The sequence below is a fragment of the Poromitra crassiceps genome (assembly GCF_964638095.1).
Source record: "Poromitra crassiceps genome assembly, chromosome: 4".
Taxonomy (NCBI): domain Eukaryota; kingdom Metazoa; phylum Chordata; class Actinopteri; order Beryciformes; family Melamphaidae; genus Poromitra; species Poromitra crassiceps.
In genome coordinates this window covers 19,027,213-19,098,713 of record NC_139626.1, presented here as the reverse complement: position 1 = coordinate 19,098,713, position 71,501 = coordinate 19,027,213, and the positions used below count along the sequence as shown (strand labels likewise).

Here is a 71,501-nt window from a genome sequence, read left to right as displayed (position 1 = left end):
TTCGGATTGTTTTTGATGCCTCCTCACATGAGAAAGACAGCAATTCTCTGAATGACTGTCTGTTGACAGGACCAAATTTAAATCCTGACCTGCTGAGCATTCTGATCAAATTCAGACAGCACAGAGTTGCAATGATGTCAGACAGAAGTAAAGCTTTCTTGCAAATATCTTTAAATCAAAAGGACAGAGATGTGTTGAGATTCCTATGGCTTAAAGAGAAACCAGTGACTCCAGGAGATCTGAAGGTGAAGATCATGAGAATGACCCGTGTACCATTTGGTGCATCTGCCAGTCCCTTTCTGTTGGCTGCAACAATCAGGCATCACCTCAAACAATATGAACAAACATATCCAGAAGAAGTCAAAATATTGGACGAGTGTTTGTATGTAGATGATTTTATTGCTGGAGCACAGAATGTTGATGAAGCCATGGAGTTGTATCAGAAAGCAAAAGAAATGATGTCAAGTGCAAGCATGGAATTATGCAAATGGAGCACAAATTCTCAAGAACTGCAAAATAAATGGAATATTGAGCATGATACAGAACCAGTGGAAATCAAGGGTCAAAACCCACTCAAAGTTCTGGGAATAACATGGAAAACAAACACTGATCAATTTGTGTTTGAAACTGATGAATTGACTCAACATTTACAGGACAAACGAGACACCAAACGAGGAGTGTTGCAGTCTGCTGCCCGTATCTTTGACCCCATTGGCTTTCTATCACCATTCACTATACGTGTAAAGTGCCTTTTCCAACAAATGTGGCAAAGAGGACTTGAATGGGACGAAGCACTTCCTACTGATCTGGCAGATGAATTCCATCAATGGTGCTCAGAAATTCCTCTTCTGAAAATGATTTCAATTAATCGTCGTTATGATGTTGAATTGTCAGACTGTAACAAGGCCAATGCAAAATATGTAAATAAACGTGAAATTCATGTATTTACTGATGCCAGCGAAAAGGCCTACTGTGCAGCAGCATATCTGCGCTGTGAGAATGAAAATGGACAATGTTCTACCAGTCTAGTCGCCTCAAAAACTAAAGTGGCCCCTCTGAAGAAACTAACCCTCCCTAGATTGGAGTTGATGGGAGCCCTTATTGGAGCTAGACTTGGAAAATTCATTATGACAAATCTAAAATTGCAGGACAGTGAGATGCATTTCTGGACCGACTCAATGATAACATTTCACTGGATTAGGAGCAATTCTAAACAGTGGAAGCCATTCGTGGAAAACAGAGTATGTGAAATCCAAGACTTGACTTTACCTGAACACTGGAATCACTGTGCTGGAAAGGAGAACCCAGCTGATCGTGGAACACGAGGAACCAGTGTACAAGTATTGAAGGAGGATGCCCTCTGGTGGCACGGGCCGGAGTGGCTGAAAGACTCTGATTATGGCTTGCCAAGTGAAGTGAAGATCAAAAATGAGGATATCAAGGAGTATGTTGTTCAGAATGCACTAACTGAACAAGAATGCATTGTGGAACCCATTCTTGAATTGGAGAAGTACAGTGGACTCAGTAAAGTATTGAGAATAACGGCCTGGATACAGCGTTTTACGCATAACGCACAGAATGGAGAAAAACGCACTATGAGTCTGTGCACTGCGGAGATCCAGCAAGCCGAGCGATATTGGATTAAACTGATCCAAAGAAACAATTTCGCAAAGGAAATCAACAGTTTGAAAATAAAAAAAGAATTGGACAAACAGTCAAAAATCGCTGCTCTGAGACCGTTTCTGGATGAGGATGGACTTTTACGCGTAGGAGGGAGACTGCAGGAAACCGACTGGTCATACGCTCAGAAACATCCATACATCCTACCTGGTAATGACAGGTTTTCCGAACTCTTGATTGCCAGAGCACATGAAGAGGTAATACATTCAGGCTTGCAAGCTACACTCACGCAGATCAGAGAAATGTATTGGATGCTCAAAGGCAGACAAATGACAAAGAGATGTGTCAGATTTTGTTTGATCTGCAAACGCACCCGAGTCAAGGCCGGACAACAAGTTTGCGCACCGTTGCCAAGGGAACGTATAAATGAGGCCAAAGCATTTGAAATAACTGGTGTGGACTTCGCAGGACCGTTGTATGTTAAACCACACAAGAAAGTCTACATAGCCTTATTCACCTGTGCAGTTACCAGAGCGGTGCATCTTGAACTTGTGAGTGATCTGTCTACTGACGCATTTTTATTGGCGTTCAGAAGATTTATTTCCAGACGTGGTGTATGCAGCATCATCTATTCTGATAATGCTAGGACCTTCAAAAGAGCCGAACAGGATCTAAAATCTTTGTGGACTCTGATGAAAGGAAAAGAAATGCAAGAAATGTTTGTGGAGAAGAGGATCACATGGAAATATATTGTGGAGCGAGCTGCCTGGTGGGGGGGCATGTGGGAACGCCTGGTCAGATCAGTTAAAACATGCCTACGGAAGGTACTGGGAAGATCCTGCCTTGAATCTGATGAACTTCAAACCTTGATCTGTGAAGTGGAAGCTGTGGTAAATTCCCGCCCTCTTACTTACATCCACACAGACAGCAGTGAACCCTCTCCTCTCACACCTGCTCATTTTCTGACGGGACAACGGCTCACTACCTTGCCTTCATATCCCGTCCGTGATTCTAGTCTGGATGGAGCCAACAAAATCCAACTAAATAAGAGATGGCAATATCGCCAGAGACTGACCAATCAAATTTGGCGTCGTTGGATGAAAGAATATTTAATGGAGCTTCGTTCTGCACATCACGTGAGTCACTCAAAACAATCTGTTCCTATTAAAGTTGGAGATGTTGTATTAATACATGAAGATAAACAACCAAAACACATGTGGAAAATGGGACGGATTCAGGAAACGTTCGTTGGAAGAGATGGAAAAATCAGGTCATGTGCCATTCGACTTCCATCTCGCCTTGTTCTGAAAAGACCAGTTCAATTGCTCTACCCATTGGAAGTAGATGAACATTAACTCTGGAAGATCTAAGTTCATCGGGCCGGAGTGTTGAATCTGTCTGTGCCAGCAGGCGGAGCTGGCCAGGGAGAAGAAATCACACCTGTGCGTCATGACCCAAATTATGACCATATATGGGATCTAATTGATGCAATCAGGGGGTGCACTCCAGGTATATACCTGGGCACCAGACGCGCGCCAAGCGCGCACCATGTGAGATCCATCCATTGTTCCACCTCCCCTTTCCCCAAGTCTTAGGTTGTAACTTATAGGCAATAAAAGAAAATAATTGTGAAAATGCCAAGAACTGTCTGAGATCGTCTTTCCTGCACTTACAAGCCGTACTGTACCGCACTGTAGCTGCTACCATAACGTATGTCTAATGTTTAATTGTATGTTTAACACGTTCACTGCCATTGACGAGTTATCTCGGCTTACAGAATCCAACCGTTCACTGCCAAAGACGAGTTATCTCGGCTTAAAAAAAAAAAAAAAAAATTTGACGGTGGGACGTTGATCTAACCCTTTTACGTCTCCTACACCAGAATTGGAGGTATTGAATGTGTATAATCTATTTTACCGACCCACTGAGTGGCGACATGTCTCTCCACAGTAGAAAGAGGCGACCCAAAACTGGAGGGGAAAGCGCGAGGAAGCCGTTCTCATACTGTAAAATTGATGGCGAAAACGCTTTCACTTTCGCGCTGATGCACAGCGGTGGCAACGGTGGGGGGTTCCAAGAATAGATTGGATGCACACTTTGAAACACGCAGCATAAATATGACCAGAATCGCAAAAGCTTCATCAAAGCTCTCAACCAAAACTCCACGAAAAGAGCGAGTCCACCCAGACTTCTTCAAAGAGCGGCCGCGCAAACAGGCACAGCAGCAGCAGCAACTTCGTTGTGACACGCCCGCTGCAGAGCCAGGGAGGCAGGAGGAGAACACACACGGAGGGAGGAGTTGGAAGCAGAGGGGGGTTTCCTGCTGTTATGGAGGAAATTACTGTTCAAAACTATTGTTTAGATGTCTGACGTCTTACTGATGCCAAAAATGAATGGTTAAAGTGACTGTTCTATCGAATTTCACAAAAAGCCGTTTATCTCTGAATAATTTTTCTGACGCTGAAACCATGCTGTATTCAACTGCTAATGCTTACATAACTACTAACTCTACAAACGGGTAACTCTTTTAGACAGAGAAAGCACACATTCTATTAGTTCTTTTGAGATATTGTGTGTTCACAAAATCTTAGCAGAAAAGAATCCTCGGGTCTTGAAAGATGAGCCAGAATCCTCAAAAAAAACCTCTGGCAGAACCTACCTACAGTAAAAAAAAAAACATCTGGCAGTGAATGTGTTAATAAGGAATATGCTATTTGCACCTGTATGTCAAATACGCCGAATTTAAAACGCCGAGTTTAATTGTATGTTTAACACATTCACTGCCAGCCGTTTTTTTTTTACTGTAGGTAGGTTCTGCCAGAGGGTTTTTTTGAGGATTCTGGCTCATCTTTCAAGACCCGAGGATTCTTTTCTGCTAAGATTTTGTGAACACACAATATCTCAAAAGAACTAATAGAATGTGTGCTTTCTCTGTCTAAAAGAGTTAGTTTGTAGAGTTAGTAGTTATGTAAGCATTAGCAGTTGAATACAGCATGGTTTCAGCGTCTGAAAAATTATTCAGAGATAAACGGCTTTTTGTGAAATTCGATAGAACAGTCACTTTAACCATTCATTTTTGGCATCAGTAAGACGTCAGACATCTAAACAATAGTTTTGAACAGTAATTTCCTCCATAACAGCAGGAAACCCCCCTCTGCTTCCAACTCCTCCCTCCGTGGGCGTTCTTCTTGGCTGCAGCGGCCGTGTCACAAGCTCGTTGCTGCTGCTGCTGCTGCTGCTGCTGTGCCTGTCTGCGCGGCCGCTCTTTGAGGAAGTCTGGATGGGCTCGCTTCTTGGAGTTTTGGTTGAGAGCTTTGATGAAGCTTTTGCGATTCTGGTCATATTTATGCTGCGTGTTTCAAAGTGTGTTCCACCCGTAATCTATTATGCAAATTTTCAATCCCGCACCGCCAGCAATCAGCGCGAAAACGAAAGCGTTTTCGCCAATCCATTTTCATGAGAATGGCTTCGAGGAAGCCATTCTCATGAAAATGCTTGCCTTCCTCTAGTCAGGAGAGCACTGTCGCCACTTAGTGGGTCGGTGGAATGGATTGTAAACGTTCGGTGGTTCCAATAATTATATAAGAGATGTAAAAGGGTTAGATGCACATCCCACGGTCAAAAAAAAAAAAATCTTTTTTTTGACGGAGTAATACGTCATTGGCAGTGAACCGTTGGATTTTTTTTGACGGAGTAATACGTCGTTGGCAGTGAACGTGTTAATAAGGAATATGCTATTTGCACCTGTATGTCAAATACGCCGAATTTAAAATGTTTAAGCACGTCTAAAGTATGCACATGACATGTGACATGTGAATATGCCACTGTCTCTGACTTGTCTTATCACTATACTGCCTTATTGCTTGTTGTGTCTCTTGTTGTTTTTGCACTCATATGCCCTGTCACATTTGTACTATGTTGTAAACGGAGTCCTCAGCACAAGAATTTCACATGTGATGCTTGTACCATGGAGTGACAATAAGAATCTTGAATCTTGAAACTAACTGCATCACTCCATCAGTCCTGGTTTATTGATGCTACAGTGCAACACTGGCTGAGCTATACGTACATATGAAGTTTCTACAGGACTTCGTTAGGGTTTCAATGAGAAACTGGCCCATCTGTCCTTGTGCGTTTTATAAATATGACTCTTACCCAATATCTGTGTCTTTCAGGTTGTGAAGCTCCTAAATAACAAGCGTTCTCAGGCAGTGGGAATCCTCATGTCCTCCCTGCACCTCGATATGAAAGACATTCAACATGGTGAGTTAATTAGTTACAACAGCTATATAACTAGGCACTCCCACGCCAATACCCACACCATACACCAGGGCTATGCAGGCGCCTTTAGAGGGGCAGCTGCTCAATGTTAAAAAGGTCTGGTGGAATTGTCTATGTGGCTTTCTCTGACATCGTTACCGAGACAGGTGCATGAGCGGTGACTGGACTGCCCCATTTCCAACTCGCACCTCAGAGCTGTTTGGAGACAACCGATTCACTTAACACCATGAAGTTTTGCAGAAACTTTGGTCATTGGCCAATGACGAACTGCATTTCCTTTCCACGCCCACTAGCCAAAAGGAGGCGTGACAATGGGGCTAGCAAATCACAAAAAGGAGCCTATGTTCCAAACAGATTCACATACAGTAACACGCCGTGGCTGAGGTATTCAGTCTACCGAACGCGATGGCGTCAAAACCGCGCGAGGTGCAGTCACGAAACCTTACAGGTGTGTAGTTGACATACAAATCAAGGTTGAGTTCGAAAATGGGCATGATCCGAGCATGCCCCCCCCCCACACACACACATACACACAGATACACTGCCCCTCCTCTCTCTAGTTGTATTCCGTTATCTATGTTAATATAATAATGACTCACTTGCTTTCCAGCCATCCTCAACCTGGACAACACAGTAGTAGATCTGGAGACCCTGCAGGCACTCTACGAAAATGTAAGCTTAAGTTTGTGTCTGACAATGCAGATTGTGGTGCACAGAAATCTATCCATTTGCTCCCCTTTCAAAACATTGCTGCCAGACAGCAGAGAGACCCACGTCCCTCCCCCTACTAACCTGCTCCTTCTCACCACCATCACTCCTCTTTCTTTTAACGAGACAGTTTTTTAAACTCATCTGAAAATACAAACAGTTTAACTATGTAACCCGATACTGGGTGACCCTTAACAGGGCGTTATCTAGCTAGCATTCATTCTTCCAATTATTCATTCTTAATTGCCGTTTTTCCAGAATGAACTTGCATCACCACACTGCTGTATTATCAAACGGTGTTAATTTACTTAAATATAATGACATTTTCTATTATAATAACCTACATTTATGACTGTTCTTTCTGTCACGTTATATCTCTGAGAGTAGTCAAAATGTACCCTTTATGTTGGCAGACATGGCAGTGCACATCACTTGACAAGTCCGTGCATGACCAGGCCAGAGATGAATGAGAGAGAGGGATAGAATACGTATAGCTCATTCCCGCCAATAGTATGACAACTCTTCCGGTCTCCTAAATGGCAGCTTGTGATTGGCTGTCAATGTTATGAAACGTCATTGGCTAGACCCAAGGGGTACGTGGGAGTTAGTCTGGAGCCATTAGTGAGGTTTCTGGACGTGGGGGCGTGACCAATGTGCAACAAAATGTGCAAGAAAAATCTTCCGTGCAGCTAACATACAATAACATGCAATATGGCACCGTCGCCATTCGTGGTGACTAGTTAGCCTACACAACTCGAATCGGTGCTTCAACGGGGGAACGCTAAAAATGTGGCACACAATTGTGGTTTACAATTGTGGTTCCGCTGAGGCTGGGCAGGGTCTACGCCGGAAGCATGCCGAGAGGTGTAATTCAAGTGTAATGGGAACCAGGCTCTTGTCCTCGGGAAGAGCCTGGTGATGCGAGATTAGTGTGAGTTGAGTTGTCACTATCGTCGAAATATCTCACAGAGAGAGACCCACAAACAGATGTATCGGGGATTCACAGCGAACACGTAGGCTACCGTCAGCGTGGATCTGAGGAGGGGAGGGAGGGAGCGAACAAACAGATTTTCATCACCCCAAACAACTCTCCTCTAAGTTTACATCTCCTTCTCCTCTCTTTACCCTCTCCTCTCTCCTTCCCCTTTCCTCTCTTCTCCTCTCCTCGCCTTTCCTCACACCGCCTGGACCAAAAAAATAAAGCAACACCTGTGGCTAGCAGTGGTGGCTGTTTTTTGGGGGGCCGGCGCAGCACTGCTTTAAGATCTACAGTATATAGGGGAAACACTGAATCTCACAATGAAGTCATATGACTTATTTTTACGGTCCTGAAGTCTTGGCTAGGTGGCAGGCAGAAAGGGGGAGTACTACTGATATCCGATAGGTTTGTTTTCTGTTTTACACTAATACATCTAGTAAAAACATCAATATTGTACAATCATGAAAATAAAAATGAATGTTCCATCCAGAAAAGGCTGGTCTGTCTGTAATGTATGGGATCATTCCTGGATTAAAGTTTTTACGACTTCCACCCTTCCTCCCCAGAGAGCACAACAGGAGGAGATGGAGAAAATTGAAAAGCACATCAAGTCCTCTAAAGACAAGGAGAACGCCAAGCCTCTGGACAAGCCTGAACAGTGAGTAGCCTCTGGACAAGCCTGAACAGTGAGTAGCCTCTGGACAAGCCTGAACAGTGAGTAGCCTCTGGACAAGCCTGAACAGTGAGTAGCCTCTGGACAAGCCTGAACAGTGAGTAGCCTCTGGACAAGCCTGAACAGTGAGTAGCCTCTGGACAATCGTGACCAGTGAGTAGCCTCTCGACAAACCTGACCAGTGAGTAGCCTCTGGACAAACCTGACCAGTGAGTAGCCTCTGGACAAGCCTGACCAGTGAGTAGCCTCTGGACAAGCCTGACCAGTGAGTAGCCTCTGGACAAGCCTGAACAGTGAGTAGCCTCTGGACAAACCTGAACAGTGAGTAGCCTCTGGACAAGCCTGAACAGTGAGTAGCCTCTGGACAAGCCTGAACAGTGAGTAGCCTCTGGACAAGCCTGAACAGTGAGTAGCCTCTGGACAAGCCTGACCAGTGAGTAGCCTCTGGACAAGCCTGACCAGTGAGTAGCCTCTGGACAAGCCTGACCAGTGAGTAGCCTCTGGACAATCGTGACCAGTGAGTAGCCTCTGGACAAACCTGACCAGTGAGTAGCCTCTGGACAAACCTGACCAGTGAGTAGCCTCTGGACAAGCCTGACCAGTGAGTAGCCTCTGGACAAGCCTGACCAGTGAGTAGCCTCTGGACAAGCCTGACCAGTGAGTAGCCTCTGGACAAGCCTGAACAGTGAGTAGCCTCTGGACAAGCCTGACCAGTGAGTAGCCTCTGGACAAGCCTGACCAGTGAGTAGCCTCTGGACAAGCCTGAACAGTGAGTAGCGTCTGGACAAACCTGAACAGTGAGTAGCCTCTGGACAAGCCTGAACAGTGAGTAGCCTCTGGACAAGCCTGAACAGTGAGTAGCGTCTGGACAAACCTGAACAGTGAGTAGCGTCTGGACAAACCTGAACAGTGAGTAGCGTCTGGACAAACCTGAACAGTGAGTAGCATCTGGACAAACCTGAACAGTGAGTAGCGTCTGGACAAACCTGACCAGTGAGTAGCCTCTGGACAAACCTGAACAGTGAGTGGTTTTCATCAGAAGCTGAACACACTAACAGTGCAGGCATATTGATGAATGTTATGTGTCATTCTGTAATGTGTGGCAAGCTATTTCTAAGCCTGTCCTATGCTGTAGCTGCACACATTGGAGCGAGGCACAACAGTTGGTAGAGAGCTGGTGGAAGACATGAGTTGGGTCCAGAGTGGCATTCAAACCAAGGTTGTCATTATTGTTAATGAAAACTAACGAAAACTAGCTGTGATTTTGATTCCGTTAACTGAAATAAAAACAAAAATTAGGCTTTGCAAAAAACAATAACTAACTGAAACTGTATTGTGTGTTTACAAAGCTAGGATTAATAAAAATGATAGAGAGAATGTCCTTAGTCTTTGTCTCTCTCTCTCTCTCTCTCTCTCTCTCTCTCTCTATATATATATATATATAGTTGTAGAATGGAATTTCACCACTCCTCATCCGCTAAATAATAATTATAACGGCTTATATAAACCAAATTGAATGAAAACCAAGAGTCCAGGAAGTGTCTTATAAAAGTATATTTAAAGCCATAATATTCTCCTCTAAACTGCATTCTACAACATGTATGTGTATGTGTGTATATATATATATATAAATAAAGGTATTGGTAAGCTATTTCTTTTATATTTATTACGCAATACTTTTTCTGACCTCTTTAATCTGACAAATACCCCATATTACAAAGAAGACAGAAACTAACACTGAAACTAATAAAAACTAAACAAGACATAAATAAAAAGTAAACCAGCAAACCTGCTTTAAAAACAAATTAAAACTAAACTGAAATTGAAAATCAAAAAGTCAAAACAAAATAATGAAAAATACAAAACTATAATAACCTTGATTCAAACCAGACAGTGTTTCTCTCGTGTTGTAGGTTTCTCTACCAACTCTCCCAGATTCCCAACTTCTCTGGCCGAGTGTTCTGTATCCTCTTCCAGTCCAGTTTCTCTGAGTGCATCTCATCCCTACTGAAGAAACTAGACATCCTGCAGAGAGTATGCAACGTAAGTAAATCACATCCATACTGAGGAAACTTGATGCTGCTCTATACCCTCTGTCACAAGCAAGAACGGAATCCTTCAAATCACCAGCCCCAAGTTTTGCTCTATTTTGGATGGCTTCTGTAACTGTTTTTGACTGGGTGTGTAATTGTGTTGTGTTTTTTGCATGTACTGTACTGGCAGTTAATGAAGAGTTTTTGTCTAATGGTGTGTAGTGCTAACTCGGTTATTTTTAGACCAGAGAAGAATTGAGGACCACAATGGAATTAAGCCTTTGGGCATTTTTTTTGTGTTTTTATCCTCGGTGATTGATATATTGTCTGTTCTTTCATTACTATATGTACTGTTGTGTTCTTTTATTTTATTCACCAAATAAATTCATTCAATTCCCAGTAGATGAGTATACCTTTTTTACATCAAAAGTACAGTACCACTTATAAACGTTTTTTTGTTACCCAGGAAAGCAGCAGCGGGTGATGGGCTTTTAAACTTTTAGATTGCACGGTCAACCCGTTCAGTTTCTCCATGGCAGCGGGGGCCTTCTAGCAGTTTGCTCACACCACACGACTGCCCACCGCCCAGCGTCAGGCCAGCCAAAACAAAATGGAAACTTCTAGTTAAAACTTGAAAAATAATGTCACTTAAACAAGTATAAATAGCCTTACTGATGCACGTTGGAAAAGAAAAAGAGGCTGGAAAATTCTGCTATCAAACTCATTAGTTGTGCTGGAAATATCTCAATGTGACATGTGCCTTTTGTACGTTTGGCCAGTTATCCACAGGTACAAGTGCGAAGACTGTTTTTAGTGTGTGTGTGTTTGATGTATTCTCTCCCTCTTTCTGTGTCTCCTGCAGATGCTCCAGGCTGGTGGGCGGGTGATGCAGGTTCTGGGTTTGATCCTGGCCTTTGGTAACTTCATGAACGGTGGTAACCGGAGCAGAGGCCAAGCAGACGGCTTCAACCTGGACATCCTGCCCAAGCTCAAAGACGTCAAGAGCAGTGTGAGTAGAGGACGACGGATGCTCTGGAATGAACCATCTCAACAAAGCAATGTGGGGGGAAATAAGGGTAACACCTTATACCGTAATAATGTTCAGTCATAACTTAAGGCATTTATAAGCCTTTAGTTAACGTTAATGAACTAATAATTTACAAAACATTGATATACATTTGTAGATTATTAGTAAGTGCTATGTTAACATATCACAAATGTGTTGTAAGTTGTCTATAAACTTTTAGTAAATCAGGAAAGATCCATAAACAAATCATTAGTGAACAATTAATAAGTAATTTGTTGATATATTATGAATAATTTGTAAGTAATTCAAAGAAACTCATTAGGAGAGTGTTTACTGCAGCTATGAGCCAAGTGAGATGTAGGGTCATTTTCCCATTGACTTACATACAATCGGACTTCTTTTTGCGGTCAGTGGAGTCTCCCCTTGCAGGGCATTCGAAAGAATGCAGGTTTAAGACAATTCCGCATTGGCTTCAATTTTCATGGACTGAGCTACCCCATTGTATGTAACATTCATGTGATTCCTAGTTCATGTAAACGTACTTTGGGTAGTCAATATAGACTATATAAAATGTGCTGTTTAAATAGTCCATTTACCATTTATCATTAAATAAAGGCTTTCAAATGATTTATGACTGAACAGTAATATAAAATCTTGCCAAAATAAGTAGCTCATAAGTGATTACTAAAGTAATAGGGCACGTATAAGCACTTGTTAACATTTGAAGATATACAAAAATTAAGTCCTACAATACTAAAATAACTGTACAGCCTATTTTGGTAAGATTTGGACCAAAAGTTATTTTTCATAATTAGTTATGATGGATTTCCTTATTGCATTTACTTAGAGCATGTCTCATACAAATTCCCATTTCTGCTGAGGGAAATATTGTGCATGGGAGGTGGGACAAAGCAGGAAAACCACAAGAGACGTTTACATTTGTCATATTCTCATAAATTCTCATCCAAAACATTTATGGATTATTGATAGACCAGTGCTAATAGGTGTAAAAGAAACACTCAGAGCACCTTGAAGTAGTTAGTTAATTGTACCCTGCATGTACCCAGATGAGCAAGCCTATCTATTCAACCTGTTGTCTTTTCATCATATTCACAAGAGTGACTTTTCTTCTCCTGCGAAACGTCCTTACGGTTACTTCTCTCCACTTGCAGGACAACACGAAAAGTCTTCTGGCTTACATTGTTGCGTACTATCTCCGACACTTTGATGAGGTAAGCTGTATAGCGCTTAGTTTTAAACTCTGTGCCTCTCTTTCTACTCTGTGTCTCTTCTTTCTCCCTCGCCTTAGAAGCCGCCTCCTCTATGTGGCACAAATTCAGAGTTGGGATAAGTGTGGATTTATCCGCAAAGTTGTGTGGTTGGCTTTTCAAAGCTCTTGCTACAGTAGGTGCCTCTCGAGCAGCTATGCAAAACAAGTGTGATTTTTCCTTACTGGCCTTATGACCCACGGTCTGTTACCTGACACTATGTCTGTTACTCTTTGTGCCTGTTATCAAGGACAAAGCTGGTAAGGTTGGCAGCCTGGATAAATATAGCCGTATTGCCAGTGTGTTATCCAAAGTACTGGAAAGGATTTTATTAGATTGTTTAAGCTTTTTTATTTCTACCACAGACAACCAGTTTGGCTTCAAGGCTAAGCACAGTACTGATTTGTGTATCTATGCCTTGAAATAAGTTGTTGAAACATATAGAAGGCAGAATTCCTCTGTTTTAAGCCAGTTTTGAGTCACTCATCAAAAGCTGTTGTTAAAATTGAGTCAAAGGGGTGTGGCCTGACAGCATAATATGTATCCTGGCATACTGGTCTGCCAACCAGGGCATGCAGGTGACATGGGGCAATAGAGGCTCCACCCCCTTTGGCGTTGGTAATGGAGTTCGGCAGGTGTCGTTCCTCTCCCCAGCCCTCTTAATTTGTACATGAATGATTTGGTTGTATGATTGGTTACCCCTTGGTAAACCATCTTATGTACGCAGATGATCTGCCCATTTCCCCCCCTAGCAGTGCTGGGTTTCAACAGCTGCTGAATTATGTTCTGCTTATGGTGTCAAATGTGATGTGAAATACAATGCTGAAAAGAATGTTTTCAGACAAGAGGACCTCACCTTCATGTTTTTTTTTACCTGTCAGGGCATGTTCTATCCGTTTGTAATAAAACTAAATATCTGGGACACTTTGTGAAACCTGGGTCTGTGCAGGGTCACTTGTTGGTCTTATTGGTATGTGTGTGTGCAATTAAATACAGTATGTTATTTTAGTCCAGTCTGTCGGCAGTATTCCTTAGTTCCGTACTGTATGCGTGTGATTGTGTGTGAATGAAATACATGCTGTGACACTTACCATATAGCAGAGTCGACATTAATGTTTAATTGAATATTACATTTGTTAGAGTACACTCATCTTATAAAACCGTATTCTCGTTTACATTGTGTCTTATTCTCAGATCTATTAAGCGTTGCAACTCGACTGCATTCACACCTGCCCAAAGGAACCGCACCAAGAAAACAAATTCTAGTGTGATTCAAACAAACCAAACGAGGCAGGTGTGAAAACGCCCTTAGATATGTTGTTTCACTGGTTCTACACCGCAACATAACCTTTAGTCAGTGCCTTCTGACTGCAGCTCCCTCTCTGTCTGTCTGTCTGTCTCCCTCCCTGTCTGTCTGTCTGTCTGTGTCTCCCCAACACCACAGGACGCTGGTAGGGAGACATGTGTCTATCCTCTCCCTGAGCCTCAGGACTTGTTCCAGGCTTCACAGATGAAGTTTGAAGACTTCCAGAAAGACCTGGCTCGACTTAGAAAGGACCTGAGAGGTCAATACACACACACACACACACACACACACACACACACACACACACACACACACACACACACACTCTCTGTTAATAACAGGTGAGTTTGGAGCAAATTGTGGAATGTTAAGTTTCACCTTAGTATTCACACCGAGATACTCTGTTGGATTACAATGCTGCTGCTGGCAACCCACCTAGGTCTGGTATTAACTATTTATACAAAAAATTATACATTTTTTATGTATTTGTATTTTAATTTCTCTACTGTGTGTTTTTATTAACACATTGGGTGCCAGCCATGTTTTCATTCCTGTAGGTAAGTTGTGCCAGGGGTGTTTTTGACGATTCTGGCTCATTTTAGAACAGCCGAGGATTCTTTTCTGTTAAGAATTCATGAACAGCAATCATCTAAAAATAACTAATAGAATGTGTGCTTTCTCTGTCTAAAAGAGTTAGTTTGCAGAGTTAGTAGTTATGTAGATATTAGCCGTTGAGTACAGCATGGTTTCAGCGTCTGGAAATTTATTCAGAGATAAATGGCTTTTTGTGAAACAGTCACTTTAACCATTCATTTTTGGCATCAGTAAGACCGTCAGACATTCTAAACAATAGTTTTGAACAGTAATTTCCTCCATAACAACAGGAAACACCCCTCTCATTCAAACTCCTCCCTCCGTGTGTCTTCTCCTCCTTCCTCCTGGCTTCAGCGGGCGTGTCAGAAGCGTGTTGTGCTGCCTGCCTGTCTGTCTGCCTGCCTGCTTGCCTGAAATGGATTGGATTACTGTAAAATCGCCAAGCTTGCTCCCGCGGTGTGTGTGTGTGTGTGTGTGTGTGTGTGTGTGTGTGTGTGTGTGTGTGTGTGTTCGCGCGTTGATCCGCGGCTCTGGGGGGAAGGGATCTCTGTCCGTTCTGTGTGTGTGTCTCGGGCTTCTGACTGTAAAATCCAAGCCATTTCCGCGGAGGCGGCTGCTTTTGGGTCCCGTGGCTGTGACTTCTCTCGGTCTCTGTCGCCACTTAGTGGTCGGTAAAATAGATTACACACATGCTCTTGCTCCAAATAGTTATCTCGAAGATGTAAGAGGGGTTGATTGATGTCCCACCGTCAAAAAAACATGTAAGACGAGTTATTTCGGCTCTGGCACTCAAGCGTTGGATTATGTAAGACGAATTATTTCGGCTATGGCACTTAAGGTGTTAACTATGTAAGCTGCTGGTACCTGAATTTCCTTCGGGATCAATAAACTATCTACCTACCAATATATACAACACACACGAATCAGGAGGACCCAAGACCCAACAAACAGAAACCCACCTATTGTTCTCTGTGAATAAATGTCTGGAATTGAAATGTAATTTTGTTCTCCATGATTTTGTCAGCGTGTACGTCGGAAGTCGAGAAGGTGTGTAAAGTTTCAGACGAGGAAAACCTGCAGCCTTTCAAAGACGAGATGGAGGACTTCGTCAGCCAAGGTAAAACACAACCCAGACAGTACTGTGGGATTCACAATGGTGACTAAAAAATGTTTGTAGGAACTTCACATGATGGTACACTAATAATAAATAATAACACGCGTTTCTAAAATGTGTAATTTCTTGGTTAAATCAAGAAGGAAAGCGCAGCAGGCCTAAGCCCAGATGATCCACATCCACTGGTGTGATAGCAGAGAGCTGTGTGGCAGCCAGGCCGGGGCATACAGGCCATCACAGATTATAAGATCACAAGCCAATTAGGCTTATATACTGTAGTGCTTGCGCTCTCCCAGACTGAGGGAACCAATTCTTCTCATAGGCGTACTTTTAAGTAAAGGATAATCAACTCCTAGCTGTGCGTTAAATGATTTTAATGCACGATGTGGAGGCGAAGAACCGGCGGAAGGTGGTCGCCTTTTTTTGTGCTAGCTTAGCAATCAAAATATAAAGTTTTTCACAAGCCGTAAGGCTGTTTACCTAGCAACACTTGTGAAAATGACTAATACCTGGAACAATCGTTACCATCCCGTCAGCTTCTCATGCAATGGAAAGTTGGAAACATTGTTTGCTATTGCAGTAATTAGGACGAACCTTGTATACGAGCCGGTATGGTGCAGGGAAGCGAGTCCGCTCGGCTCATAGAAGCTGAGGTAGCGAGTTGAACAACGTTAGCGGTGCGGTTTGTTTAAACAGCTGTGCAGGTTGGGCAGCAGATGGAATTTAGAATGTGATTAGACTTGAGCCGGACTACGTGTGCGTTAAACGGAAACAATGGGAGTTTGGGGAAGAGTGGTTTTGGGCACGGTGGCGTAGGGGTAGCGCTGTCGCCTCACAGCAAGAAGGTCCTGGGTTCGATTCCCACCTGGGACACTGAGGCGGTGTCCCCAACCCATGTCCTCAGTGCCTACTGCCCAGGTGGGCTCGTCAAAAGGGTTTTTCTCTGTGGAGTTTGCATGTTCTTCCCGTGCTCCCCTGGGGTTTCCTCCAGATGGGAACCCCCGCTAAAAACATGCAAAAACAGAGTGGTTTTGGGCTGGAGAGAGAGAGAGAGCCAGCAAAGCTCAAGGCTAGGCATCGGCCAGAGGGAGAGAGAATCTGTGTGAGACAAAAATGGGAAGCTGGGAGAGTAGTACGTTTTTGGGGAGACACACACACACACACACACACACACACACACACACACACACAGTGTATGTATCTAAACCTTCAGTGTAATCATGTTGCCATCACTTAATTCCACAAAACGGTATCTGGAATTGTACTGCAGATGCATATTAACTAAAATCGATCAGATCAGCTCAATCAATCTTTTTATTAAAGAAGATGGATACTGTGCAGTTACATCAGCAGCTGCAGGCTATAAAAATACTACTATTTAATTGACCTTTCTATTGACCTTATGTTTTATTCTTCTTTTCGTAGCTAAAAGTGAACTGGAGACTCAGGAAGCTCAACTTGGCAGCACTCACAAAACGTAAGTACAACCTCCTTCGTATATTCTCCACTTTCCACTGTTTTATAGGTAAGGTACTTTATTGTCCCCGTCGTGGGGAAACTCATTTGCACTGAGATTGATTTCACAGCGTGACATAAAACAGGACAAGACATCGACCAATCACAAACATCAATACCGGTATATCTAATATACATTTTCCATTCAAAGCTCTGTGTGTTTGTGGTGGTGTCATGTACGAAAAACTCTCAATCCATTTTTACACTTATTTTCCAGCATCTCTCTAAATGTGAGTCCAGAAAATAGTGGATGGGTTTGTCCATATTATTTAGGTCAGTGCTTTGAACACACCGCAAAACACGACAGCCGAAGGGCAACTAGCACCGTCATATTGAATAAATATATTCCTTTACATAAAGTCACCTGCTGTGTTCATTGTGTGAGTTTAAATTCAAGCAACCTCGGAAATCCGTCCTTCAGATGTTGATACTGTCTGTTATCTGGTGCCCTGTTTTTTATTCTGTGAAGCCAACACTGATTTATATTGATATCAGACACAATCTGTACATATTCACACTACTGAATAGCGGACTAATATCTGCCATTCATTTTAGAGGAAGGCCAAAACAAGGTACCTTAACACGATGCGTCCTACTGTATGTGTCCTACCTGAAAATTCTGACATCCTTTCTTGAAATGGCAACTAAATGGGAAGCTTCAAATGGCAACTAAATAGGTAGCTTCCTTAGGTTTGAGATAGCGTCAGTGTTTGGTTAGAATGAAAACCTGCAAATTCTCCACGGCACATGGTTTGAGACTCCTGATGTAAGCACCGAGGAAAGGTTTACATTATGTCAATAGAAACTTAGTTCATACTTGCCTCATCATTGGAAACATTCCTTGTTATTAATTGCAGATTGATGATGCTGATGATTTCACACCTTTTTGAAGGTGTTCCACCCGTGGAAAATCTGCAATGTTTGTCTTGGTTCAAGTGTCATATTTTCTATCTACGCATGTGGAAAAAGTCAGTGTCAAGAGGGAAACCTGAGCTACAAACTAAGATTGTGTCCTGCCAGGTTCCTGGAGCTGACGGTGTTCTTCTCTGTGAAGGCCAAGTCAGGAGAGAAGGAGGTTTCACCCAACACCTTCTTCTCCATCTGGCACGAATTCTCCTCCGACTTTAAGGACCAGTGGAAGAAGGAGAACAAGATCATTCTCAAGGAGAGGTACATTAAGTCTTGTTTGCTTGCTTTCAGCAGGTTGTTTGTATTTTTGCATCATTTCGCTAATTATTGTGTGTTTGTCAACATGGATCAAAGGTTCTGTGTGCCACACAAAGCAGTTCAGAAGTAGATTTTCTTCAAAATGTAAAAGAAAACAATAAAAAAAAACATCCAAATGAATAATGCAACAGCCTGCTGCTCTCTGCATCAAAGACTTTTTTTGCAGCCCCTCTCCCTTACCCCACAGGCCGTCAGTGTAAATAAGAATTTGTTCTTAATGACTCGCCTGTCTAAATAAAGGTTAAATAAAAAAAATAAAAATAAAAAGAGGGTGGTGCTGCACAAGATAGGTAGCCAATTGACCAATCTCAGTTCATCATGGCTGACAAAATTTGGCATTTGCCTTTTTGAGCAAGTTTTTGATTTGGTGTGAGACAGCCAGAAGCGTGAGTCTGTAACCCTGGTCTGAAACAGCATTTACATTATCCACCTTATTTCTAGCTGCCATGATGCCTGATGGGTGCTTCTTCCGCTTCCGGTGTAATAGACTGTTTTACAGTCTATGGTTTTAACTTGACAAAAAAAAACGTCTATGAGGATTTTACAGCAGAGCCATTCTGCTCTACAGCAGTGTCGTTCGGGTGCTGGGATAACGTAATGCATTGTGGGTAGTCGGCTACTGTGGCTACTGGCTAATGCTAGCGTAATAGTTACTTTATATGGCAGTAAAACGCCACTGAATGACCAAATTGATTTAACTTTTAACCATTTCGAGTAACACTGTTTCCCAGCGTTGGTTAGTTGTTTATAACGTGACTATATTTATAACTTTTATAACGTCCTCCAGTTTCCGGTTTATAATTCTGGTCTGCAGCCGAGTATAATAAATAAAAGGAAATGGCAAGCTGCAACAATAAGTCACGTTAAACTGGACCTTGTACCCACAATTATTTTTTACAGCGGGGCATTCAAAAATAAGGTGGATAGGACATTCAAATTCTCCTTGGAAAACAAGACTCAATATTTTATGGTTAGCAGCTCTTTAAGGCAGGGTGATCCCCACCCACCTACCTGCTATACACATCTATTGTACCCAATAACAGTGGAACTCTGGCATACTGCCTTCAAATGAAGAATGAATTCTCAAATACATTATTGAAAAATTAAAAGAATAAATCAATCAAATCTAACCCTCGTGTGAGGGTCAAGCATTATGTTTAGATTTTCTAAAAGTTGACATTAAACTTTGGAGATTAAGTGGAAAAGACAAGCTTGTGTATGTGTCTGTAAGATGCAGCAAGTTACACATACAGCTGATGTTACCAAGGAGACTAGCAATGATTTTTGTCTTCTTCCTCGTAATCAGCCAAACTGTAGTGCTGTCATTTGTGTGAGTGGGCGTGCTATGTTTTTGCCATTTTAAGTCCATGCACATTAATTGAATTTGTGTATTCAAATGAACTGTTTCTTCTGTGTGCGTGTGGTGCAGGTTGAAAACGGCAGAGGAGTGCTTCCGGCAGGCTAAGGAGAAGGCTTCCTACAGCGTCAAACCCAAACATGCCTCTGGCATTGTAAGTTCACCTTTGACCTTCAGTTTTGCATTGTGCATTGCATTTTGTGATTCTGATTGACCTTTGACCTTCAGTTTTCTCTCAAGCGGATGACGCTACGATGACTTTTTATGTCTCATAAAAAACTCATAAAACTCATTTTTATGTTGACTCACACCTGTACACACACAGAGACAAGGTGAAAACAATCCCACCCACACGATGTCGCGGCTGCTAACAAATGCTGAGATCCCTGAACACCCATTGTGTGTCTGGTAACCTACAGTATATATTCTCCCTTCTGCAGAAAGCCAAGCTTGGCATGAAGATCTGAGGACTCCGTGGACTTTGAGGTGCGTTTGTTTTCCTGGCGGTGTGCACCAGGAGTGAGTACAAGACAAAGGAGACGGGAGAGAAAAAGCAGGAATGGGACAAGTATGAGCTGCATGTACCTGCAGATGTAACCACACTGGGACCCAGGACCCTTGTTTTATTTTATTTTTTCAGTTTGATCAGTTCTGCCTGCCGTTGGATCTGTTGCCTTATGTTACTCCGCTCTCCAGCTGTCTGACACACGAATCAAGCACACCCAGGCATCCACGCCTAAACTCAGCAGTGTGCTTGATTTGTACTGTGTCAAATAGATGCACTACCATTGAGAATCATATATTGTTTGGATCACGACAACTCACAGCAACAAATCAGATGTACAATACAGTATGCAGGAGATGGAACAATAATTTAGTAGCTCTGCTACACTGAAATAACAAACATCTCACTTATACAAGCTTGTCAGCAGAATGGTATTATTTGATGCACAGCACTGTGTACAGTAGAGTCCTAATATACAGTATACGTATGTGTATTATTGAACATATTCTTAACGTGTTAAAGTAACACAAATGTGGGTTAACCAAACAGACGAGAACCATGGACATATCCTTTTAAACAGCACAGTAACAACTTCTCTGTGGGCATCTCTGCTGCATCCACTTTGAAATATAACCATGATGCCATGTCTGAGTCACATTTAGCTCTTAAAACTGAAGAGTTGAGGGATGGAAAGCTGAGATCAGCTTGTCTTTTTTAGGAAAATTTCACTTTCAAATCCACATGTACAGTATAATAACTGTTTATTCACTGAACTGAGATGTCAGGCCTTTAGCATTGCGTGCGTGTGGGTGTGATAATTTATCACGTTGATGTAAGAAAGCTGTCTGATGGAGGCTGTGCAGTGAGGTACAGCTATTGACTTGAGATGCAAAAATGATTTTATTGATGTAATACATTGATGAAGATATGTTGTTTTTCGTCATACAAAAATGATTTTATTGATGTAATAAATTGATGAAGATATGTTGTTTTTTTTCATTACTGTCGTATGTTCCCCAGCATGCTAGTCAACAGGACCTTGGAGGAGGTTTAACAACTTCATGTGCAATAATAGTGTTTCTACATGTACATCATCGACGCATGTGGTTTGGGAGCAGTGTATTTATGTAAAACAGGGAATAAATTCTGCATTATATTTGGTTTCATGAAAACTTGTTTTATTTTGATATGGTCAAAATCAAATATCACTATTTTTGACCAAATACCTCGATGTCGATATTGCGACAATATTGTAGGGTTGACTATTGGTGCTTTCACAAAATATTTACACAATGAGATTTTTGATAAATAATCTTCAGTAATGTGGATATAATGACTTAAGTGGGTAAAGATGGATAATAGAACAGCTAGAACAGTCCGCAAGTTCAGAAAATGACTTACTGTAATGCAGCCTTTAACCAGGAAAAGACATGCTATGATTTATGCCGTATCACCATATTACGATATCCAAAATCTAAGACCATTTCTAGGTATATATATAAATATATACCGGTATATATATATATGGGCGATATTTATGTTTGTATGTTTCTATTCTGTGTCCGGCCACAGCTACACCGTTTCAAGTGCAATCAGGCTGAAACTTTCAGGGGGTTGAAAGGGCACCTGTGCGGGTGATCTGACAGACCCAGATTTTTTAATTAGGCTAATTAGCTAATGATGTGACGTCATCAGTGATGTCAGCCGTAATGATGTCAAAAGTGATGTCATAAGGGCATTGTGACAAGATTTGGCAGTGATGTCACACACACAAGGAGGCGTTGTGACAAGACTGACAGTGATGTCATAGTAACATCAGTGATGATGGAGCCGGATCTCGATGAGGTCATCAGTGACGATGTCATCAGTGATGTGAGATGAGTCAGCAAACTAATGAGCCTTTGTCCCACTGATGATGTCATAAACATTGTACATTGTTATGACATAACTGATGACATCAGTGATATCACTCAAAGCAACAGCCTGTGTTTCAAGGCTATGACATCATTAATGATGTCACAATGAAAATTGATGTCATCGTGACCTATTTATAGAAGAATCATCAACTTGAACTCATGAGAAAAGGACTATGACTCCTGCTGAGAAAAAGCAAACTTCATCGGCCAGGGGAGCTATTGACCCAAGGGCAAAACAGCTGCTGGCGTTCTGAAACACTATTATGCACCTGTGCTGTAGGCTTCAGTCAGTCTAGTGTAAAGCTAAAGCTAGTAGCTATGGCAGCACCCACCAAAGCATCCAAAGAGCAGAAATACGACCGACAACTGAGACTGTGGGGTGACCATGGTCAAGAAGCCCTGGAGAATGCACATGTTTGTCTTATCAACGCCAACGCATCTGGAACAGAGATACTGAAGGACCTAGTGCTTCTAGGTGTTGGAGGTTTCACTATCGTTGATGGACACAGTTTCTGGTGAAGATACTGGAAACAACTTTTTTCTCAGCTACAACAGCATCGGAAAGAACAGAGCACAGGCTGCTACTGAGCTGCTACAAGAACTTAACAGTGATGTGTTCGGAAACTTTGTTGAGGAGAGTCCAGACAACCTCCTGGACAACGACCCAAAGTTTTTCCACAGGTTCACTCTGGTCATCGGTGTCCACTTGCCAGAAAGCACTTGTTTGAGGCTAGGCTCTGTGCTATGGAGTGCCTTTCCTAGTGTGCCTTTCCTAGTGTGTAAAAGCTATGGGCTCATCGGCTACATGAGACTGGTGGTGAAAGAGCATACAGTGATTGAATCTCACCCAGACAATGCTTTGGAAGACCTGAGGTTAGACCAGGCCTTCTCAGAACTGAAGAACCACATCCAGTCTTACGATCTGGGCAGCATGGATAAGAAGGATCACAGCCACACACCGTGGATCATCATCATTGCCAAGTATTTGGAGAAGTGGCACATTGAGCACAACTCTCAGCCGCCAAAGAATTACAAGGAGAAAGAGGCCTTCAGACAGCTTATTCGCCAAGGGGTCTTGAGAAATGAGAATGGTGTTCCTGAGGACGAGGAGAACTTTGAGGAGGCTATTAAGAGTGTCAACACTGTTTTAAACCCAATCAAGGTTCCTCGTGCTGTGGAAGACCTCTTCAATAGTGAGCAGTGTGACATCACATCACAGACCCCGTCTTTCTGGGTGAGGGGTGCGAGCCGTCAAGGACTTTATTCAGAACGAAGGCAACGGCAGCTTACCTGTGCGAGGAACCATACCAGACATGATCGCAGACACTCACAGCTTCATCAACCTTCAAAATGTCTACAGGGAAAAGGCCATGCAGGACGCTGCTGCTGTGTCCAAGCATGTGGAATGTCTCTTGCAGTCTGTTGGAAAGCCACCGGAAAGCATCTCTGAGAAGGACATCAAGCTGTCCTTCCTGAGGGTGGTGCGCTGCAGGTCTCTGGCTGAGGAGTATGGCGTGGATTCAGTAAATAAAGATGAAATCACCTCCCGCATGGACAGTCCAGATAGCGAGATGGTCCTCTACCTCATGCTGCGCGCTGTTGATTGCTTCTACCAACAGCATGCCCGCTACCCAGGAGTTTATAATTACCAGGTCGAGGAGGACATCAGCAAGCCGAAGCTGTGTGTGAATAGTCTGCTGCAGGAGTACAGCCTCAACGTCAACATCAAAGACGATTACATCCACGAGTTATGTCGTTATGGTTGGTGCTGCAGAGCCACACACAGTTGCTGCATTTTTGGGAGGATCAGCTGCCCAAGAGGCCATCAAGATCATCAGCCACCAGTTTGTGCCGTTCAACAACACCTTCATATACAATGGCATGTCACAGACCTCAGCTACCTTCCAGCTGTGAATGCAGCTACTGAACATCTACAGCTCCAACTAAGAAATGTCAGTGAAGGTAGCACAAGATTGAAAGAGACAGAGTTCTGAGTTCTGTGCACTGCACGCCAGTCTTTTGAAAGAATGAAGTAATATTGCATTTTGAGCTCAAATGCGAACACAGAGACCCCCATTTGATGAGCTTTTTTGCTGTTAGATGTTTTATTACAGAAAGTGTATGAAACCCATGACCATCTGTTATTATGTTAGTTATGGATGGAATTATAGTGAAAATAAGTTGCCCCCCTTTTTGCTGGGGACTCTCTGGAATCCCCTCAAGGACTCCTGGGGGTCCGCGGACCCCACTTTGAGAACCACTGCTGGTCTTTCTTTTAAAGCATATGTTCGAGAGTCTTTTACACTAATGTTAAATGTTATCAGCCATCAAGCCTTGCCTGCTTTTCAAAAGAAGACATGAGGGTAGTGTTGTTAGAGGATTTCCTTGAATTTCACCAGACAAATAGGAAGGGGGGGAGCTGGAAATGAAACTATGGAATTATTATTCTGTGAAACGCCACATTTATGCATGAAGAATCATCAAGTAGCACTTTGTATACAATAGTCACAACTGTCTCTTATTGTGCTGTTACTACAGCAAGGTGTAAGATTTGTTGATGAAGCAAACAAGAAATTCAATTTTTTCCAGTCTGCTTTTTTTTTTAAATATATAATAACAAGATCATAAACATTCTTTTTTTGTAAAACAAAAACAAAAAAACAGCTGCTGGGACAGGTGAGGCCTCGCCTAGGCATCGAGCGCTACTAGTATGTGTATGTATGTATATATATATATAGCCTATATATATATACAGTACACACACACACACACACACACACACACACACACACACACACACACACACACACACACACACACACACACACACACACACACACACACACACACACACACACACATTATGTTGTAGAGTAGCCTGTTAGTCCAGTAAAAATGTCACTTGACCTCACACTAATTGCAACAAAACCAAACTCAACTGATTTTGTATCCTCAATATGTCCTCAATGAAGGAAAAAAAGTGTTAAGGAAATGTATGAAGGGAAATTTTTGAAAATGACCCATATGATGCTACCAAAAACGTTTATTTATTTATTTTTTAACATTTTTTTTTATTTTTATTTTTATTTTTTTATTTTTCTCCTTGAAGCAAAAAACACATATACAGGATATAAGTGATGAGATTTATGGCACATTAAAAAAAAAAAAAAAAGGCTTCCATAGGCTTCCATAGGCTACCATCATATTTAGGTCATTTTCAAAACTTTCCCTTCATACATTTCCTTAACACTTTTTTTCCTTCATTGAGGACATATTGAGGATACAAAATCAGTTGAGTTTGGTTTTGTTGCAATTAGTGTGAGGTTGACCCACATATTTGCGTAAAATGCCTGGACTATGTAGGCATACCACAGAAAACTGTGATTCATAGGGGGGTGGATACCAGGCTTGTCCCTTCACTCAGTCCTGTAGCTCCCAGAACAGTACTTCAAGGTACGCCCCCTGCCCTGCTACCGAACGCCCACTTCAAGGTACGCCTCTTCTGTCAGACCCTTCTCAAAAAATCCACAAGGTAAAAAGTGTGGTATTATCACATCAGGCAGAGGGCGCTCAGCCGAATTGTATGAGGTCGGTTTTGGGAAGAGATAGTCAAGCTGACAAGAGTTAGACAGTGCGCAGGACATGAAATTAGGCAATTTGGCCATCAGAATAACCACAAAGTTTGTCAGATCGGATTAATAACAATAACAATAACAATAATAATAATACCAATAATACAGTTGTGAGTGCACAGTAGGCTAAAACAAATCATATTAAAATGCTGAATGGAAAAATAATAAATGTGGGTTTCTGGCTGACTTGACAAAAGGTAGGGTACTGGATGCCCAATTCTACACCCTTTGGGAACAAACTATATTGGTCAAACTTGACTTGTTCTGTTTTCTTTTTGTCTATTGTAAAATATGGCTTCTTCCATAGGCTAGTTAGCCTGTTAGATGGGGCCACAAAATGACCAGCCTAAGGAACATTAGTGCTCCCAAATTCCAACGCTTCCAAGTTTGTAGATTTCGGTTTTATTAATGTGGCCTCCAAATACATTTCTAGTAGTGTTTCTTGATCTTCTCTATCCATTTATTGGAAACCTGGAGTCGCCTACTGTAGGCCAGTTGTTCGGGTACGGGGACTCCCAGGAATCCTTGAGGGGGTCCCCCAGCACAAAGGAGCAAATATTTTCACTATAATCACATCCAGAAGTGAGACAATGGTGTAGGCTATGACTATTTTGCTCATGTGTTTCTATTATTTTTTATTTTGTTTTATTTTATTTTATTAAATAAATTCTTACTTTACCTTTTCTCACTCTCCTATCCCTCATCTCTTTTAATCGTGTATCCTTAATCTATCTTGTACCACGTTGCCTTTAATATTCCTGACTGTATATGTGCTTTGCTTATCTGTTGTTTTGTTGTTGTTGTTGTTGTTGTTGTTGTTGTTGTTGTTGTTGTTGTTGTTGTTGTTGTTGTTATGTTGTTGTTGTTGTTGTTGTTGGTGGTGGTGGTGGTGGTGCTGTTGTTGTTTTTAGATGCTGCCATTTTGGCCAGGTCTTGCTCGTAAAAGAGATCTTTGATCTCAAGTGACTACCTGGTAAAATAAGGTTAAATTAAAAAATAAATAAATCTAAAAGCAAAAATAATTTGTGTGAGTTTTAGGGTCTTGACGTGAAAAAGTTTGAGAACCACTGTAACAGTATTCGCTTGAATGAGGCTTTTATTTTGAAAGAAAGGTCCGGGAGTGCTGTATTTTATTATTGTGGCTGGCTACTAACTTGACACTTGGATAACAATGTCACAAGCGGACAGGCGGCGGCAATGGAGATAAAGTCGGGTTTTGTATTGTTATGCCTCTCTTAACGACTTTCTTAATTTAAGATGAGACTGATAATCTGATCCAAGAGGAAGAGTGTAGAGGAGCTGTCGGAACGTCACGAAGGGCAAAAAAAGAAAGAAGACTAGTCGAGTAGGGGACCCAGCTCTGTTTTTCTCCCCAGTCTGAACTGTTTGCGTTCAGCAACATCTCAAAGCTTCCTCGAGATAAAAGCATGATCGTGGAACAAGGCTAGACGGCTGTGTTGTGCTCTGATGTTTCATGGTAAGTAGCCCCCACACGAGCAGGTCTCTTTTTAGAACGCCAAAGTTAATTTAAAGTTGAACGTGGACTTAATAAGACACAGCACAGGTTCATCTGGTAGGTAGGTTGGTATTGGTAGGCTACTACTATGAGCTGCTTGGTGAATGTGTAGGCTACAATATGCCGAATTGTCTCCCAATGATTCTGATATTGTATTATAACTTGGGGCACATCCGTTATCGAGAGCTTTGGCCACAGCAGTTTGGTTAGAGTTCGCTGTATATGCGATACGTATCGGTGCTATATCGTTAGAATTTCAGGCATTGTTTGCAACCAAACAACTAACGAGGGAATTTCCTAGAAAGGTATACTCCCAATGTCATCAGAGTTAAAGAATTTCTCAGTGGAAGTAGGTTGGGCAGGGAAATAGGTCTTTCGAATTAGCGATACGTTTAGCCTAATGTAGGCTGTCCTTTTTAACTGTGATGGAGCTTGCACACTATGCACAGATTTAACCTGTTTGTGACAGATTGTACTTTTTTGTTGATTTTGCGGTACATGAATACCTCCTGTCTATGTAATTCGTGATATGCATTTTTTCCCCAATGGGAAATGCTCATTTTCCCCTTTCTTCTTTATGCAGCCTCTCTAATCCATTGGGTCGACACTCAACAAGTAGCTGGCCTGGTATAGATGAATATGAATATACTATAGCTTAAAATATGCATGACCCTGAATTCAGTTTCATTCTCATTTGCTTCTTATTAACACAAATTAATCATTATTATACTTTATTGATCCTCATATTAATCCTCTTTTCTCTTTTTACACATACTGGTGCTACAGAGGTTGATAGTTTTGTAGCACAGGGCATCAAATTGTAGCACACGATAAAATGTCTGTTACCATCTCTAAAAACAACCACAAGTAGTGCAGTTCATCACTTAGTATGTGACTGGCAAAGGACATTAATGTTGCAGCATACAGGACAAACGTTTTCATTATTTTCCCATAATGGTAAATTGTACCCAACTGTACTGTATACACAAAACGATATATTACGCTTCAAATTGTGTGTGTGTGTGTGTGTGTGTGTGTGTGTGTGTGTGTGTGTGTGTGTGTGTGTGTGTGTGTGTGTGTGAATCATTTCAGAATCAATTCTCAATCCAAAACGATTCTCTGTTCAACGGATTCCCGGTTGAATGAATAGAAAGAGGGGCACTATTTTTACAATCTTGCTACAGTATATACTGTATGTCAAAAAAAATTACAGGTGTCCTATTGTACTTATTCCACTAAAATAGGCTACGGTCGCTACAATATGAAACATAACTGGCAATTAAGATAAACAGGGGAAACTTGAATGAAAATAGAAAACGCCTTTGGAAAATTATGGAAACTTGAGTGTTTAAATTAGGCGTGGGGTGGGGGGAATGCTACATAAATATTTTGTGTGGCAATATATCGTATTGCATGAATGCCAAATATCGCAATATTTCATTATATAAATTGTCAAGTGCATGCAACATTTATGACAGGTTTTTATGACAGTGTTGGTCTGTGTCAATCCCATTTTGCTGCAATAAAAATGATGGAGTGAGATGAACAGACTGCAAACTTGATCAAATCTAATTTGATAAAACCGATGTTGACAAAGCTTTTTCCTTTGGGGACATAATTTGCAGTTGAAAAAGTCGTGAGGACTCTGGTGATTCCCACCCCTAGTTTAAAATGTACATTCAGATTAGATCCAAACAGTGAAAAATGCCTGTAAAAAAAGATCCTCGACAATCTCAAAAATCTGAAGTAGTGGGGAACAGTGGCGCCTGCAGCCGTAATCTTGTATCAGTGCTTCCCACACATAGACTTTGGCGGGCCGCCCAGGTAGATTACTGTATATGCAGGCCATTTATTTTTTCTTTTCTTTTTGGCAAACGTTTTTGGATGAATAAACTACCAAATGGAACGCATTTGACTGGAAAGCTTGAATAACTAACAAACTAGGTTAGACTACCCAAATCTGTGTTTTTATTTTACTATACAACATGGCACTGATGGTGTTCGCATTCTTCATCCACCTACTGTTTAACGTTAGTATTTGAGCTAACGCTACTGTAACAAACATTACTAACGTTAGTAATGTGATTAATAACACATTACCGTAAAACTTCAAATAAACAACCGGGCGTTTATTGACCAAAAATAGTTTTCAGACGGGCGTCTATAAGGGACCGGCGTCTATTTGGGACCGGCGTTTAATTTCTTTCCCACAGATTTCTTGCTCTGCAAAGATTGGAAAGTATCAAATTGCTTATTTAAACCAGTATTTGTCTCATGACAAGGTACAATGTACATTAAGAAAAGCAGTGAAATGAGGGTCGCACTTTGCAGCAGGGCAGACCGTGCAAGACTGTGTAAAATATATCTACGTATATACAGTAGTATCTAATTTATATACCATGGGCTGGGTGAATGCTTGTTTCTGACTGCGGCGTCGGGTGGTTCTTCGCCTCCACACCGTGCATTAAAATTGGCAAATATCGCGGTTTTCGATATTATTGAAAATGGGCCAAGGACTAACTCATTAACGTTCCACGCCCACTAGCCAAAAGGGGGCATGGCAATGGCCATGGCCAATCACAAAAGCTGCTTAACATCCACATGGATTCACGTAACACCACAAAACTTTGCAGAAAGTTTGGTCATGGGCCAAGGACGAACTGATGAACTTTCCATGCCCACTAGCCAAAAAGGGGTGTGGCATTGGGCGTGTCCTGTCCAATCACAAAAAGGCTGTTACAGTAATTTCCACATGGATTCACGTAACACCACAGAACTTTGTAGATAAGTAGGTCATGGGCCACGCCCACTGGCCAAAAGGGGGCGTGGTAATGAATGGGCCTGTTCAATCACAAAAAGGAACCTACAGCAACTTCCACATGGATTCACGTAACACCACGAAACATTGTAGAAAGCTTGGTCATGGGCTAAGGACGCACTGATTAACTTTCCACGCAGACTGGTCAAAAAGAGGCATGGCAATGGGGGTAAGATGCTGTGGCGGAGGTATGCACTCTCCCGAGTGCCCTCAAGTTGTCACTGTTTCTCCCCTGCGCGGAGCCATTCCTGCACTGCCACAGCACCACTGTCGGCTACTTTAGCTGCGTGCACGTCGTCTTGTTGTAGTTTAGTTCAACAGCACTCTGCCTACCTGTAGCAATGCTTGGTTCAGATGGTTCTGACAGGACGCGCAGCATAGTGGCCAATTCAGTGGATTTGCGGTGTGCGCGAGTCGCAGTTAGCCCTTTCACACCAACAAGCAAGGCTTATTTCTCCATGCGGGCCAGCAGCTCTCCTACTTTATGGGGGGGGGGGGGGGGCATAGGAACAGTTGTAGGCTGTTTACATTGTGCTCCAATATCCCACTAAAGCTTCATCTGTTCACTGCTGTCCTTGAAACACAGCTCACTGTATGTAGGCCAGTGGTTCTCAACTGGTCAATTTTCAGAATTTTGCCTAATTTCGTAGTGTCATTTAGCCCCCTTCGCAAACAAGCTAGCATGGCATGTTGGTACCAATGGATGCCTTAGGTCTTCTAGTTTCATATGGTACCAGTATCTTCACTCTGCCTTTAAAAATGAGCCCGCTACAGCCTCTGAAAGACAGTCATGTTGGCCACGGAGGCCAGCGTCCTCAATGAGTATAAGAACTTTTTTCTCATGCACACATCCACGACCCACTCAAAACAGCCTCCACGACCCACTTTTGGGTCCTGACCCACCAGTTGAGAAACACTGCTGTAGGCTATAGGCTACTTTTCCACTGTCACATCTGGGATGAACTTTATATCTTCCATCTTCTTAATTTCTCCCTTCCTTGACAAACTCCCTCGTATAAAAGCAGTCCGTTTATTTGGGTGGTGAAGAGGCGCGGCGCTTGTGCGCTTGGGCTCATCACCTCTCTGTACAACAGCCTTCATGGCAGCCCACTTTGACTGTAGATTCAGATGTGATTTAGAAAAATACGAGTAAAACGAGAGGGGGGTCAGGGATGGCAAAGGAGGACCAGGAGACGGGTCTACGTTGTCTTGGGGAAGCCTTTCAGGATGGGGTAGATGTTGTCCCAAGCCCCGTAGATCTCCCCTCTCACCTTGGCACCCGTCAGCACAACCTTCCCAGAGACGAAGATAAGCAGGACGATTCTGGGTTTGACCATTCTGTAAATCAGAGCTGGAAACAGTTCCGGCTCGTAGCTGCTAAACTGTCTGTGAGTGAGGGCCAGTCCTTCCAGCCATATGTGGAACTTAACATCACAGCTGCCCACCATGTTCTGAATCTTAAAGTCCAGGATCTTGGCAGGGAAGCCCAGCTTCTGCACCACACGGGCATACTTCCTGGCAGCTAAGCGTGACTGCTCTTCACTCTTGGCTCCAGTGCAGACCATCTTTCCATTGCTGAAGATGAGAGCAGTTGTTTTGGGCTCTCGTATTCTCATGATGACGCCAGAAAAACGTTTGGGGTTGTACTCTGCGTTCCTGGCTCTCAGGGCGATGGTCTTCAGGTCCAGTTTACAGTCCAGATTCACTGTAGATACAATGTTCTGTATCTGTGGGACGATCCCAGAGCTCTGTGAGGCTGGCATGGCAGGAGCGATGGGGGTTGTGGGGGTGGTGTTGTAGAGGGGGGTGTTGTTCCCTGGCGACGCTGTGGTGGTGGACCCCTCTGCCGCCTCGGAATGGAAAAGTTGATGGGTCTGCCCTGATGTCCCTGGAAGGACGGTGCTGGCCTGCTGTGCCTGTTGATGCTCCTGTTGTCTCCATTGCTCCTCCAGAATGGACAGACTGTTGGTGTTTTGGGCTGGCTGGGGTGTCAGGCCTGAGCCATAGGGCATCATGGGACTGAAGGTCATGACTGGGGTCATGGCACCCTGAGGGAAGGCCATCCCCTGGAAGGGTGGTAGACTGATTGCGCTCGGCCCATGGTGCATGTTGTTGCCACAGGTTCAGGCTAATCCAGTTTATAACCTCAGCGGGGAAGGATTTATGACATCACTGATCTCACAATGTCTATGACAGCATCAGTGGGTATGACATCATCTGTGATTTATGGCATCACTGATGTCACAATGTCTATGCATTCAAGTGACATCAGTTCACTGGAAGAAGAAGACATTGGTCAATTTGTGACCAATGTCACAAATTGACACAAATCACAAATCACAATGTCACAAATCACGAGTTCTTCATTTGGAACTCGTGAAAAACACTGCACGAGATTGGAATCGTGTACACACGACATGCTTGGCATTCCCTAGATTTTTTTCAGCCGATAACGATCACCGATAATTACTGCGTACTGCGGTGGCTCAGTGGTTAGCACTGTTGCCTCGCAGCAAAAAGGTCCCGGGTTCGAACCCCGTCCCAGGTCCTTTCTGTGTGGAGTTTGCATGTTCTCCCCGTGTTCGTGAGTTTTCTCCGGGTGCTCCGGTTTCCTCCCACCACCAAAAGACATGTATGTTAACGTTAAGACTCCTGTCAATGCTCCTGACCAAGGCACTGGCAGAAGAACTGGAGTTGGTCCCCGGGAGCTGCAATGCAGCTGCCTACTGCTCCTAGTTCTAGGAAGGTTAGTAGAGGATGCGTCAAATTGAGAGGATGAATTTCCCCATGGTGATAAATAAAGGATAACTTGACTTAACTTAACTTGCTCCTCATGGCCGATAAGATAATTTCACATTTTTGTATAAAAAAAAAGTTAATAATATAACCTGTATGCACAGCTGAGGGTGAGAAAAGCTAAGATGTAGTGAGCAAAGATGGATGATGATTCCATAAGTCTGACCTAACTGACATTGGCTTTTTTCAAGCATTTTGCCTCGGAATCCAAATGAAATCCTTTGACATAATCTGTTAAATCAGACATGTCAATGCATTATAAATTATAGTAGTAAAGTGCATCAGTCAATACAAAAATAAAGGCTTTTCTATTGAAGCCTATGGCTGCTTAGTCTGCAGATAAAATGCAACTTAAAAAATCACACCCAGTTGTTGAAGTAAGCAGCAGTGCAGAGATAATCAGCCTATCAGTGTGTGTCTGTCATAAATCACTGATGACATCACAATTGCTTAAGTTACATCACTGATTACGTAGTATTAGATATCACTGGTGATGTCACAATGTTGGATGCGCAATGATGGATGTATGCCAGCAGCTATACAAATCACTCTAAGTGGCATCACTGATGACATAGTATAAGATATCACTGATGATGTCACAATGTCTATGACATCCCTGATAATGTCACCATGTCTATGACATCATCAGTGGGTATGACATCATCAGTCACCACTGGCCCACTCGATGATTGTGGGACATGACATCATCAGTCACATCACTCGATGACTGACTTACGCTGCTGTCTGCTGCCCATCTTGACGCACTCTGGGGTGCTTTCCCTTCAAGTGTTCATTCATAGCAGTTTTGCTGCTGTGATTACGTTACGGTTATGCAATGTCCAATTAGCAGAGTTTAACGTCAGAGAGCAGCACATTGTTCGGTCTCGGTCTGAATAACACGCTTTTCTTTAAATGATCATGGAGGAGGTTTTGTAGCTGCAGCTTGTGCTGTCGCTTGGCTTGGGAATAACAATCCATGCGATAGGCGATAGACGGGCGCAGCCATCTTCTTCACTACCTAGCCGGCTTCCGCTAGCGAGAACAACAATAAGACTTCCGGCCGGACTTTTTCCAAAATAAAAACGATTCTACACAAGTCTAAAGCACACAGAAGCCATTGAAAAAGTGTTATTTTGAAGTCTCATATTGGAACGGAGCTATCTAGTGTATTGATTATCTTTGCTTCACTTCATTATGCAAATCGACATATTTTCGTAGTTGATGAGGTCGATTACGTCAACAAATCGTGGCGATTTCCTGTCTCTCTCTATACTACCTAATAAAAGGTGAAAATGCCCCCCAAATAACTTCAATGTAAAATGGGTGCTGTGAACTTTTAAAAGCACCATTGTGAGAACATATGCTAACTGAATCTGACTATTTTCTGTCTATTTTCTGTCGGTTCTCAAGTGATGTCATAAGGATGGGACACGGTGGCGTGGGAAGTGAAGCCAGCCCTGGAGGCTGAAGAGACCTGCCTACCGGCCAATCAGGATGCACATAGCTTCGGTGGGCGTCAGCAAGCTCTGCTTCCTGTGTTCCCTGGCATTCTGCGGCCTCCTGCTGCTGCTCATCCCCGCCTTCCAGCCCCCGTTCCGCCAGGGGGACCTGCCTCAGCCCCGAGCCCATGCCAGGCCCGCGTGGGCGGGTGGCTCAGCCAACACCGGGCGCCACCCTGGGGCTCCAGTGGTGTCCGTCCATGTTGGGGAAATGGCATTGTCCACATGGCTAAATGGGACCACCACAGAGACTCAAGTTACTAGGAATGGTGACCAGGGGAGGGGGACAGACTCAAGCAAAAGTCCAAAAGGAGGCATTCTCCCTGGTGGAAACGGCGGTGGACTTGCAGGGTCCAGGTCCCGGAACCCTTTGGAGTTGAAGGACATTTTTATTGCGGTGAAGACTACCAGGAAGTACCACAAGTCCAGATTGGAGCTGCTGTTTCAGACATGGGTATCCCGAGCCAAACAACAGGTAAGGAGAGATTGAGTGATTTGGTGTTACAGTTGCAGCCTTAACTGCCAACACGTTCTCACTCCGAGCACGTAGCATATTGACGCTTTGTCCCGTCCCTTGTGCGTCGCTTGTTACTAACACGGTACCCTTGAGCGACCCATGAAACGACTTGGGCTTTCCGACTAAACTCCAATGTAAACCCATGGAAGTCATCTTTGACGCTCATGGCAACTGCTCCCCCATTAGTCAACTGCTCCCCCATTAGGGTCTGGGGGGAGGTTAGGTTTAGGCGTGGGGGGTGGGAGAGGTTAGGTTTAGGGTTAGGGTCTGAGGGAGGTTAGGTTTAGGCATGGGGGGTGGGAGAGGTTAGGGTTAGGGTCTGGGGGAGGTTAAGTTTAGGCGTGGGGGGTGGGAGAGGTTAGGGTCTGGGGGAGGTTAGGTTTAGGCGTGGGGGCTGGGAGAGGTTACCTCCTCCCCCCAGACCCTAATGGGGGAGCAGTTGACTAATGGGGGAGCAGTTGCCATGAGCGTCAAAGATGACTTCCATGGGTTTACATTGGAGTTTAGTCGGAAAGCCCAAGTCGTTTCATGGGTCGCTCAAGGGTACCGTGTTAGTAACAAGTGACGCACAAGGGACATGACAAAGCGTCAATATGCTACACGCTCGGAGTGAGAATGGGTTGTAACTGCGCATTGTTCACACACAAGTTGCAGTATAGGTTCCCGACCATGTCCATAATCAGCCACTTATTCCTGTAAACCACCTTAAGATTCTGCTACCAATTTCAGACCTCTTATTTTTTGTGTCAAGATTTTCCATATCTGTAGGCCTTTGCCTGGGTAAACCCAGCCTCCACGTGACCACGTATCGTTACAGGCATAGTCTGTGAAGTCACGTTGAAGGCTGGGTTCACCCAGGCTAGTGTACTGCCTCCTGTGGTGAGTGTGAGGAGAAATGCAGCAACAGCAGGGCTTCAAGACCATCATGTTTGGTTTCGACTCAATGGTTCATACAGCTATGTTAACGCCAACAGCGTTAGCTCATGTTGTCTGCCTATGTTCTGCTGGTGTTTTTGTCTGTTTGAATCATTTGTTAGGGTGTTGACTTATCTCTGTCAGAGATTCCTCACTAATGCGGTTAGGGTTTGTCCTTGTTGACATTCAGTGGAGCCACCAATACATTTATAGGAGAATAAATCTTGACTTCACAGCTCATATCGCATCATCCTTTTGATGACTGGTGTGTGTTTCTGTGTGTATATATGTCTGTCTTATACTGTTCACTATCCATTCTGTCTCCTTAACTCTTCTACTACTATTTTTCCTTGCTTGTAATTACAGCCCCCGATACTGGATTTTTGGGGCCGATGCTGATACCGAAATTACGGAGTAAAGAAATTACAAAATCGATTTGGCCATCCGACCATAGACCATAAAACATTTCACTCGGACCAAAACTTTAAAAAAGATTGTGGTCCAAGTGAAATGTTACATGGTCTCTCCTGATTCTAAATATAACTGAATCACTTTTATGAAATGTCTATGGAAAATAAAATGCCAGATGAAATCCCATGGTTTGTATGCTTAACCCACGAAGTGGGTGTGACTTTGGCTCTCTAGTCTCTTTAGGCCAAAACATATGGCCCATTTCCACCGCAGGTAGTAGCGCAGTCCCGCTGCGCTCGACTCGATAAATGGTCTCATTCCACCGGTAAAAACTGTCCCAGCCCGTGTTGTATTGGCGTCGAGTCGTGCTACTTTTCGTACCTGCCTCGTCGGGGTTCTATTCTGTGAACCCGGTACCATACGGTGACGTGAAAACATTGTTGACGACTGATTGGTCAGGCAGAATCGTGTTTACTCTGTCTATCTACTGACTGTCAATGCAATGCTGCATACCAGTTTAGTGGGCTTACCTTCTCTTCTGTTATGTATATTTCCATCAGTCTTTAGTGTTGCTGCCTTCGCCTCTGGTGAAATAAAATCGCGGCGGTGATTTCAATTGTCTGAGAGAGAAAAAAGTCCGCTGCTCAAAGCTAGTTGAGTGCAGCGCTCCGCTAGGCCGCAGGCGGGTGTTTGGTGAAGCCGCGGTCTTGCCTGGTCAGAGCCCGCCGGGGTACAGGCTTCACTCTGTTGCGCCTCTCCCGTCCGCGCGCAGCGCATGCCTGTGAGTTTGACTAACTACAAAGTGATATCCATTCTCCTGGCCAATTGTCACATTTGCCCATGTACACTGTAGGTCATTTAGAGGCACCAGTATTTCATAAACAGTTTAAAAGTTCTGTGGATGGATTTAATTGTAACGTTATGTTATAGCCTACTTCGGCTATTAGGCGGAGGACAGATATGCGGTCGCTATGACGACCAGCTGTGGGCGGGGGCAGATGATCGGCGGTCGAAGCAGAACATCCATCGGGCCGAAACGAGTAGAGCCGACTGGTGACGAGCTGTAGGGCAGTTAAATGTGGTGGAAATGAGCCAATAAAGTTGCGTCTTATAGCGCCACCATCTGGTCAACATGGGTGACTGGCCTTGCCTGAGTAGTGGGGGGCCATAGGAACCCACCTGCCAAATGTGGTTGCTCTGGGACTTACGGTTTCTGAGCTGCACATACAAGAAAAATAAGGAATCCTTTTTCAGTACAATAGGGTTCCAAGACCTTCGGTGCTTGGACCCCTAAAAAGTGTGTGCGTGTGCGTGTGCGTGTGTGCGTGTGTGTGTGTGTGTGTGTGTGTGTGTGTGTGTGTGTGTGTGTGTGTGTGTGTGTCACCCTGTTCTGTGAGGGACCCCTGGGCTGGGCCTCTGGGGAGGAAGTTCCACAGCAACCCAAGTCTGGGAGACACATGTGCTAAAACACTCTGCTGTGTTTGCTCTCTGACTGTAGGAATCTCTGCCCCCACCCCACCACACACACACACACACACACACCATCTCTCACAGCGCTACCCTCCGACTGCCACCACAGATGTCTGGGTGCAGAGAGCTGCAGTAAATGCAGAGTGGGAGGGGTTGAGGGTCTTGGCAATGGCAGCCATGGGTGGGGGCTGGATAGGGTCAGGGTGGTGGGGGCTGGATAGGGTCATGGTGCTCAAATTGTCAAATAGAAAGGCTGAATAGAAAGGGACATTTTAAGTATAATCTCATGTAATATTACAAATGTCTTCCAATATTACCACACACACACACACACACACACACACACACACACACACACACACACATACACTGTATGTGTGTATGTATGTATGTATGTGTGTATATACGGTATATATAAAATGCTAATTTAGGCTTGGACTTAACTCATTGTTGTTACACAGGTATATTTTCCATGCCAAGGCATTCAACCATGTGACATGACGTGGCCTGTTTTTGTGGCTGTTGATTTTCAACATGGGCCCTGACGCCTTCACACCACTCAGGATTCCGTAGTCAATCCTTGTCCCGAATACCACCTGTGAAGTTTGAACGAGTCAAGATGGAGAGCACTATGCCTAGTTGTGTTTTGGGAGCCGTTAAAAGCTATTACATGTCAGTACTCCAGTCAGACAAAGAGCCGCAGTGTTCAGGGAAGGAGATTTAACAGATGAACACTCCAGGCCCACTTTCCCCCATGCAGCAACTTAGCAACTTTGTAGTCGGAGAGTATGAAGACGCCCATCCAGTTCCATTTGTGGATCCAGTACTAAGAGCCTGTCTGTACTGGTTCTCAGAATCAGAAGCAGCGTTATTGGCCAAGGATGTAGACATACAGGGAATTTGTCTCCAGTATATGTTGCTCTCAATGTGCTTACAAAGGAAAAAAAGAAAGGTGTGGTGTGCATTACAAGCTCAAATAAACAAACAAGGACAGCGACCATAAAGCACATTAGCTGTTATTACCAGGAGGGAAGTGTTTGGTTGTTCTGTGTTAAGTGTCGACATTAAGAAACCGTTTACTCTCAAACGTGGAGAAGCCATTACTGGCCTGTTGGCCAGGTTATTTTAGTGCTCTCCGGTCAGTGAAGTATAGCCACTCAAGTTTATGAGTGCCTGTAAAAATAAAAGCGCCTCTTGCCAATTAGTATGTAATATAGAGGACGTGTCAGTGTGACAGTTGGGTAGTGCAGGTGGTACATGCAGTAGGTATCTTCACAAAGAGGCGGGTGGTAGATGTTTACTAGAAGAAGGTCAGGAGGAACGAGGCCTGTGAGCGTTTGGCTCATTTGATGGTCTGTGAAGTTTAAAGCACGCCCCGCTGGGTTTATTCAGCCTTGGTAAAACTTTGAAGATTCTGGGGATGCGTGGCTGAATGCTGATTCTTTGCAGGGCTCTCACCTTGACTCATGAAGGAGCCTCAATGTAGTTCTTAATGTGGAAACCATTCCTAGCATCCCTCTGTCCATAATGCAGGCTTGTGGAAAATGACCTCAATAACCTCAGAGGCCCTATAGAGTACCGCGGGGATGACATATTTTTGTAGGCTTAACCAGAAATCGCTGCCATGTTGGTTCGTCAGGGGAAAAGTCTATGGGGTTTTAGAATGGGGATTTCAAGGTCTGTGGTTAACAAAAGTTTATGGGAGCGGTAATTTGGGTTCAGCAGGATAATCTTCATGAACGTTAATCACTTTTATGCCTTTTGAAGCGTTTTCTAAAACGTGATTCACGTTTGTGAAGATTATCCTGCTGAACACAAATTACCGCTCCCATAAACTTTTGTTAACCACAGACCTTCCCATGTTAAATCCCCATAAGACTTTTCCCCTGACGAACCCAAGCTCTACTTCTGGACTCATCCGGCAGTGTTCTATTCTAAATAAATTGCAAGGGAGATGATGTGGGCGAAAGACCAGTGTTTAAGGTTACAATTCCTTTGTTTATGAAGCTGATATGATGATATATTCTGTATCTGTGACTAATGCATTTAGATTTAGATAAGGCCGTCCAAGTGTCGCACTGCCTGTTGAAATGAGTCAGAGCCAGGTTGATGTCATGTGGTTGGAATGAAATCGCTGTAAACCGTCGAGTCTAGATTGAGGGCAGTGGGAGCTGCTCCACTGGTAAGGATTTGTGATTTATGGCAAAGACGGATGTTTGGACACTTTGGCTGCTCTGTTTGGCCAGTGGCCCAGCTGACACGACTTGACTCGCGCACATACATGTTTTTGTTGCTATTCTTACGGTGTGTTTAATCCAGCCTCGGTTCTATTTGCCTCTGTCAGTTTGGCAGGCATTGTGTGTTTAATCCAGCCTCGGTTCTATTTGCCTCTGTCAGTAGTTTGTTCCAATAAAACACAAATGACTGCAGAAGAACAGAAGAGCATCTCCTCTTGTCTTCACTATACTCTTTGTCTGCGCTCAGACCGGAAATAGCGGAAACTTGGACTGGACTTCCTGACAGACCGCCGCCAGGTGGTGAGAGTGGGCAACCTCACCTCCTCCCCACTGACCATCAGCATAGGAGCGCCCCAGGGGTGCGTCTCCAGCCCCTTCTGGTACGACCTCTACACCCACGACTGCGTGGCGACTCAAACTTCAAACACCATCGTGAAGTTTGCAGACGACACAGCAGTCGTGGGGCTGATCTCGGGGGGCGACGAGACGACCTACAGAGAGGAGGTGAGGGTCCTGGAACAATGGTGCAAGGACAACCACCTCTCTCTGAACGTCTCCAAGACCAAGGAGATCATTGTGGACTACAGGAGAGGGGGGGGCGCACACCCCCCAATCACCATCAACGGCACAGTGGTGGAAAGGGTGGACAGCTTCAAGTACCTGGGAGTCAACATCCACCAGGACCTGACCTGGGCCGGCCACACCGCCACTGTGGTCAAAAAGGCCCAACAGCGAATACACGGACTCAGGCGCCTGAAGAAATTTGGGCTAAGGAAATAAATCCTCAGGGACTTCTACAGAGGCACCATTGAAAGCCTGCTGACTGGCTGCTTCACCGCCTGGTACGGGAACTGTACCACCATGGACCGCAGGGCGCTACGGAGGGTGAGGCGCGCGGCCCAGCACGTAACAGGAGACGAGTTGCCAGAACTGCATGAACTGTATAACCAGCGGTGCCTCAGGAGGTCCCTGAAGATCATCAAAGACACAAACCATCCCCACAACAGCCTGTTCTCCCTGCTACCCTCAGGGAGGAGATACAGGGTTCCAAAAGCACGCACAAATGGGAACAGTTTCTTCCCGCAGGCCACGAGACTCCTTAACATACACAAATAGTGTAGTAGTCGTACCGTACCGTACTGCAGCTGCTACCATTATGTATGCCTAATGTTTAATTGTATGTTTAACAAGGTACATGCTATTTGCACCTGTATGTCAAATACGTCGAATTTAAAATGTCTGAACACGTCTTAACGTATGCACAATGCCTAATGTTTAATTGTATGTTTAATAAGGTACATGCTATTTGCACTGTATGTCAAATACGTCGAATTTAAAATGTCTGAACACGTCTAACGTATGCACATGACATGTGCACCTATGTGCAATGAATATGCCACTGACTTGTCTTATCGCTATTCTGCCTTATTGCCTATTGCTGCTTAGTATTGCTTATTGATGCCTATTTCTTATTGCCTATTGCTCATTGCTTGTTGCCTATTTGTACTATGTCGTAAACGGAGTCCACAGCACAAGAATTTCACACGTGATACTTGTACCATGGAGTGACAATAAAAATCTTGAATCTTGAAACAGTTACGCCGCCATTACAGTCTCCCTGCATCGATAAAAACGTTATTTTAGAGCCACAATAGCGTTAAAAATAACTACTAGCCAACATATATCAACGCTGGTGGGCTTTATGGAAAGAGCATGACTCGAACTGGTTGACAGTTAGTTACCGTTAAGAAATCATTGAGGGAGAGCATGCAGTTTTCCTTCTGTCTGTTTCTCATTCACTGCCTCTCATTTTCAGAGCTTCCCCCTCTTTCCCTCTTGCTCTTACAAATTCTGCACACATTCACTCACATCGTCTTGGAAAACAATGAAACAATTCATTGTGTGTGTGTGTGTGTGTGTGTGTGTGTGTGTGTGTGTGCGCGCGTGTGTGTGTGTGTGTGTGTGCGTGTGCGTGTGTGTGCGTGTGCGTGTGTGTGCAGCGTTAACAGTGTGTCTTTGTCTGTTCTAGACTTACATATTCACTGATGGTGAGGACAAGGAGCTGCTGAGGAGAGCAGGTACGTTGGAAAAGTGAATACAAGCAGGCCTGGAAAGTTCTCCTAGTGGCCTCATTCTTTCGCATTGCCACATACTAGATTAGATTATGAAACATTCATAATCGTGAGGATTGTTGTTGTTGTTGCTCTTGTTATAACCTTTATTTAAAAAGGGAAAGCCATCAGGACGCCCTGATTACAGTACATTTACTGCATAGTAGGCTTTTTACTGAGCACATGCATTAGAATGCCACCCTTTTCTTCATATTTCTGCCCTGAGGACATGTTTTAAATTAGTTTTTGTTTTTTTGGGGGTATTTTCATCCGAATCCTGAGCCCAAAATGTAAATTCAGATATATTTTTTAACTTGCACCATTCTCTTTAAATACATACAGATAAGATACATTTTCACTGAGAGATTTATAGGTTGAAGTGGATGCATTGCCAGTAGGCATTGTAGCTACCGTATTTAAATGATCAGATTTACATAATGAATATAACAATAACAATGTACATTATTAACTACAAAGAAGATGGAAGTAGCATGCCATGTGTGTCCAGAAATACAGGATCTTCAGAGCTTGCATAATGTGCAATGTCTGCTATCACCTTATGAAACATATATAGATAGAGGGTATATACACACACATACTGTAGACATGAGTCCTCCTGGATGTGTAAATGTATTAGGGATGCACGATATTTATCAGACAGATAAATTATCGGCCGATATGGGCATTTTGCGTTATTATTTATTATTCTGATAATGACATTTTAGCCGATAAATAGACCCCGATAATACGGCGCCAGCTTGTCTTTGTTTGCCTTGGGATGGGAGCATATTATTGTTGTCGCATGCTCGTGACGTCACAGGCAGCTGCGCCTTAGCGCCTGCAGTTAGGGCAGAACAAACATGGCCGCTGGGCAAGACATGGTACTATCCTGTGTCATTTCCAGGTGCCAACATCATCAACACTAACTGCTCGGCGGCTCACACGCGCCAGGCTCTGTGCTGCAAGATGTCAGTGGAGTACGACAAGTTCATCGAATCTCAGAAAAAGTGAGTATCTCTCTTCCACGCACCCATAGGCTCCCATGTGGAAAATGCAAAAGATATCCTGATGTATGTAACTGGGGTCAATCTTCTCTTGAATATCTATACGCCGTTTGTAACACTCCCATTGGATGTCTTTTATATCGCTGATAGTGGCGACAGCCAACAGCCAACAGTCTCTGTTAACTAGTTGACTCCAATGAAGAGACACAGACCGCTCCGATGTCCAGTCAATTATGATTTGTTTGACACGCTCTCAGTAAGATACAGGCACGCTCTCGCTATTCAGTATCAAAGAAGATCATAATCAAAGGAAATTTGCAATTACTAAGCAAGGATTTCTGTGGCCAAGCTTAATTAACTGACAAGTTATAGGGCCAACGGCCTAATCTTAACCAGGATCAAAGACTTCTATTATAAATTACACAAGGACACTGATACACTACAGATGGATCAGTACACATAGATAATCACTCTGGATGTCAATATAGTTGCTGTTTTTCTCATATAGCCTATACATTAATATTTATAGGTTTTCATTTAACAGTCACACACTCACCTGGGGGATACAAACCCGGTCTGACTTGTCCCCCCCATGATGGGGTTTATAATGGCATCGTTACCTTGGATACTGTGTAGCCTCGTAATAAATATGAAATGTAAAATAACACAAATACGTACACCTTACAACTATCCATCTAAAGGTACGATTACTAACAAAATGTATTATTTATTAATTCTATATACCAAGATTTTGCTATTAGACATAGTAACATTTAAAGCTCAAATGATGTATTTAATGTAACATGCAACAGGTATATGTTAGACTGAGCTGTGTGTCTGTGCCACAGGTGGTTCTGCCATGTGGACGATGATAACTACGTGATCCTGCCCAGCCTGCTGCGGCTGCTGGCCTCCTACCACCACAGCCAGGACGTGTACCTGGGTCGGCCCAGTCTGGACCATCCCATAGAGGCCGCCGAGAGGGTCAAGAGTGACGGATCGGTCGGTCACCTGACGGCTTATTCATCTGTCTTTCTCTCTACAGTTCCCCTCCATGTTTTCCTGTTTCTGTTCTACATAGATGATCTGTTTTACAGATAGTCATGGGCTGATCTGCGTGTTTTTTGTTCCTCCTCTCAGGTATCTGTGAAGTTCTGGTTCGCCACAGGGGGCGCTGGTTTCTGTATCAGCCGAGGTCTGGCGCTGAAAATGAGCCCATGGGCCAGGTCAGTCTTGGCCTCTCGTCGTCTTGGTCCCACACAAGGGGCAACCTCGGGTTCTGGAAAGTGAAGCCAATGCAGAAGTGCCTTAAACCTGCATTCTTTCGGGGCTTCCCAGTGGCTCACCTGGTAGAGTGTGTACCACTATGGTGTGGTCCTTCGCGCGGCTGACCCGGGTTCGAATCCGACCTGTGGTCCTTTGCCGCATGTCATCCCCTCTCTCTCCCCACCTTTCCTGTTGGCCTGCTGTCCTCAATAAAGGCAAAATGTCCCAAAAATAATAATAATAAAAAAAAAAATCTTTATAATGGCCAACAGGGGGCGACCACTAGCTCCAAAATGAAGTCCGATTGTATACAAGTCCATGGGAAAATAACCCCAGGGCAGGAATTATACCTCGGACATAGGGCCAGTCCCTTACACGTAGATGTTCCGGAGTGTGGCCGACTACCCACATGGCCAGTTTGGCATGCCCCGTTTTCAACTGGCCATTGTTAAAGAAAGCTACAGATTTCCTAATTTAATTTAATTTATTTTATCAAAGGCCAAAGTGGCCTTGCCCTAAAAATGACTTAATATCCCTACTTCTCCCTTGATTTATGACCTCAGTAAATTAATGTTTTTATGGTCTCAGTCGCTAGTTTCAAGCCTTCTTCAAAATGTAAATTATGGTCCCATTTAGAGTAAAATAGATGATAAAGCAGACTAAGGGCTAATGTCCACCAGGTCCGGGACAGATGCGGTACTGCTGCGAACAGACCCACACTCATGTAATCTGTCAGACGCATGTGGGATCCAACAAAAATTGTGTGTACGGTAGTTTTTCCGTACCGCATGTATTGCCCACCTATTAACATGGGCGAGAGTCTGTTCCGGCAGTGATCGTGCAGCTCGCCGATCATGGACCAATAGCAGGCAGCGCTGCTGCTCTGTGGTGAAAACCTCTGGTCTCGCGCTAGCTGCTACTGCCGCCAAATTATCAAACCACAAACCAGTGGGTGACGTCACGGCTACGTCCATATTTGTCTATGGTCCCACAATACTGCGAAACCAAATCAAGCCAGAGTTAGAAAGAGCTGATGTAAACAGCCTGAGATGAGGCTTGATAGTTGAGACTGTTCCTCTCTTCCCGCTTCAGTTTGGGGAACTTCATCAGCACGGCAGAGAAGATCCGTCTGCCTGACGACTGCACCATCGGCTACATCATCGAAGCTCTGCTGGAGGTCGCCCTGACGCACACACACCTGTTCCATTCCCACCTGGAGAGCCTGCCCAAGCTGCCCACTGACACTGTGCTGGAGCAGGTGCGTACATCATTCTGTGTTTGTCTATGTGCAGTGACATACAAGAGCATGGGGTAGCATTCGTTGAAAATTGTGAAATTGAAAAATTGAAAATCTGGAGAGAAAAAAAAGTCTTTTGGCAGCTTTGATACGAAAATGCCACTATCACAGTTAGCAGTATTGGTTTCCAAAAAATCATTCCTAGCTTCATTTTTGTTCATCACTTGCTTTCTACACTGGTATTGAAGTGTGTGTGTGTGTGTGTGTGTGTGTGTGTGTGTGTGTGTGTGTGTGCGCAACAGGTGACTCTGAGCTACGGAGGCTTTGAGAACAGGAGAAACGTGGTCAGTATCGGAGGAGGCTTTCCTCTGGCTGAGGACCCCTCAAGGTAAACGCATGTGAATAATGCTGACTCACTGTCGCGTATTTCCAATGTTGGAATAGACCTCCATATTTCTATGACTGCTGAACCGCTAGTTGTAACTTTCTGCAACCAGTTCGGCTCCGCCCACAAAATACGTAGTGGCTGTTTACAAACATAAGAAGGGTCTATAACATTATGAGGGTTTTGCTGGAGTTGTGGCGTGCTCCTGTCATCTCAATCGTTTGGTGTGAGGTGGTGATAAAACTCTTCTTCTTCTTCTCGTCTTGACGTTCCGAGAAAAACAAACGTGTTTAATAATATCATCAGGAGTCTTTAGCCTGGGCTCATGCAAATAGTCAAGTTCAATAATGTGAACATTGCCAACAACCAATAGAGGGTATGCATGTGATGTCACAGAGGCAGAAGTCACTGTGGGGTCACGGCCACTGAGTCACAGCAAGACTGAGCTTGAATGCAGTAATCAGCCTAGATAACTGACACCTGCTGCTCAGGGAGGAATTTGACACTCATTTTGACACTCAATCCTGATTGAGGGGGTGTGTTCCAGTGGGTGTGCATACCCTCTATAATTGCGCTCTCTCCAGCACCAAAACAGGACACAAATAAATGCTTTCAACTGGAGCTAAACTCCTGTTCTACTCTCCTGGTACATGCTTATTACTTGTTTATCTCCTTGTTGATGTTCCTGCACCATGTACCTTTGTCGATTTCCATCTGTTACCTACATCTACTGTCTTTTCAAAATAAAAACACTTCTGTGTTCATGGAAAATAACCAACATCTACTGTCTTTTCAAAATAAAAACACTTCTGTGTTCATGGAAAATAACCAAATGAAGGAAATATAACAAATACATTACAAACAACTACACGTGAACCACACTCTGCCTTGGGGTCATTTTCAGTCTGTGACTAAAGTGTAGTGCCCAGAGCCATAAAGAGAGAGGGAGCTCCAGAGTTATAGAGGCCAGAGCCACAGAGAGAGAGGGAGCTCCAGAGTTATAGAGGCCAGAGCCATACCAACCAACCCCCCCCCCCCCCCCTTTTCCTCAGATACATCCTTCTGGAGCTGTATTGACAGCATAGCCACTTGTGTTTTGTTGACGAGCTAGCCGTAGAGAGAGAGGGAGCTCCAGTTATAGAGGCCAGAGCCATAGAGAGAGACAGGGAGCTCCAGAGTTATAGTGGCCAGAGCCATAGAGAAAGAGAGAGCTCCAGAGTTATAGAGGCCAGAGCCATAGAGAAAGAGAGAGCTCCAGAGTTATAGAGGCCAGAGCCATAGAGAGAGAGAGAGCTCCAGAGTTATAGAGGCCAGAGCCATAGAGAGAGAGGGAGCTCCAGTTATAGAGGCCAGAGCCATAGAGAGAGAGGGAGCTCCAGTTATAGAGGCCAGAGCCAAGGAGAGAGAGGGAACTCCAGAGTTATCGTGACCAGAGCCATATATAGAGAGAGAGGGAACTTTATAATCAAAAGTTGTTTTTCACTTTGAGTGACACCCAGAATTGAAATTTTTACAGCTGTTTCTTTCCCAATGTAAGTGGACAGGAATACTCTTTTTGGGCCGCAGGGCATCATGTGACTGGCATTACTGAGCTTAGCCACCATGTTCAATTTGCTTCAAGGCTGAGTGAGACCTGTCACTGGGGAGCTGGCAGACACATTAACCCTACATTGACTTAATATTGACCCACTGTTCATCCACGCACAGCTGAAGCACATGGCTATGTTAACTTTTACATGTTTGTAAAGTTAATCTGTGATGCCCCCCTCTTCCCTATCCTCCAGGTTCAAGACAGTCCACTGCCTTCTGTACCCTGATACTGACTGGTGTCCGAGAGTGAATCCTCACCAGAAAAACTAAATCCCACTACAAAGAAACTCACTACGCCTCTGTCCTTATCTCACTGCTTTACTCTGCCCTGTCCAGATCAGCTCTCAACCTCTGGTCTGTCACAGAGCACCCTTAACGCTCACGCTGCTACCTGGCTCACCTGCTGCTGCTCGCTTACCTGTTGTCTCCACACAGAGAGCAGTGCTGCTGCTCACTTACCTGTTGTCTCCACACAGAGAGCAGTGCTGCTGCTCACTTACCTGTTGTCTCCACACACAGAGCAGTGCTGCTGCTCACTTACCTGTTGTCTCCACACAGAGAGCAGTGCTGCTGCTCACTTACCTGTTGTCTCCACACACAGAGCAGTGCTGCTGCTCACTTACCTGTTGTCTCCACACAGAGAGCGGTGCTGCTGCTCGCTTACCTGTTGTCTCCACACAGAGAGCAGTGCTGCTGCTCACTTACCTGTTGTCTCCACACAGAGAGCAGTGCTGCTGCTCACTTACCTGTTGTCTCCACACACAGAGCAGTGCTGCTGCTCACTTACCTGTTGTCTCCACACAGAGAGCAGTCCTGCTGCTCACTTACCTGTTGTCTCCACACAGAGAGCAGTGCTGCTGCTCACTTACCTGTTGTCTCCAAACAGAGAGCAGTGCTGCTGCTCACTTACCTGTTGTCTCCACACAGAGAGCAGTGCTGCTGCTCACTTACCTGTTGTCTCCACACAGAGAGCAGTGCTGCTGCTCACTTACCTGTTGTCTCCACACAGAGAGCAGTGCTGCTGCTCACTTACCTGTTGTCTCCACACACAGAGCAGTGCTGCTGCTCACTTACCTGTTGTCTCCACACAGAGAGCAGTGCTGCTGCTCACTTACCTGTTGTCTCCACACAGAGAGCAGTGCTGCTGCTCACTTACCTGTTGTCTCCACACAGAGAGCAGTGCTGCTGCTCACTTACCTGTTGTCTCCACACACAGAGCAGTGCTGCTGCTCACTTACCTGTTGTCTCCAAACAGGGAGCAGTGCTGCTGCTCACTTACCTGTTGTCTCCACAGAGAGCAGTGCTGCTGCTCACTTACCTGTTGTCTCCACACAGAGAGCAGTGCTGCTGCTCACTTACCTGTTGTCTCCACACAGAGAGCAGTGCTGCTGCTCACTTACCTGTTGTCTCCACACAGAGAGCAGTGCTGCTGCTCACTTACCTGTTGTCTCCACAGAGAGAGCGGTGCTGCTGCTCGGTTACCTGTTGTCTCCACACAGAGAGCAGTGCTGCTGCTCACTTACCTGTTGTCTCCACACAGAGAGCAGTGCTGCTGCTCACTTACCTGTTGTCTCCACACACAGAGCAGTGCTGCTGCTCACTTACCTGTTGTCTCCACACACAGAGCAGTGCTGCTGCTCACTTACCTGTTGTCTCCACACAGAGAGCGGTGCTGCTGCTCGGTTACCTGTTGTCTCCACACAGAGAGCAGTGCTGCTGCTCACTTACCTGTTGTCTCCACACAGAGAGCAGTGCTGCTGCTCACTTACCTGTTGTCTCCACACACAGAGCAGTGCTGCTGCTCACTTACCTGTTGTCTCCACACAGAGAGCAGTGCTGCTGCTCACTTACCTGTTGTCTCCACACAGAGAGCAGTGCTGCTGCTCACTTACCTGTTGTCTCCACACAGAGAGCAGTGCTGCTGCTCACTTACCTGTTGTCTCCACACACAGAGCAGTGCTGCTGCTCACTTACCTGTTGTCTCCACACAGAGAGCAGTGCTGCTGCTCACTTACCTGTTGTCTCCACAGAGAGCAGTGCTGCTGCTCACTTACCTGTTGTCTCCACACAGAGAGCAGTGCTGCTGCTCACTTACCTGTTGTCTCCACACAGAGAGCAGTGCTGCTGCTCACTTACCTGTTGTCTCCACACACAGAGCAGTGCTGCTGCTCACTTACCTGTTGTCTCCACACAGAGAGCAGTGCTGCTGCTCACTTACCTGTTGTCTCCACACAGAGAGCAGTGCTGCTGCTCACTTACCTGTTGTCTCCACACAGAGAGCAGTGCTGCTGCTCACTTACCTGTTGTCTCCACACAGAGAGCAGTGCTGCTGCTCACTTACCTGTTGTCTCCACACAGAGAGCAGTGCTGCTGCTCGCCCAGACGCAGCCGAGCCGCTCTGACCTGCTAACATGGAAGCCAGCCGGTTCTGCCACACACGCGCGCTGCTGACGCAGGACGTGTGGCGCGGCCATTTGCCAAAGAACACATCATGTGGTGGATGCCCTTATCCAAAGTGCATCAATGTAGCATGAATGCATAGAGGCAGTGTTAGCGGCAGATTGGAGTTTCAGTCTACAAACATTCTCGGTGGCACAGCTGCTGTGGAGGCACAGATAATCTCACGGGATCAGAGCCGTGTATATAGAAGAGTCGCAACATCTCCGTTCACTCCAATGGACCAGTTATTTACTCTCAAGAGTTCCAGGAAGTAAGGTTCTGGATTAAGCAGCGCTGTTGAGTTGCAGCAAAATGGACAGTTTGTGATGTACTTTGAAAGGGTCCGACAGTTAAAGAATCAAATTGTACACTATCTGCTTTATTTTAGCATTCAAAAGTAGCGCGAGGCCCCTTCCTGGCTATTCATGGCTGAGTCACGCATTTTGGACCTCCGCTGAAGCCACTCTCTTACTAGATTGCTCTGCACTGGTTGAGTTAAAGCTCACTGGGCGGAGCCAAACTGCTGAACAACATTGGACTGAAGCCCAGTGAAAAAGGCAAGGGGCAAGGTAAGAGGTAGCTAAAATTAAGCCTCGCGCTCTTGGTAGTAACTGAAACAAAAACAAAAAGCCATCTCACTATACTTAGTTAGCTAGTTAGCCTAGCTCACCTTCCAACTTTAAACTAGCCATACTAACCTATAGATATCTAGGTAAGCTAGTTAGCTAGCTTCTGACCTTCCACGATCATGAATGCCATGGTGTTGAGTGAAGGAAATTAAATGAATTTATTTACATTTTTCCCAGAGTTCCTTCTTTGCCTTTCCCGTTTTCCCGCTATCCCACTTGCACTCTGGAAAACTCTTTCCCTGTCTCTGCCTATTTGATGTTTAAATCAACCAATGAGATTGTTTTTTTGCCTCCAGAGCAGCCTGGCCTTAGCAGTGTTTGGACTGACACTCCGGTCTGCATGTTGGTGGCATGCTCTTCCCACTGAGCTACATAGAACCACTTGATGTGTGAATGCTTCACGTGTAGGAACCATATAGGAACCTGCTCAGCTTTGCTTTATCATCCACTGCTAAAGCTGCTTCCATAGGCTGAATACCCCTGTCACTGACAGAGTCACGACATGTTCTATTTGTGTTTTTGAGCTTATGGACTGCTATATGAAAACACTATTTCCTCTGTCACCGGCAAGCCAGCCGCTGTCCTTGCTTGCAGTTTTTCACCGCTTTTTCTTCTTTTACCATTGTCGTATTATCCCAAAGTGTCAACTTTAACTTTGAAAAGTGCATCAGTCACGGTACGTTATGGTACGTTTGAAGAGGCTGAGATATTTAGCTTTGGTCTGAGACATTCATTGAATTGATGTTTGATACTATATGACTGTCCAGGAAAAATGAGTGTCTGTCTGATTGACAGAGAAAAAACCTATTTGCAAAGTTTTGGCATGTGACTGTTGCTTTCTCATGCAAATCTCTTAACTAGTGTCGGTGTGTATGCATGCGTGTGCACACATTCATTTCGCAGCCTCCGTCATAATTGTTGTGAGAGCTTCATATTTGCCATATCCCACTGCCATTTAAAACTACATGAACCTATGTTGATGGTTTTGCACTACTTGTTTTGATCTTGTCAATTCCAATATGTTACTGTGTGCCATGTTACAGTGTTGATCAAACTTCATTTTGTGTTTGTGTTACTGCCGTTGCACACTCCTCCTTGTGCAGATTGTTGTTTTTGTTCTACCAACATTTCCTGGAGGCGGAGCTTGCCAGTTAGCTAAATCGCTCTCTGAAAATCTGTGATGCTTTGGCCCCGCCCACTGAGGTGTAACTCAAGCAATGATTTCCTTCTGTCTCTGGGAAATGTTCGTATAAAACTCCAATCTGTGCTTTTTGCACAGAAGACTAGAATCCAAAATCCAGAGCAAGTATCCCACTGCAGGTCAGTGGATGATAGGAGCCAGAGGTATTCTGTGTGTTTTGTATACCTTTTTACCACTGATGTATTATTTTGTTGTTTGTTTTGTTGTTTCAATAAGAATAAAACCTTCCTGTCTTACCACTTTTTTTTATGCTAGATTGAATGTTCAGATGAACATGACCGAACATTCCAAATGATAATGATGATAAACCACCAAAGAATTACATTTTGGTATTGTATGTTTCTGCAATCCACGGATATGTAGAATCTCAACGTACATTTGAAACAAAACGTCAGCCTTTTACGTTTGTAAAATGTGTTTTACGTTTCTGCAAACCTACAACCTCAGCATAAATGTGAAACAAACTGAAAACCTTGCTGCCTTTCAAATGTTAAACACAAATAACAACTTTGGGTTGTGTTTAGGCAATTAAAACAACTTTGTTAATGTTAGGGTTATGCTATGGGTTAGGCTTAGATAACAATGTTAAATGTGACTCAGGGCTGAAATGTAGACTTTGGAAAGCCTGGGGATCGAACATGGCCCTCCGGTGTGAAAGCCAAGTGTTTACACCCTCCATCCCCCCCGGCCACAACAGCCTTACTGGCCACCGTGCTGTTTCAATAGCAGACTGACTGTATGATGTGTATAACGTTGATATACACGTCTAGTGTATTTTTGGTTCAGAATATTCTATGTAGGCTATCCATGGATTGCAGAAAGGTACAATGCTGACATTTGATTCTTGCAACCAGGCTGTTTAAACCCAACAGAAAGTTGCATAGAACTGAAGTTGCACCATCTGAAGCCAATTATATTCTCTGGATTTAGTGCCGTGAGCACAGTAAACAACATCAGCTCTAATTGGAACAAAATGGCTGTCAGATTTATAGGACCTGTCTGGAACGTCCTGTAATCAATTTCAGATGGATTAGACGGGCGGATCTACTCTCTGGAGGGTGATATAATGCTACGAGTGACTGTCAGGGTTCACCACCTCCTGGATGGGGGTGTGGGTGGGAGGGGTGGGGGCATATAGCAGAATAACAGGTTTTCACGTGAATCCTAGTCTTAAAATACAAGCTGATAAGCTATATAAAAAGAGTTGATCATTTGGGGCCATATGCAACATGTATGTAGGCCTACTGACTAACTGATAACCAGCATTATGTATAAAAAAATCTTATGTACAATAAATGGAGCAAAATGTCAATAGTAGCTAACAAAAATGGTCCATTTTCATGTAGCCTACATGGCACTGATGTGTACACACATTAGATGTCCTGTATTGCTAAATCCCCCCCCCCCCCCCCCCCCCGGCATATTACACAAGACTGTTTTGAATTTGAACCCATTAGTCATAAATACAGTTACATGTTGAAACAGCTTGCAAGGATGGCTCCATCTCAATATTATGTGCTTGTATTTTTGGAATATGTTAGCAGAAAAATGAAAACTACCAATATTGTGTATGTAGGCCTACAAAACTAACTAAAATAGAAAATGATAGCTTTAATGAAATAAAAACTAATGAAAAATACAAAACTATAATAGCCTAACTAACTGGTTGACAGGCTGGAGGTCAACCTGGAAGAGAAGAATATTTTGCCCATTAACTTTTGCTGGAACTTTAAACTTTGAGCCCTGCAAACACACACACACACACAGACACACACACGCACACACGCACACACGCACACACGGTGTGTACGTGCTTCCTGCAGCCTGCAAGACTTGGCGCTGCACAACTGAGCACAAGCGGGTAAGTCAACAAAGTAAAACCTGTCAAATGTCATCTATAACCATAATCTAGAAACTATGAATTCATTGTTATTTATTTGGATACAGGCGAGGCGAACTATAGCGGCTTGATAGGAAGGAAGGCAGGGAGTAGGAAGTAGTTAGCTGGGCGCTAGTAGCCGTCTGTTTTTACTCTGATCCTGGAGAGAGAGAGAGAGAGAGCAATAGAATACCAGGACCTTCACGGCACATTCCTCAGTGTATGATGTGACTCCACAGCACAGTGTCCTGCTGCATCACACGAACCATGGAGATTTCATTTGCAGGCAAACGTGCCGTGGTCACAGGAGCAGGGAAAGGTAAAGGAACACACACACACACACACACACACACACACACACACACACTATGTTTTCAATGGGTACAGCGACACCAGCTTGCTCTGAAAAGCACAATAATAAGAACTTAACACCCAGTAATGTAATACTTTCCTGAATATGATCTTATTTTGACTTCATGAGGAACACCTCAAAATCAAACAAGAATTTTGAACCTGGCTTTATCCAATCACCAATGTTCAGATTTCTATAGGACAAATCAGCATGACATCACAATAACAACACATCCCCCAGAAATGTGGAAACCTGCAGCTATGAGTTGTGCCAAACAAACGTTAATATCTCAAAAACTATACATGACATTGCTTATTTGACATTCTGAGTGAGGGCAGAAGTAGCTTGATGTAGAGTTTGATATACATAATATATGCATGTCGTGGTAAAGTGTGAACTTTCGCCATTTTTAAAATGTAAACCACACAGCCGGGGCTAGAGTGAGCACTCAAGGCTGGCTCCATAGGGTCCCATTGCTGTTTTCCCCCAGTGACGCGGTTTGTTTACCAAAATGCCTCATATTCTGGAAATGTATTCAAATTAGCACATATTTATGCCTCATTTGCACAATTTTACAATTTCAGAAAACTTGTAATACAAAACACAATTATCTCAATCTAAGTAATCAGCTGGGGAGGTTTCATGGTGATATCATGGTGAGGGTTTCCAACTTGGAAGTTGGAAACCCTCATTAGTGTTTTGCTTGCACCTGTGTTTACCCTGCCTTTTCGACACAAAATGGCCCCCATGAAAAGGGTCTATTAGTGAGAGGTTGACCCACATTGTTACTGGACTACAAGGCAAGGTGGTCCATCATTATATTTTATTTTTTCTATTTTTCTACTATATATTTTAAATATTTTCTATTCCTCCTCAAGGAGCCAAGGAGCCTAAACCCTACATGTGTGTGTGCTGGGCACAGAACAGTCAGGCTCTTTCTTCATAACCCCTGTCGACTGTGTCCACTTCCACACATGTATGGCAATACACTATGGATTATCTAGAGAAGTATCTGTGTGTTCTCCCTTAAATTTATTGTCTATTTATCTCTTGTGATTATTCATGTTTTTTTCTTGGTTACTGTGAAGCTCACTCACATGTGTATAGGCTATCTGTGCACAGGCTTCCCCTTTTAACTTTTCACTGCGGGGTCCCTGTTGCTCAGGACCTAGTCTCTTAGAACAGACGAGTTGGCTTCCGCAATTTTCAAATGCTTCCGCCATACCGTCTGTACTTCGTGGGGGAGAATCATGCACCAACCGGAATGGGAAGTAGAAAGGCGGGTTTTCCGCTCATTAGTCCAATCAGAATCGCAGAAAGGCGGGTCTTCTGCTCATTAGTCCAATGAGAATCCAATATGCCGCATTTTTCGTGGACACACGTGTCGTGATTGGTCGGATTCCGTCCAACTTCTTTCCTGTCTGAAGGTTTTTTCCCCCAACTTCCTTGTGCATGTTCTGGGGGTGTAACGTACAGACTGTGTATAGCTGCATTCGCCGGATGTAGATGAGACAGTCTGTTTTAAGAGACTACTCAGGACCTAATTGAAGACAGTCTGGCCTAAATTAACCACTGTATTATTATGTTTATTTTTTGTCTATTTATTATCGTTGCCTTTTTGTCTATTTCCCTGTGGAGCTTCACCTTATTAACCTATTTACCTATTGAAGTGTATTTGTAAAATGTTCATATTTGTAGGCTACATATCACTGAGTGCTGTACCTTTTAGTCAATTGACTTGTCTTGTCAGATCTGGATACCAGTCTCCGTGGGGAGCTTGGATTGGCTGCGACTAAACAGCCAGCCCCTATTTAAGCTGGTCTTCTCACCTCTGCTAAATGTTTGTTTGAAAAAGGTCGGTGACCGAAACGTCACATTAAAACAAATTTGATTGCAATTTAACAGTGTGCGGGACTCTTTTTTCACTAAGGTGGTCCATCACCCACTCAATAGGACCTGGATGTTGCATGTCCCTGAGTTTATGGTGCTCAAAGTAACTTAGTCATTCTTTCATTTCAAATCCAACATAGGCTATTTAACATTCTTCAATTCTTAAAACACAATTATTGGTAAAATGTTGTTACAATATGCAAATATACATGTTATTGCATTATTGGTCAGGTGATTACATTATTGGGTTTTATTACATTTTTGAATGAGTTAAGTGCAAATTGTATCACATTTTGAGGCGTTATTACATTTTCAATCAGTTATTACATTATTGGGTGCTACACTCCTGTCTCCCAATGTCTGCCTGTTGCACTGCGGTGAGAAAATGGAAGAGGCTTTCGGTGGTGTCATGCAGTGTCGTAGATTCTAAAACATGTCAGGAATGTGTGTGTGTGTGCGTGTGACAGCCGTGCACCGTGTCACACAGCACACGTAGCTCATAATAAGCCTTTGTGTTTGTGGATGTTTTGTGTGGCAGGGATCGGCAGGGCCACGGCGCTGGCGCTGGCGCACGGCGGCTCAACGGTCACGGCGGTCACGCGCACGCAAGCTGACCTGGACAGTCTGGTGCTGGAGGTACACCCCCCAAACACCCCATACTATGGCAAGCCGTTTTAACATGTAATAGCTATAGACGGAATCTGTATTGCAGATATTTCAGACATTTCAGATATCCACAATGACATTCTTCCTAAGACAACTGACATCATTACACTCTACAATTCAGTTGCAACTGAATTGTAGCTATCTGTAATTAGGGAAACCCCATACACATGAATGGCAAAAGTTACGTCATTTGTCCCAGAAAGAATGAAGTTCTACTGTAACGTCATTCAATATATCAATATATCTCTAACTGTTATAGATATCTTGAATGAAAATTCTGACTAGTCATGATGTCATGGCTGGGTTTCCCAAAAGCTTCTTAGCGCTAAGAAGCTTCTTTAACCCTTCTTAAGGCCCCCTTAAGAAGCAAACGCGTTTCCCAATTGCTTCTTAGCCTAAGATGATCTTCCGTTAAGAAGGCTGCGTTTCCCAAAAGCTTCTTAGCGCTAAGATGATCTTTCGTTAAGAAGGTTTTGTAAGAAGGGTCTGGGGCATTTTTAACACCTTCTTAATGACGAAACACTGGCAGATCCAGCCGCGTCAGGCAAAAGGAGATACTTGTGTCCACTGTTCCTCTTGTGTTTTTCCCTTTTTCCTTTCTTTCATGTAACCTTTAGTGTTTAAAATTGGGGAACACTTGAAAATCTCCCCTGTATGTATGGTTACTTGTGTTTTAAATGTTTTACCGTAGGCTATATTCCTCTAATCATAATGGATTCCTTTTATAATAAGAATGTTGTGGATTTATATAGCACCTTTCACAGAACCCAAGGTCGCTTAAATTCTGTAGTGTTTCTCGCAAGTTTGTTGTATGCTGTGTATATAAAGCAATTTGAACTGCAGTCCATGTCTGAAATAAATAATGTTTAATAGAAGAAGTTCTTGTTTAACATGACCACGATTAGGTTATTCAACAACAGTGTTTCTCAACCACTGGGTCGTGGCCCACTGGTGGGCTCAGAGTGCCATCTAGTGGGCCTTAGAGGACCTCTCGCATCGAGATGGTGGACAGCTCCAGTTAAGATGCTTCTTAAGAGCCTTCTTTAGCGATGTGTTAAGAAGGCTGTTAAGAAGGTGTTTGGGAAACACTTCTTTGGAGCCTTCTTAACTCCTTAAGAAGCTTCTTAACTCTTAAGAAGCTTCTTTGTTGGGAAACTCAGCCATTGTTGATATCTGTATTAGTCAAACTTAGCTATTAAATGTTAAAACGGTTTGCCATACCCACCCACCCCAATCTGAGGGGCCCCGCTCTCCCTGCCCTGCGACCCCCCCGTTATCTCTTCCATTGTGCCCCCATTCCATCTCTCCTCTGATTTCCATCGGAGGCGCACGCTCTCTACTGCTCTCTGTCGCCCCCCACTGCTCTTTTCATCTCTTCCGCCTATTGTCTCTCCTCTTCCTCCTCCTCCTCTTCATCATGGGACAGGGGACGGGGGGCTGAGGGGTAGGTCCCCCTCTGGGCGATTCATTCTGCTGTCTGGTGTAGCTTTGTCTGAGCTAAACACTCATTGATAAAGCTCCATCCTCACTAGGCCGTTTTCCATGAAACGGAGCAAAATATGTTAGTGGAAATAAAGTCGGAAAATAAATCGGAATATATGGAATAAAATCAGAGCAAACAAATTTTCATTTTTAATTAAGGTGTGTGTGTTTCTATAATGTCAGGCTATAGGCTATTTGAAAATCATCTGCATCACGGCATTTTGAAATAATTCGTTAACAGGATGGCTGCTGTATTTCTCTTAAACATAAAATAGGCCAAATTAACCTACCTTTTTTATTTAGCAGCCAGCCATATTTACAGTATATGATTGCCAGTAGCCTATTCCTAGTTGAAATGTTGAATCTCTGTCCTCATTGACTTTCACAGGGCAGCCCATATAATCCTGACAACACTATCTTTCACAACATGAAAATATAGCTACTATAGCGGCCCCTACTGGCAGCGAGAGGTAACTTTAAATGCTTGGATATTGGCCATGGACCCTTCTCACGGGGGCCATTTTGTGTCGAAAAGGCAGGGGAAACACAGGTGCAAGCAAAACACTAATGAGGGTTTCCAACTTCCATGATTGGAATTTGGAAACCCTCATTAGTGTTTTGCTTGCACCTGTGTTTATTCTGCCTTTTCGACACAAAATGGCCCCCGTGAGAAGGGTCTATTGGACACTATATGGACCAACTCTCGTATCAATCAATATTTTTTTTTATTGGCAGACAGATGAAGTCCATAAAAGAAGATACGATGAATATTATGCAGTTTGATTGATTACATATTATTGTACTGTAGAATTGATCAACTCTATGCTGGTTGTCTATGGGAAGCTCTTAACCTAAATTAATTCTAATGCTATTCATATTTCTAACTTTGATTGGATTCTACACAAGCATGCATGAATTATTATTACAAGAGGCCTGGTTCAAGACACTAGAAATATTTAGCTAATTTCTACATGCCTCACGCTCAACAGTTGAGCAATTGTGAGCCGGGATTCAATGGAGAGTTTTAGTGTCCCATCATGATGGTCTAAAGTAGCCTGGTATCCAGCATCTATGAATCACAGTTTTCACTACTATTCCAATTTGCAATCGCCATGCAAATTGGAATACCAGGCTAAGTCTAAAGGCTTTTTCACCCTGACATGGATACAATTCTGGTGGAAAACACTGAATACCAATTAAAATACATTGAATAGCAGCAATAATTAATCTAACTAACCAATCAGCTCTTGTCTGCCCCCTGTCTGGTGCGGCTGGTGGCTGCAGTGTCCGTCCATCAGGCCAGTGTGTGTGGACTTGGGGGACTGGGAGGCCACTGCAGAGGCTCTTCGGGACATCGGCCCCATCGACCTGCTGGTCAACAACGCCGCCTGCGCCATGCTGCAGCCCTTTCTGGAGGTCACGCCCGATCAGTTTGACCGGTAAGATCAGATAAGATGCAGTTTAAATGTAACACAACCCACAATTTCACACACACACACACACACACACACGCACACGCACACACACACACACACACACACACACACACACACACACACACACACACACGTCTAGATCAGTTGTTCTATCTTAAAGGTCTGCTTCATCTCCAGGTCTTTCAACGTCAATGTGAAAGCCGTGATCCATGTTTCTCAGGTAAAACAATGGATCTTTAAAGGCATAATAACACTGTTACATGGGTCCATTTTGTTGTTTGGTCTTTGGAGTATTTGTCTTCGTACATCTACTGTAACATCCTTAGTTTAGATGCAAATGTTTGGTTAGCCACCCCATCAGACACACGTCTCTCTCTGTCTAGATCGTGGCTCGGGGTATGAAGGCCAGAGGAACAGGAGGCTCCATCGTCAACATCTCCAGCCAGGCATCTCAGTGTGCCCTCAGAGACCATACTGTCTACTGTGAGTAACAAGGCCGGGGCTGTCCCAAAATGTCTTTCCCCTAAAAAAAAAATTACTTCAATATTTCAAAATCAGTTTGTCTTTGTGTCACTCTGAAGGTGCCACTAAAGTATGTTTGTCTCTGCGTCACTCTGAAGGTGCCACTAAAATAAGGTTGTCTCTGTGTCACTCTGAAGGTGCCACTAAAGTATGTTTGTCTCTGTCACTCTAAAGTACGTTTGTCTCTGTGTCACTCTGAAGGTGCCACTAAAGCATGTTTGTCTCTGCGTCACTCTGAAGGTGCCACTAAAGTACGTTTGTCTCTGTGTCATTCTGAAGGTGCCACTAAAGTATGTTGTCTCTGTGTCACTCTGATCTGAAGGTGCCACTAAAGTACATTTGCCTCTGTGTCACTCTGATCTGAAGGTGCCACTGACCACTGTACATTTCTCTGTGTCACTCTGATCTGAAGATGCCACTAAAGTACGTTTGTCTCTGTGTCCCTCTGATCTGAAGGTGCCACTAAAGTACATTTCTCTGTCACTCTGATCTGAAGGTGCCACTAAAGTACGTTTGTGACTGTGTCAATCTGATGTGAAGGTGCCACTAAAGTACCTTTGACTCCTTGTCACTCTGATCTGAAGGTGCCACTAAAGGAGCCCTGGACATGCTGACCAAAGTGATGGCTCTGGAGCTGGGACCCCATCAGGTACCAGACCCAAACTGCCAGCCAGCATGGAACCTCTGACTAATGTGGGCCATATTTAGGCTTACACTGAGTGTACATAGCTATGTTAAGTTACCTACCGAATATTATTGCGTTCATTGCTTACGTCCGTGCTACTCTACATTAAAAAAGTTCTGGAATGGGTCTGAAACCCTCCAATATATTGAGCTTTCACTGATAAAATATTTGCATTGTTTTTACTGACTGTTACAGGGTATCCGCGGGGTCTTGAAAAGTATTCAAAGTTGATCAATCAATTTAGGGAAAATTAAGGCCCTTAAAAGTATTTAAAAGTCGTAATCACCATTTGAGCGGTACTACATTTTGTCACTATTGTGCTGATGTGATGAGCTTATGATACCATCTCATATCGATCGCCAAACCGTGAATTGAATCGATATCGTATCGTGGCAGACTTTGTGATGTCAGCAAAATATCGTGTCGTATATAGTCCAAAGAATCTATATACTGTTATATCGTATTGTGATGGATTTGTGATTTAAAATATATTGAAAAAGTCTTAAAAGTTATTGGACTTAACTTCAGGATTCCTGCATATACCCTGTGTCACTGATGTCCCAGTGTTGTGTGCCGGTCAGATCCGTGTGAACAGCGTCAACCCCACAGTGGTGATGACCGATATGGGCCGAGTGGGCTGGAGCGACCCCGACAAGGCCAAGACCATGACCTCCCGCATCCCCCTGGGCCGCTTTGCAGGTCACACACAGCACATTATATGAAGGCTGGCAAAATAAGCCATACCGATATATTGATTTGTGTATGGTGTTTGAGGCGGGGCTTCAAAGCTTCATTTGCCATAGAAAGCACTATTTAGCGTAACATTTTTTCCACCCTTCACAGAAGTATTTGTATCTTTTGAACAGAAAATGATAAATATGTTATTTCTGTATTAACCCATTGATACCTGATGCAGCATTTGTGTGTGTATCCCTTTAAGACCGCGTGACGCGGTTCGCGGTCTTAAAGGGATACACACACAAATGAGGGATATACACGCAAATGCTGCATCAGGTATCAATGGGTTAACTACAACACGTTGGACAGTTCATACCTAAAATGGTGGAAAAGGCAAGTCTTTCTGAGAGGAATGTCTTTAAAGATGTTAGAGGTTTTCTGTGTTAATTTAAAAGATTTACAAGTAAGCATAACATGATTTATACCATCTGAAAGTACACATTCTCCTCTTTAACATCATGTATAAACTTTTACGGTATGATATTGCCATAGAACATATAGCACATAGAAAGCAATTACACACACCAACAATTCCAGTGGGTCAGAAGTTTACATACACTAAGTTGACTGTGCCTTTAAGCAGATTGGAAAATTCCAGAAAATGATGTCATAGCTTTAGAAGCTACGATGGCGATAATACTCTTCCGTAGCACTGTCACATGTCTATTGCTGCGAGAAAGCATATGGCTGTACAATGCAGTGACAGCCAGCTATACACTTACTTTGTAAATGTGTCAACATTGCCTTCACTGAGATTGTGTGTGTGTGTGTGTGTGTGTGTGTGTGTGTGTGTGTGTGTGTGTGTGTGTGTGTGTGTGTGTGTGTGTGTGTGTGTGTGTGTGTGTGTGCATGTGTGTTCATGCGTGTGTCTGCGTGCGTGTGCGTGTGTACATGTCTGTGTGTGTGTGTGCACACAGAGGTGGAGGACGTGGTTAACAGTATATTATTCCTGCTGAGTGACAAGAGCAACATGACCAACGGAGTGACTCTGCCTGTGGATGGAGGCTTCCAGGCCTGCTGACCTCTGACCCCAACGCAGCTGTAACCAGTCTACTCATCCATCCACAGAAAATTATTTGCCAACCCTATATACTGTATATATATATATATATATATATACAGTGTTGGGGAGTAGTGAACTACATGTAGTTGAACTACGTAGTTTAACTACATTTTTCAGTAGCTTGCTGGTAGTTCAACTACCGTACATTCATATTTGCATAGTGAGTCAAGTAGTTAAACTACTTTTTGGTAATTTTTTTGTAGTTTAACTACTCAAACTACAAACTACAATTTTGGGCAATAAAATGAAAGGAACAGGCACGGCTCCAGGATTTCTTTTAAGGGGGGGCTCGGGGGAGGCTAGACCAATATGTGGGGGTGCTAATAAAATAGTCGATTTTCATTACTTCAAAGTTCCTTTATAATGAAGTCCCCCCTCCCCCCCAAATAAAACCAGATATGGCATGCAGCACGATTAAAACGATTCAGACGGCAGCCCGTCTTTATTGTCACACAACACACACTACAACACATGCACGGAGGGCCACAACACACACATGCTGACGGTGGCTGGTGAAATTTGTCCTCTGCATTTAACCCATCCTGGCTTTGTCCTTTCCTCCTGCCTCCTGCCCCGCACGTTAGCACATTCAAAATAAATTTAGTTTTTAAATTAATTTGGACAAAGAATATAAAAAAATATCTAGCTATAATACTATAAGTGACCACAAGGCAATGGCAAAAACTTTCACGTGCAAAGGTTTAGGCATGAGGAGTGATTGGTTAGGTTTAGGCATGCAGAGTGATGATTGGTTGGGTTTTAGGCATGATGAGTGATGATTGGTTAGGTTTAGGCATGAGGAGTGATGATTGGTTAGGTTAATATCAGGGTAAGAAAAAGTCCACAATGGAAATAAGCCTTTTGATTGAATGGTTGATTGATTGATTGAATTTATTTGGTAATTGATCAAAAATATACATTACAACTGCCCAGCAGGAATAGATACAGTACATTAAAGAAATCATTGAGGTTGAGAACACAAGAGAACACAATACAACATCAGGGACCATGTTGGATATAAGTGTTTACACTTTCACATGTTATCCCTTGGATCTTTTATTGTCTCTATATCCATGAATAAAGTCAATTAATCAAAAGGCTTCTTTCCATTGTGAGCTTTTTCTTACCCTGATTAACCTAACCAATCATCACTCCTCATGCCTAAACCCAGAGATGGGAAGTAACTAAGTACAAATACTTTGTTACTGTACTTGAGTAGGATTTTCAGGTATCTGTACTTTACTGAGTATTTATTTTTCTGACGTTTTACTTTTACTCCCTACAATTTAACACAAATATATACTTTCTACTCCTTACATTTTCAAAACTAGTTTACTAGTCTGCCAAATGTCGTAATGTAGTTACTTTAATTTTAATGCATGACAGACAAATATGATGTAATGTTGTTTGTCTCTCTCGTCTCACGCTCCCCCAGCTTTAAGCATTATGTGCATCTTTTTTGTAGAAAAACCATGTCAAAGTCTGACAACTAGGCCTACTACTACCAATCAAAGTATAATGCCTGAAGCTCTAAACGAAACCTCTGGAATTGCTGAACTAGGAAGGTTTACCACAAAGGGACTAAAACCCTCAGTCTTCTGATCCAAAATCATACACCTTGTCCATTAGGCCAGGTGATTGGACTGCTGGGCTAGGGTAACTTCTTATTTATTTGCCACTAGAGAAAAGGTTTTTGTTAAGTGTCTAAAAGCCCATCATAAAACCGTCATCATTTGCCATTCAATCATCTGCACATCAACTACACCCTTGAAACATCTCCCTCTGGGTCCTCAGACTTTGATGGGTGTGCCACTTGCCAAGGCTTGAAGTGTAACCAGCAGTCCCTCAATTTTAGCACATGGTCTTTATAGCCTTGGCAGTGGACATGGATCAGAGGAATCAGCAGCAAGATGATAAACTGATAAGGAGATTGTAGTAGATTTCCAAATACCTTATAGAAGTGGGCACACTTGATTATGGAAGATGACTTCAAGATCCAAGCTGGAGCCAAAACCATCAGAGTAAAAACAGCTGTCAGAATCTCACAAGATGGAACAGAGCTTTTCTCGTTATGCCCTCTGAACAATGACCTGTTCACCACACACACACCCACCACTCCCTGACTTGAGGAAACCTGTTTGGTGGCCTCACACAGATCAATCAGCATCCAGATCTATTGGATCCCAGCCGATTTAGTACCTGGAAAGATCTGGTCCAGGTGACATATCAAAGACTGCAGGATAGTGTGCCTCCTGGTGGCTCATGTCACCTGGTAGCACATACGACGGAGGCTCGGGTCCGAATCCAACCCGAGGTCCTTCGTCACATGTTCTGATCTGATCTGATCTTAAAAAAAATAGACTGCAGGATATTTACAGAAGATTTTCAGGCTCTTAAGTCCGGTAAATAACTTTCTAATTATGAAGTGCAACTTTCTTTTTCAAATCACACGCTCATATTTCTCTGTTATCTCCTTGTCAGACCTACTTCAACAGTCACAGATCAAGGTTTAAAGCTACAATATGAAAATGTTACAAGAGGAAGTGGGCTGTAGCTCACTCAGATAAACATGTGGATGTTGTGTGATATTCAAGGGTTCTTTGTTCAATCCCTGCCTCAGGCAGCACCAGTGATGCAATTTTTTTTATCATCAGTAGTTTGAACACATAGAAATAAGCTGATGTAGGAGTGTCATACAAATAACTTTGCTGCCTAAAAAAAGACAGATGAAAGTTCAGTTTGTGCACATCCCAGATTAGAACTCCCCCCCACACACACACACACACACACACACACTAGCTTTATGTTGATTGACAGCTGAAATGTAACATTTTTAAAACGAGACAGGTCAAACTTTTTACAGCGGGATTTCTACGAAACTCTGTTATCTCTCTCTCTCTCACTGTTTCTCTAGGTCGCTCACTCAAAGGAAAGCCAGGCTCTTGCCATAACTGAGTCTACTTAACTATTTCTAAATTGACTAAAAGCTAAAATATACAGTAGCCTTTTCCAGATTTTGACCTATACCCAGGCACTTCAAAAGTGATACAGAGAGAAATACTGCATGAGTGGCAGTGTGGTTCACTGTCTATGTCAGCTGCCTTCAGACCCCCCCCCCACACACACACACACACTAGCTTTATTTTGATTGACAGCTGAAATGTAACATTTTAAAAACCAGACAGGTCAAACCTTTTACAGCGGGATTTTTGCGAAACTCTGTTATCTCTCTCTCTCTCTCACTTTCTCTATGTCGCTCACTCAAAGGAAAGCCAGGCTACCTTCAGGTGAAACCAGGAAATTGTTATACTGTATTGTTGCTTTTAATCAATTTAGAAAGATGATCTAGAGTCTAGATTGATGTTTGGAAGTCCAGAAATTAATCTCTTGCCATAACTGAGTCTACTTAACTATTTCTAAATTGGCTAAAAGCTAAAATATACAGATTTTGACCTATAGCCAGACACTTCAAAAGTCATACAGAGAGAAATACCGCATCAATGGCAGTGTGGTTCACTGTCTATGTCAGCTGCCTTCAGACCCCCCCCCCCCACACACACACACTAGCTTTATTTTGATTGGCAGCTGAAATGTAACATTTTAAAAACCAGACAGGTCAAACCTTTTACAGCGGGATTTTTGCGAAACTCCGTTATCTCTCTCTCTCTCACTGTTTCTCTATGTCGCTCACTCAAAGGAAAGCCAGGCTACCTTCAGGTGAAACCAGGAAATTGTTATACTGTATTGTTGCTTTTAATCAATTTAAAAAGGTGATCTAGAGTCTAAATTGATGTTTGGAAGTCCAGAAATGAATCTCTTGCCATAACTGAGTCTACTTAACTATTTCTAAATTGACTAAAAGCTCAAATATACAGTAGCCTTTTCCAGATTTTGACCTATAGCCAGGCACTTCAAAAGTGATACAGAGAGAAATACTGCATGAGTGGCAGTGTGGTTCACTCTATGTCAGCTGCCTTCAGACCCCCCCCCCCCCACACACACACACTAGCTTTATTTTGATTGACAGCTGAAATGTAACATTTTAAAAACCAGACAGGTCAAACCTTTTACAGCGGGATTTTTGCGAAACTCCGTTAACTCTCTCTCTCTCACTGTTTCTCTATGTCGCTCACTCAAAGGAAAGCCAGGCTACCTTCAGGTGAAACCAGGAAATTGTTATACTGTATTGTTGCTTTTAATCAATTTAGAAAGATGATCTAGAGTCTAGATTGATGTTTGGAAGTCCAGAAATTAATCTCTTGCCATAACTGAGTCTACTTAACTATTTCTAAATTGGCTAAAAGCTAAAATATACAGATTTTGACCTATAGCCAGACACTTCAAAAGTCATACAGAGAGAAATACTGCATGAGTGGCAGTGTGGTTCACTGTCTATGTCAGCTGCCTTCAGACCCCCCCCCACACACACACACACACTAGCTTTATTTTGATTGACAGCTGAAATGTAACATTTAAAAAACCAGACAGGTCAAACCTTTTACAGCGGGATTTTTGCGAAACTCCGTTATCTCTCTCTCTCTCACTGTTTCTCTATGTCGCTCACTCAAAGGAAAGCCAGGCTACCTTCAGGTGAAACCAGGAAATTGTTATACTGTATTGTTGCTTTTAATCAATTTAGAAGGATGATCTAGAGTCTAGATTGATGTTTGGAAGTCCAGAAATTAATCTCTTGCCATAACTGAGTTTACTTAACTATTTCTAAATTGGCTAAAAGCTAAAATATACAGATTTTGACCTATAGCCAGACACTTCAAAAGTCATACAGAGAGAAATACTGCATCAATGGCAGTGTGGTTCACTGTCTATGTCAGCTGCCTTCAGACCCCCACACACACACACACACTAGCTTTATTTTGATTGGCAGCTGAAATGTAACATTTTAAAAACCAGACAGGTCAAACCTTTTACAGCGGGATTTTTGCGAAACTCCGTTATCTCTCTCTCTCTCACTGTTTCTCTATGTTGCTCACTCAAAGGAAAGCCAGGCTACCTTCAGGTGAAACCAGGAAATTGTTAATACTGTATTGTTGCTTTTAATCAATTTAAAAAGGTGATCTAGAGTCTAAATTGATGTTTGGAAGTCCAGAAATGAATCTCTTGCCATAACTGAGTCTACTTAACTATTTCTAAATTGACTAAAAGCTCAAATATACAGTAGCCTTTTCCAGATTTTGACCTATAGCCAGGCACTTCAAAAGTGATACAGAGAGAAATACTGCATGAGTGGCAGTGTGGTTCACTCTATGTCAGCTGCCTTCAGACCCCCCCCCCACACACACACACACTAGCTTTATTTTGATTGACAGCTGAAATGTAACATTTTAAAAACCAGACAGGTCAAACCTTTTACAGCGGGATTTTTGCGAAACTCCGTTAACTCTCTCTCTCTCACTGTTTCTCTATGTCGCTCACTCAAAGGAAAGCCAGGCTACCTTCAGGTGAAACCAGGAAATTGTTATACTGTATTGTTGCTTTTAATCAATTTAGAAAGATGATCTAGAGTCTAGATTGATGTTTGGAAGTCCAGAAATTAATCTCTTGCCATAACTGAGTCTACTTAACTATTTCTAAATTGGCTAAAAGCTAAAATATACAGATTTTGACCTATAGCCAGACACTTCAAAAGTCATACAGAGAGAAATACTGCATGAGTGGCAGTGTGGTTCACTGTCTATGTCAGCTGCCTTCAGACCCCCCCCCACACACACACACACACTAGCTTTATTTTGATTGACAGCTGAAATGTAACATTTAAAAAACCAGACAGGTCAAACCTTTTACAGCGGGATTTTTGCGAAACTCCGTTATCTCTCTCTCTCTCACTGTTTCTCTATGTCGCTCACTCAAAGGAAAGCCAGGCTACCTTCAGGTGAAACCAGGAAATTGTTATACTGTATTGTTGCTTTTAATCAATTTAGAAGGATGATCTAGAGTCTAGATTGATGTTTGGAAGTCCAGAAATTAATCTCTTGCCATAACTGAGTTTACTTAACTATTTCTAAATTGGCTAAAAGCTAAAATATACAGATTTTGACCTATAGCCAGACACTTCAAAAGTCATACAGAGAGAAATACTGCATCAATGGCAGTGTGGTTCACTGTCTATGTCAGCTGCCTTCAGACCCCCACACACACACACACACTAGCTTTATTTTGATTGGCAGCTGAAATGTAACATTTTAAAAACCAGACAGGTCAAACCTTTTACAGCGGGATTTTTGCGAAACTCCGTTATCTCTCTCTCTCTCACTGTTTCTCTATGTCGCTCACTCAAAGGAAAGCCAGGCTACCTTCAGGTGAAACCAGGAAATTGTTAATACTGTATTGTTGCTTTTAATCAATTTAAAAAGGTGATCTAGAGTCTAAATTGATGTTTGGAAGTCCAGAAATGAATCTCTTGCCATAACTCTACTTAACTATTTCTAAATTGACTAAAAGCTAAAATATACAGTAGCCTTTTCCAGATTTTGACCTATAGCCAGGCACTTCAAAAGTGATACAGAGAGAAATACTGCATGAGTGGCAGTGTGGTTCACTGTCTGTCAGCTGCCTTCAGACCCCCCCCCCCCCCCACACACACACACACACACACACACTAGCTTTATTTTGATTGACAGCTGAAATGTAACATTTTAAAAACCAGACAGGTCAAACCTTTTACAGCGGGATTTTTGCGAAACTCCGTTATCTCTCTCTCTCTCACTGTTTCTCTATGTCGCTCACTCAAAGGAAAGCCAGGCTACCTTCAGGTGAAACCAGGAAATTGTTATACTGTATTGTTGCTTTTAATCAATTTAGAAAGATGATCTAGAGTCTAGATTGATGTTTGGAAGTCCAGAAATTAATCTCTTGCCATAACTGAGTCTACTTAACTATTTCTAAATTGGCTAAAAGCTAAAATATACAGATTTTGACCTATAGCCAGACACTTCAAAAGTCATACAGAGAGAAATACTGCATCAATGGCAGTGTGGTTCACTGTCTGTCAGCTGCCTTCAGACCCCCCCCCCCCCCCCCCCCCCCCCCCCCACACACACACACTAGCTTTATTTTGATTGGCAGCTGAAATGTAACATTTTAAAAACCAGACAGGTCAAACCTTTTACAGCGGGATTTTTGCGAAACTCCGTTATCTCTCTCTCTCTCACTGTTTCTCTATGTCGCTCACTCAAAGGAAAGCCAGGCTACCTTCAGGTGAAACCAGGAAATTGTTATACTGTATTGTTGCTTTTAATCAATTTAAAAAGGTGATCTAGAGTCTAAATTGATGTTTGGAAGTCCAGAAATGAATCTCTTGCCATAACTGAGCCTACTTAACTATTTCTAAATTGACTAAAAGCTAAAATATACAGTAGCCTTTTCCAGATTTTGACCTATAGCCAGGCACTTCAAAAGTGATACAGAGAGAAATACTGCATCAGTGGCAGTGCCTTTGTGGTTCACTGTCTATGTCAGCTGCCTTCAGAGGGAGAGGTTGTGAGTTCTAATCTGGGATGTGCACAGACTGAAGTTTCATCTCTGTTTTTTTAGGCAGCAAAGTTATTTGTATTTGAATACAAGTGGAAATGGGCGTAACAATCTTCTTTTAGTTTTTATTACACTTCTAATTAATTTCAGGATATTAAAGCCGGCCACTAGGCGTAAACAGCAGGTGACGTTAAAGACAGGGCGGTGCTGTAATATGTCTCCTCCATCGGGAATCGAACCAATAGTCCACCTGTCAGGTAGCAACACAGACACAGCTACTCAGCCCGCTGAGCTATATTGTTTGGAGTTAACCTCCTGAAATCTACAGACTGTGTTCACACTGAAAACAACACACAGAGCATAAAGGGTGAGATCGGTTGGAATTGGACGAGTGAGCAGCTGTTTATCTGACTGAGCTAGAGACTCAACTCCTACATCAGCTTATTTCTATCAGTGTTCAAACTACTGATGATGATAAAAGAAGGGCATGACAGGTGTTGCCTGAGGCAGGGATTGAACAAAAAACCTTCAAACATCACACAACATCCACATGTTTATCTGAGCGAGCTATAGCCCACTTCCTCTTGCAATGCTTTCATATTGTAGCTTTAAACCTTGATCTGTGACTGTTGAAGTAGGTCTGACAAGAAGGAGATACAGTAAGAGAGGAATATGAGTATGTGATTTGAAAAAGAAAGCTGCGCTTCATAATTAGGAAGTTCTTTACCGGGCTGGAAAATCTTCTGTAAATATCCTGCAGTCTTTTATTTTTTAAGATTATACATTATACAGTCTCAAAAATTTTGCAGTAGGCTATAGTTTATTTATTTATACAAATTATTTGTTTCCTCTGCCGCTGTCTGTATGTCATGGAAGTGTAGCCTGACCTCTATGGGTGTGGCTGAGTGGTGAGTGCAATTGTCTCTGTTCTGATAGACAAGGGATAAAAACCCACTGTAGAAACCCTCCTTTGCAGTATAGTTTATTGAAGAACATTTATGTTAACACTTAAATATCCTCGTGCAACTCGAATCCGACCTGCGGTCCTTTGCCGCATGTCATCCCCTCTCTCTCTCCCCACCTTTCCTGTCTGCCTACTGTCCTATATAAAAAATAAATAAAGATGAAATGCCCCCCCCCCCCCCCCCCCCCCCAAAAAAAAATAATCCTCAAATTAATAAAAAGTGTAATAAAAGCTAAAAGAAGATTTTTTACGCCTATTTACACTTTTATTCAAATACAAATAACTTTGCTGCCTCAAAAAACAGACAAAAGTTCAGTCTGTACACATTCCAGCTGAGAACACACAAGCTCTTTCTCTGGAGGCAGCTGACATAGACAGTGAACCACAAAGGCACTGTCACTGATACTGTATTTCTCACTGTATGACTTTTGAAGTGCCTGGCTATAGGTCAAAATCTGGAAAAGGCTATATTTGAGCTTTTAGTCAATTTAGAAATAGTTTGTCGCCATTCAAACCTGACTGAGACTCGAACCCACGACC

The 71,501-nt window shown here is 43.3% G+C and overlaps 3 protein-coding genes and 2 pseudogenes across 6 annotated transcripts in view; 4 read left to right on the top strand and 1 right to left on the bottom strand.

The window, feature by feature from the left end:
* fmn2b (formin 2b) overlaps positions 1–20,266 on the top strand; it is a gene marked incomplete at its 5' end in the record, with an annotated part of 40,268 nt that extends 20,002 nt beyond the window's left edge. Inside the window, 12 exons of the mRNA XM_083635806.1 lie at positions 5,796–5,883; positions 6,512–6,573; positions 8,155–8,246; positions 10,175–10,304; positions 11,157–11,303; positions 12,494–12,553; positions 14,034–14,154; positions 15,514–15,606; positions 17,029–17,080; positions 18,139–18,288; positions 19,775–19,856; positions 20,143–20,266. Of these exons, the coding sequence (XP_083491932.1) occupies positions 5,796–5,883; positions 6,512–6,573; positions 8,155–8,246; positions 10,175–10,304; positions 11,157–11,303; positions 12,494–12,553; positions 14,034–14,154; positions 15,514–15,606; positions 17,029–17,080; positions 18,139–18,288; positions 19,775–19,856; positions 20,143–20,169 (1,104 nt within the window). The 3' untranslated portion in view covers positions 20,170–20,266. The remainder of the gene's footprint in view (positions 1–5,795; positions 5,884–6,511; positions 6,574–8,154; positions 8,247–10,174; positions 10,305–11,156; positions 11,304–12,493; positions 12,554–14,033; positions 14,155–15,513; positions 15,607–17,028; positions 17,081–18,138; positions 18,289–19,774; positions 19,857–20,142) is intronic.
* Positions 20,267–22,563: 2,297 nt separating this feature from the next.
* On the top strand, positions 22,564–24,037 carry LOC310775167 (NEDD8-activating enzyme E1 regulatory subunit pseudogene; annotated as a pseudogene). Its single transcript has one exon. The product of its transcript is annotated as an NEDD8-activating enzyme E1 regulatory subunit pseudogene (transcript).
* Positions 24,038–27,041: 3,004 nt separating this feature from the next.
* On the top strand, positions 27,042–48,032 carry rfng (RFNG O-fucosylpeptide 3-beta-N-acetylglucosaminyltransferase). The gene is made up of 9 exons (XM_083636317.1): positions 27,042–27,232; positions 34,296–34,859; positions 41,964–42,012; positions 42,950–43,052; positions 43,898–44,051; positions 44,190–44,275; positions 45,408–45,573; positions 45,855–45,940; positions 47,722–48,032. Exons 2-9 carry the CDS (start codon positions 34,380–34,382, stop codon positions 47,795–47,797), a joined length of 1,200 nt encoding a protein of 399 aa, XP_083492443.1. The 5' UTR covers positions 27,042–27,232; positions 34,296–34,379; the 3' UTR covers positions 47,798–48,032.
* Positions 31,289–32,197, bottom strand: LOC310775651 (TATA-box-binding protein pseudogene; annotated as a pseudogene). Its single transcript has one exon. The product of its transcript is annotated as a TATA-box-binding protein pseudogene (transcript).
* A 5,552-nt stretch (positions 48,033–53,584) lies between the features above and the next one.
* Positions 53,585–62,764, top strand: dcxr (dicarbonyl/L-xylulose reductase). 2 transcript variants are annotated; one of them, XR_014552647.1, is made up of 10 exons: positions 53,585–53,657; positions 53,915–53,994; positions 56,456–56,553; positions 59,350–59,504; positions 59,679–59,721; positions 59,885–59,984; positions 60,608–60,672; positions 61,290–61,407; positions 62,364–62,580; positions 62,641–62,764. XR_014552647.1 is itself a non-coding variant. In XM_083635369.1 (9 exons), exons 2-9 carry the CDS (start codon positions 53,943–53,945, stop codon positions 62,465–62,467), a joined length of 735 nt encoding a protein of 244 aa, XP_083491495.1. In that variant the 5' UTR covers positions 53,585–53,657; positions 53,915–53,942; the 3' UTR covers positions 62,468–62,758. The 2 variants fall into 2 exon arrangements, 1 of the variants encoding a protein (XP_083491495.1); XM_083635369.1 differs by having other exon boundaries at positions 62,364–62,758.
* Positions 62,765–71,501: the final 8,737 nt, after the last annotated feature.

What these genes read in the sequence shown, in the direction of transcription:
- rfng (XM_083636317.1), top strand. Translation starts at nt 34,380, where the DNA reads ATGCACATAGCTTCGGTGGGCGTCAGCAAGCTCTGCTTCCTGTGTTCC. An exon ending in GGGTCAAGAGTGACGGATCG is followed by an intron (nt 44,052 to 44,189) that starts GTCGGTCACCTG and finishes TCCTCCTCTCAG; the next exon opens with GTATCTGTGAAGTTCTGGTT. An exon ending in CTGGCTGAGGACCCCTCAAG is followed by an intron (nt 45,941 to 47,721) that starts GTAAACGCATGT and finishes CCTATCCTCCAG; the next exon opens with GTTCAAGACAGTCCACTGCC.
- dcxr (XM_083635369.1), top strand. Translation starts at nt 53,943, where the DNA reads ATGGAGATTTCATTTGCAGGCAAACGTGCCGTGGTCACAGGAGCAGGG. An exon ending in CCGTGATCCATGTTTCTCAG is followed by an intron (nt 59,722 to 59,884) that starts GTAAAACAATGG and finishes CTCTCTGTCTAG; the next exon opens with ATCGTGGCTCGGGGTATGAA. An exon ending in TGGAGCTGGGACCCCATCAG is followed by an intron (nt 60,673 to 61,289) that starts GTACCAGACCCA and finishes TGTGCCGGTCAG; the next exon opens with ATCCGTGTGAACAGCGTCAA.